The sequence below is a fragment of the Cricetulus griseus genome, chromosome 4 (genome assembly GCF_003668045.3).
Source record: "Cricetulus griseus strain 17A/GY chromosome 4, alternate assembly CriGri-PICRH-1.0, whole genome shotgun sequence".
Classification (NCBI taxonomy): domain Eukaryota; kingdom Metazoa; phylum Chordata; class Mammalia; order Rodentia; family Cricetidae; genus Cricetulus; species Cricetulus griseus.
Window position 1 is genome coordinate 5,685,839 of NC_048597.1, and position 72,089 is coordinate 5,757,927.

Below are 72,089 nucleotides of genomic sequence, written 5' to 3' on the forward strand. Positions count from 1 at the left end.
TCTGATCTCAGACTTCACAGAGGCACTGAACTGCTCACCTTAAAGCTGAAGGCTGTCTACAGACTAATCCCATTTCCTTTTCTATCTGTTGGGTTTTGGGTGTTTTAAAAACCAGTAATTCTACAGATCTTGGGGAAATGCCACTTAAAAGAAACCTTCAAGGACATAGCATTCCCGCCCCCACACAAGCTGCAGGGTTCCTACACACAAAAACGGGTCCAGGACACTGGCCTGACCTGAGGCTGGCAGGAACACATAAGAACACAGAAATGTTAACTAATAGGAAAAGTACAGAGGAGAATCGCCCTCCTCTAGAGAGGGCGCCAGCGTTCTCAGAGTGAGCAAGCTGCAGGCACATTTGGGGAGCAAGCCAGTAAAATTCCACGATCGTTGTGCTCAGCTGTAAGAGCAGAGTATCCCGCATGTCAGCCACAGAGCTTTGCCATAAACACTTCCCAAACTTAAGTCCAGAACTCCTTCCACACCTGAAGATTCTTACGGACATGAGGTCAGCCCAGTCCCCAGCTGTTATGTTATAGGCCTGGTCAACCACAGGTCACCTGAGAGACACAAGCTCAGCACCAGAGACCATCAATTCTACTCCCTCCTGCTCTAGAAACCACTCTCCATCCAGCCCCATCTAGTGGAAAGAGCTTCAAAGGGTGCACAGCCCTGGAGGGAGATGGGCTGCTTGCTGTGTGTGCAGCAGGGCCTCACTAGGTCTCAGGAAGATGCTAGCCCTCTTAGCAAAGGCTGCTGCTCCCTCTGCAATGTAAGGCAGCCAGGGGTACCGACAAAGGCACCTTCTCCACCAAACAGACAGGCCTCAGGGTGAGCACGTGAAGGCACAAGGCCCACAGGGAACCAGAGCAAACCCTCAGCCAAGGATGACTCCCTGCTTGTCCACAACCAGCAGCCACAGGTTGTGTCCTCTAGGCTTTCAGGCACTGCCCAGGGACAACAGGTGGGGGCTGAGCTGGACCTCCCATCAGGAAAGCTGACCCAGGAGCCCCAAAGTCCCCAACCTCTCCCTCTGGGCCCAAGCAGCACAGGGACCTTTTCAACTCTGCTCTGTTCCCAAGATCATGACCTGGCAGCCAACTGACTTAGGACATGGCTGTCCTCGGGAATATGGAAAATCGTATACACATAAGTTACAGGTGTCTGAGGACTTCTCTCCATCTCTGTCTGATAAGGGTGAGAAGACCAGGAGCCTGCACCAGGTAGAACACGCAAGAACATTTTTTTAAAAAAGTTTAAAATGGTCTTCAGCTCAGCATAAACAACCCACCCAATTCCACAGCCCCTGGAGACAGTGAATAAGCAACTGTCTGTAGACAGGTCATGGAATTTAACCATCAAGTTGTTCCAGGGAGTAAACAAGGTCCCAGTAACAGGGACTTACAAACCAGTCTCTGGAATATAACCTGCTTTTCATGTAGGGTCTGACCAAATTAGTATTTAGAATGATGACATTTTTATTTTGGGGCATAATCCAGGGCCAATTTAGGGAAGTCCATGAGAAAACGGCAGTGGCACTGATCTGCCATGACACTCTGCATGTCAGCCCCGTGCCCTCTGCTCATATCCCCATTGCAGCTACCTAGGTTAGCATACACACCGAGACTTCCAATAGACTTGAAACCCTATGACAGCAGCCACCATGACAACCTGAGACTGTGGATGCCACTGAAACATACCGTTATCTCCTAGAACACATGGTCATAGCACCACATGAAACGTGGGTTCCTAAAGGACATGCAGGCCCGTTTACTTAGCCAGCTAAACACACACTGACTCATGCACACAGCATGAAAGCCTGAATCAGTGCCTTGTCCAAACGGCAACTACATGTCACAGCCTCCAGGTTGCTGAAATAAACCAAAGTGCTAACTGCTAAGTGTGTGACCAACAAGCCTGTCCTATGTCTTAACCATGTGTAAGCAGTGCACTTTCTGTGACATGCCATGCGTGCAATGTCTTCTTGTTTATGCACGATGCACATAAGCAACCTGCCAAATGAAGAAAATACCTACAACAAGGAGGGCTAGGCTTACTGACTAGGACAGCTGGATGAGGGAGCCAACTAACTTTAGCTTCCTAAGACAGGCATCTAAAAACCTTTACTCGGGCAATTCTAAATGTACACCACCATGGAAAATATTCCCGGGTACATAAAAATAAAGTGTTGTGCTTGGGCCAGCAAGACGGCTCAGGAGGAGGACGAGCTTGTACGTAACCCTGACCATCCGAGTTCAATTCCTAAGTCCCATAAGGCAGCAAGAGAGAACCAACTTTCAAGAGCTGCCCTTTGCCTTCCACTCATGCACTGCAGCACGCACAGGCCTGCACTAAGACACACACGCACACCCCATGCTCACACGACACAGATAAACACCACTTCTCACTGACGGAGTCCTCACCATTTATATTCCAACGTGTCTCTAGAAAGACAGGTCATGTGAGGCTTCCCACATTGCACTGATGTCACACACCCAGTTTTTGTTCAGCATCTCTGTAAACTAGTATTCAGATATAGCACTGTGAAAATAGGACCTTAAATAGACGAATGTAGACAATGACTTTTCTCAGCAACACAAGTCTAAAACCTGAAGCACTCCTCCTGGTAATAAGAGACACTCTACTCTGTGCTTTCGCATAGTAGGGACACACATGCAGTGTACTGCAAAAAATGGTGCCCCTCTGTTCCTAGGAGCTTTCCAATACCAATGGGTAAAGTGACGTAAAAACACGGTCCTTGGTGAGGACCCGGCACTCGACCAGGGCCTGAAAGCAAGGCAGGTGCTGCCAGGTGGGCTCCTCCCATGAGGAGAAGCAGCACCGCCGCCAGGCGTGCTCAGCACCACACCTGGAGGCCTGCAGCTAGGAGAGTCAGCACAGCAGCTCTCAAGGTGTGCTCAGGCGAGTGGCAACAGCGGCACCCGGGCAGCTGGCTGGAGTACACACTCCCGCTAAAGAAATGCCAGGGGGAGACAGAACTCACGGTGACAGAAAAGGGACACTCAGCTGGATTGCCCCAAAGCACCACACAGGTAAGGACATGGACTTCTCACTTTCTACATAGGAACAGCTAATCCTTCCTGCACAGGCCACATGCGTTCCTTCTAAACAGAAAGGCAAAGACATCCAGGCCTGTGGTAAAGCCATCCCAATCTGTGGCTAAGTTAAAAAAGACGGAAGTGAGGAAAGGATGCCCACCCTGCCGTGCACGCGCACACATGCTCCATCCCTCGTTGCTGTTATGACTGTAGAAGAAGCCCAGCCACTGAACCCTGCCTGTTTCCTAGCAACACTCAGGCACTCTGGTGAGGCACTCTCAAGAAGCTAAACACAAAACAAGGTGAGGCGATGAAGATGCCTGCAGTGTGCCCCGAATCCCAGCAGTGGTTTAGACGCAGTGCCATCCAAGGCTACGGCCACACCATGAAACCCACAAGAATAAAGCCCCCCCCCCAACACACGGTTACACATTCTCTTTCCATTCCCAAGACAACGAGGACGTGAGACGTGGAGTCAATGCCCATGGATGTTCAGAGGTGCTTGCCCAAGGCAAAAGTTCTGAGTGCCAGAGAGGACACACACAGATAGAAAACTGCGCGCTGTCTGGAGTGGGTCAGATCATTTCTCTCTGGTACAGCTGGCTCTGGTTCCAGTCCAAAGAAGCCTATTTTGCATCTATGCAACCGGAGGCACTCTGAAGGCAGAAGTTCCATATCAAGAAAAAGAAGTGTGAGTCTGGAAACAGCTTCCCTCAGTGGCGGCCTACAAGCTGGTTGCTCTACTCACAGCTTCTGTTCTGACCTGACTACTACAAACAGTTTAACATCTGCATCTGGGGTGGCTCCAGTGAAAACGGCCCCCATACATCCATACGGAGTGGCACTATCAGGAGGTGTGGCCTTGTTGGAGGTGGGCCCAGTGGCTCACACACTCTGCTGATCCAGATGCAGAACCCTCAACTCCTTCTCCAGTACCACGATCCTGCCATGATGATAATGGACTAAACCTCTGAACCCAAAGCCAGCCCCAGTTAAATGTTTTTCTTTATAAAAGTTGCGGTGGTCATGGTGTCTCTTCACAGCAATAAAACCCTAACTAAGACAGCATCTGCAATACAACATTGCTTTGTAAGTGACACCTGAACAACAACTGTTCAATAGGGACCTGATGGTGGCCCTGTCGCAGTGTCCAAGACCCATCGTATTCTTTCCTAAGCCCACAAAGCCACTCACAGAGGAACTTACCCGCCTCTGTGGTGCTGCTGGCCGTGGCTGGACATCCTGTAAGGCAGTGCGCGCTCGCCAAGGCTTTCCAGGTTCCTCACTATGGCTCCTCGGTCCATCAAGGATTCTAGGGTACGTTTCAAAGCAGCAGCAGTCTCTGGCTAAGTTTGTTTTGTTTTTGTTTTTTTAAAGAGAAGAAAGAAAAAAATCACAATCAATATGAAAGTTGGAATGATTAAGGTCATACTGCTAGAGATCTCTGAGTAAAAGCAACTGAAACTGGTTTTCACTAACTTAAATAAATAAAATGAAGCAAAAGGCTTTTAAGACATACGATAGGTCACAGATACAAAGGAAAGAAAGCACTCAGGACCAGCACAGCTCCACGGATCTGGGAGATGGGAACAAACGGCTTCTCTCAAGAACTTCAGGCAGGATCCATCAGTGCCAATCACTGTCCATTCTTCTACATTCTTCGACTCAAAACAGAAACTCCAGGAGATCAGCCTGTTGTGTGGCCATCAGCCACACTAGCCACAGCCAAGCGGGAAAATTGGGGGACCATAACCAATGCAGCAAAGGGTAAGATTCAACCTGCAGCCTCATGGAGAACGGTCTAATGAAGACCTAACATAGACACATGGAAGGGGGCCAGACAGCAGAAAAGGACAGTGCCATAGGGACAGATGTGTGCACATGTGTGGGTGGGCGCAGATCCCAGGGCTCACTGCCAACCAGTCAAGTCCAACTGTGAGCACAGGTCTGGTGAGAGACCATATCTCAAAAATAAATGTGGTAGATAAAACAAAGAAGACACCTGCGGTTAACTTCTGGTCTCACACCCATACACACACACACACACACACACACACACACACACCCCAAGTGCATATCCCCACATACATAGGGGGGTGTATCCTCACACATACACACAAGTGTATACACATGCACACACCATACAAACACAAAGAAATGTTCTTTTTAAAAGGGGATTTTATCTTATCTGTCAAAGAATGGCTACCTATCATGATGCCAAAACAAAACACATTCTTTCACTTTGTGTCAAAGTCAAGGCATGAACTGTGTGAATGGACACACTCATTTCACTCTAATTTCAACCTCGGCAGTATTTTAAACAAAGAGAGGAATGGAGAGACAACTCAGTGGCTAAAGGCACTCACTACCCAGTCTGAGGGCAATCTCCGGGACAGCCGCGCCCCCCCCCCCCATCCCGTGGTGGATGGAAAGAACTGACCCACACAAGTTATCCTCTGACCTCTAAGTGTGGAAAGTGAGTCCCCTCCCACACACATGCAAAATAGATGTAATTTCTTTAAAAGAGAGACTGACAGAGGAATAAAGGGTTTTTGGTTATTAAGGTTGCTCAATAGTTTTCATATACCTTACCTCAAAATAAAGCAAACTCCCAAAGACAGGGCTCTCAAAGCTTGCTTTTGAAATTAAGTTTTATGGGAACACAGCTGACTTGTGTGAAGTGTTTATGGCTGTTTTTCCTTAAAGCAGATTTGGAGTTACGACAGAGACCAGATGGCCCCCAATCCTGACAATTACCATGTAGCCAACTCTGTTCCGCACTGTGAATGGTTGAGGGCCAGCAGGGCCTCTGGCCACTCCCCCTCAAATGCACCACACTTCACAGGCTGTGACTGTAGCTGTGACGACCCAGAAAGTGAACTCCCCCTGGACAGGCCAGCAGGCTGAAGAACACCACCACCCGATACCAATGCCATGAGCTCACTGTGCCACTGACCTACTCCTAACTTCACCCATACCTTGCAGTGCATATGTGGTGCTGAAGATCCATGATGGGTGAAAGTGTGTGCCTAGCTGCATCTATGTTACTGAAACATTATACCCTATAGCAGGACCCCCAACAGCAGCAGGGTTTGCCTGTGCCAACCCCCTATACCTGAACTGCCCACATGGTGATCAGCGTATTCTGGGCATGGAGACTCCTGGCAACACCTGAGCTCACTGTCTGAGCAACAAGATGTGGCCAGGAACGAGCACGGCAGTGCTGTTGTTACAGTGCTCACTCACTCATACAGAATTTAATATTTTGCCTTTGTTTATAATTCTCTCAACTGGAAAGTGCTGTGTATGATCTTGAGCTTCTTTTTGTTTTGTAAGCATGAAAGTTTGATAAATTAATATTTTATAGTTGATTTGTATACACTTTAACAAACTATTATTTATTTTATGTATTAATGACATTTTTTTCTCGTGTCTTTCTCACAGTACTAAGCTTTTCCTAGGACTATGACTTGGAACTGCATGTCATAGCAACAGCAACTAAACTCGAGTAAACTCCCTAAGCAGCCAGCCTCAGAAGGTAGAGAGGATGGAAAGCACCAAATGTGTAATGCAAAAGCCTTTCCCATTCTTTGCTGGTTCTGAACTTGAAGACTCCATATCCTTTAAAATAACACTGTTTCAAAATGTCAGAACATTAGGTTCCTTGAATCTTTGCATTCAGAAAAATTCTTACAGAACTGTGAAAAAGAAAAGTTTAGTCAACACAAACTTCCAAGAGATTAGTCTGTATTAGAAGACCTTGGGAAAGAAATGTGTGACAAACCATCCTGCCTACACACACAAGGCTGGCTCAACAGTGAGCTGGATCTAGCGTGGCTGTGTGACTTCACAGAACCTTGTCTGTCCTACAATTTGGTGAATCAGGAGCCGTAGTCCTTGGGGCAGCAGCAAAGGTGAGTGCTGCCAAGCCTGGGCGTCTAAATCTCCGAGACTCAACTGGTGAAGTAGAGAACTCGTTCTTCAAGTTGTCCTCTGATTTCCAGTGTATATGCCCCCTCCCCCCCCCACACACACACATAACTAGTTAATTAAGAACTGGCCAGACATGATGGTGTGTGCCTTTAATCACAGCACTTGGTGAGCAGACTCAGCCTGGTCTACATAGTGAGTTCTAGGACAGTCAGGACTATGTAGAGACCTTGTTTCAAGCAAAACAAAAATTAAGGAGTTACAACCTTCTAGGTAATTAAGGTTCAAAAACTTATCAGCCCAGAGCTATTTTAAGATCCAAGTAAAATGCAGGAAGAGCAAGGCTGGGTTACTAAGAAACAAAGTCACCTATATAACCTCGGTGGGTCTCTGCAGACAACACTTTGAACAGACAAGGGAAGTAACTGGAAAAGCTTCTAATGGTCAGAGAGAAAAACACTTCTGAAAACTCTGCCCAAATGAGGCCAAGAGACATCTGTGACAAACAGGAACAGCTATGGGACAAAGCTCATTGGGTTCTAAGGACCGGGAAGTGAACAGCCAGTAGGCAGCACACAGACAACCATACTAGATAGGAAAACAACACGTTTCAGCAGACTCCGAAAACCCACCTCCTTTTATAAGCCACTGTTGTGTGAAAACAAAACATAGGCAAGTTTCTAGCTTGAAGAACGAATGTCTGTATGCTAGGCTTTTTAATGAGCTTTCAGGGGCCGGGTGCAGACTCCACTGTGTGGCCGTCTTGGTCGCATCTCTCCTCGTGCCCCTCTGCCTCCTTCCTGTCCTCCGGCTCTTCCTGCCTGCAGCCCATCTGCATTTGTGTTTACACTCTTCCCTCTCTCCACCCCCTCATGGTTCCCATTCTAGTTTCAAAATCTTATGTATCCATATACAAAATCTAGGTTCTGTATGCAACAGAAGCATGGAACATTGCGCTCAGAGTCTGGGATACTTGGCATAATTTTCAGCTCCTTAATTTTCCTGAAAACCCCATGATCTCACTTTTTCTTTGCAGCTGAGTAAAATTCTGTATGCCACATTTTCCTTATCCACTAATCTGTCCGTGGGCACTTCCAGCCCTGCTCAATAGTGTGGCCAGCAGGCATGGAGCTACAAGCGCCCCTGTGGTGCACACTGAGCGCCTCTGGCTGTCTGCCTGGCCATGGTATCACTGGGTCGTGTAGGAGCTATACTTTTAGTTTTCTGAGATGCTTCTAGACTGGTTTTCATAGTGGGCACACCACTTTCCATTCCTGAGAGCAGTGGACATGGGCTCCTCTCCTTCCATGTCATCATCCCCAGAGTTCACTGTCGCTTTCTTAATGAGAGCGGCTCTGACTGAGGTAAGGAATCTCAGAGGGTTTGTTGTTGTTGTTTTGTTTGTTTGTTTTCATTTACCTGAGGTTACAGATGCTGAACACTTTTTAAAAGTTTACTGGCCATTTCTGTTTGTACCTTTGAAAACTGTTCAGTTTTATTGGCCCAGTTACAGATTACAAAATTTAGGGTTTTCTGATGTTTACTTTCTGTAGTTCTTTATACATTCGAGACATTAGGCCATGTGAAGCATAGCTGTTAGAGATCTCCCATTCTGCAGCCTGTCTTTGGACTACACTGAGAGTTTCCATCCCTTTTAAATTCATGTGATCCCATTTGTCAATCCTTGGGATTACTCCCTGTGCTGTTAAGGAGTCTTTTTTCCAGAAAGTTCTTGCCTGTGCCTGTATTCTGAAGTGTTTCTTTCCCCTTAATGTTCTCCTAAGCATTTCATGGTTTATAGTAAGGTCTTTTAACCATTTTGAAGTGATTTTTGTGCAAGATTAACGACAGGCATCTGATTTCATTCTTCCGTGTGTTAGACAATCAGTTTTCCCAAGTAAAATCTTTTGAAGACGCTGTCATCTTTCCAGTGCATGTTTTTTGACCCTGTGTAAAAGTTAGGTTACTGAAGCTGCTGTGTAGGTTTATTTCTAGTTCTATTCAATTCTGTTGGGTCTCCAAGTCTGTTTCTGTTCCTGTAACATGCTGTCTTTGTTACTACAGCTCTACAGTGTAATTTCAGCTCGGATATCGTACTTCCAGACACGAGCTTTCTTTCTGCTTAGGACTGATCTGGCTGCATAGGGTCTTTTACTTTCCACATGGATTTTAGGATTCTTTTCCTCCTAGTTGTAAGAATTTGAATTCTGGTAGGGACTACACTGAACCTATAGGCTGCTTTCGGTACATACCCGTTTTTAAGCTTATTAATCTTGTTGATCCGTGGGCAAAGAAAAGTCTCCCATCTTCTACTGTTGCTTTCAATATCTTAAAAGTTTCAACTACATGGTTAGGCTTATTCCTAGAGTTTTTATTGTACTTTCCTAATTCCCTAGCAAGTTCATTATTGACACAAAGAAAAGAACAGGTTCTGTGTTGACTCTGTATCCGGATCCTTTCCTAAGGTACTTCTCAGCCCTCAAAACCTTCTGGCGGTGTGCGTGCACAGAGCGCCTGCAGATAGGACCATGTCATGTGACTTCTTAGCCTCTGCATCCTTTTCATTTTCCATCACTGAGGGGAGAGTTCAAGCACTACGTCAGAGAAAACCTGTCTCATGTCTGTTTATAGGAACGGCCCTGACTTTTCTCATCTTGGTGACTAGACAGCCATTGCAGTCTTTACTGTGTTGAGAATGTGTTCCCCTCGCGCAGAACCTCTGTCAACACTTTGGTTAAAGGGCCTTTTCTGCATCGTCAAGACAGTCATGCGACACCTGTTGTTTACTTGTGTGGTGAATTCAGGCCACAGACTCACATATGCTGCACAACTTTGGTACGTACCGTGCAACCTTGGTACGAAACCAACTAGGTAGTGATGTGTGTTCTTCTTTAAGTGTTCTTGGGATCCAGTTTGCAAATGTTTTGTTGTGAGTTTTTGCATTTTACATTTATCAGAGAAAGTGGTCGGGAAGGTCGTTCCCCTCGCTCTGTCTTTGGGTAGCATTGGTATCAGGGTAACACTTGCTTCACAGAGTGAGTTCCTTCCCATTCTAGTAGAACAAGAAGGATTTCTGCAGGTCTTCCTTAAAAATTTGATAGACAGTACCATGGGGACTGAGAAGAACATGTTTCCTACCTGCTGGACAGACTGTTCTGTCAACATCTGTTAAATCCAATTAGCCTATGGTACAACTGAATTCTGACGTTTGTTGATTGAGTTTGGAAGACCCATATGAAGGTAAGAGTGGGGTATTAAAGTCTCCTGTCATTAGTGTAACAGAACCTTTGGGAGCCCAAGAGTAAGCACATAGGGGCCTCCAACTGTTCTGACTAGTTTGCTCTGAGATGAGCTATGCCTGCTTCTTTCCAACCTCTATTTTATCCTATGACTCGGTTTTCCAGTGTCTTTGCCAGTGATTTGTGTCTCTTGAAGGCTACAAATAGTTGGGTCTTGTTTTCTAATCCAGTGAATCTGCATCGTTTAACTGGCAAGTTGAGGCTCTTTCTACTTAAAGTTGTTTTTGAGGGAGCTGGTGTTTTCTATGGTTCTGTGGGCTGTTGTTCTGGCTGAATTGTCCATGGTTGTTTTCTTCCTCCCTTCAGTATTAAGAGTTTGCTGGGTTACTGCACTGGGCGTGGTGCATTCCTTACATCATCTTCATGTACTGTGTTATCTACTGCTATTTAGCAGGAATCTGACTGCAGTAACAAATACAATGCATTGACAGTACACCCAGTAAACGCAGCAGACCGCAAAGGTAATGTTTACTAAGTTCTACAGTATACACAGTTCAGGCCTAACAAGTGCTCACCCTGCAAAACTTATTTACAGTGTGTATTAACAGTTATGGGGTAAAACACCTACCAAGCCTCACTGCACCACTTTCAGGCAATTCATAAGGAGTGAGTGCACGTTAGAAGAGATGCGTGCACACACCCCGACCACCAGCAACGGAGGCAGCACAAACTGAATTTCTCAGGGGCGTGCCAGATCCCTTGGTACCAGACATCAAAGCCAAGCCTTTTGAAACTCATTTTGAAGGAATTGGGAACAATCAAATACTATTTATTATGGCTCAAAATATTTACCTGCAAACATTCTTTTTAAAGTGTCTTTCCCCAGACAAGTGTGTCCAAGTTGCTCACTGTGAAATCCAACCCCAAAGGAGAGACAGGTGTGCAGCACAGAGCCCCACTCTTGAAGTGGCTACAGGCAGAACGCAAGTGGAAAGAACTCAGGAGAACAGTCACTTTTAAGTTGTAGTTAGAGTCAGCAAACTTCAGCCAGACCCTAAAAACAGCATGTCAATCAAAGTGTCAGAGGAGGTCCTGATGGACAGTGGAGCAGGAGAGCAGGGAGACTGACAGAACTGGAATGTGGGGTGTATCAATGTACAGATGAGTTTCCAACAAGTACAAGTCACTGAGTGGATTTCTACTCAGGGCAGTGCACTGTCTATGGATTCAGTTTCTTCAAAACTTACCTACTACACTGGTAAAAATATAAGCTTTCTGGAAAGCAATCCAGCAATGGTTATTAGGCTAAAATGTATATGCTTAAAATTCTATAATCACTTAAATAACTTACTCTAAACAGTCTATCATGGCCACATACAAGGATATAACTATAAAGCCAATTATGACAAAGTTTACAACATAGTTCATTAAGTGAAAAATGGCTGCTCAATAGATGGGCTCAATCAATTATTTTCACTGAATCTGAGCAAGTAAGACGTTTTTACATAAGCATGAAAAACATGCTACTGATGTGTACTTGCTGACATGTTTCATTCACTCGTTACTGTGTGCACACCATGGGCATGTCACAGTACCCATCCGGAAGCCCAAAGTGCAACTTTTGGGAGCTGGTTCTTTCTTTCCACTGGACCTCTTTACCCACCATGCCACATCACTAGCCAATAAAATGTTCTTAATAATAAGAACATGTGTATTTTCTATGTGCACACACAGGTAAAGTATGAAAAAATCAGCTGTATAGCTAATAAATGAGAGGATCTACACTTGCTTACGTGAACATTATGCTTTATTAACTGATCTATTTTATAATAACCAATGAGTTGTCACAGAAACAATTCAAAGCCAATGGACACGTAACAGTACACACGTACAGACCAGTGGACTTCAATGCATAGATACAATGTGTGGCTCTCAGATCAGAGGACTATCTCATCCGACGCCTAGACACGTGCCATTCTCCGAGCTATTCTGAAACGTAGCTTAAGTTCTTCTTTGCCCTCTTTGCTGCAAAACAACAGTGCTTTCTGTTGTTCCCCTGCTGTCTGTACCTATTACTAACTTCTCTTTACCCACAGTGTCTGGAAGTGAATCTGCTCTTTACCTCTGTGGCTTCTTCAAAAGCAAGCACCTTCAGTGTTGTGTCCTGATCTGCTCTTTACCTCTGTGGCTTCTTCAAAAGCAAGCACCTTCAGTGTTGTGTCCTGTGCCTGCTTAAGTACTATGCACCCTTCAGACACAACTTTCTGATGCAACTGACACGAGCTCATCTTTCTATGGCTGAGTATTTCACTGTGTGCGTGTGTGTGCGCGTGCGTGCGTGTGTGTGTGTGTGTATGTGTGTGTGTGTGTGTGTGTGCACACGTGTGTGTGCATGCATGAGTGCATGTGTGTGTGTGTGTGTGTGTGCACGCGCCTGTGTGCTGTATTTTCTCTCTGGCTGAGTATTCACTGTGTGCTGTATTTTCTCTCTAGTAATAATACTACAGTCCTCCCTGAAAACAAAATGGAGAACAGCAGTCTCAGCTGGTGGCTACTTGGGGCTCCTATGTAGGGGAAGCTGTAGCCACGCCTTCTTAGGGGCTGGCTACAAGAGTACCTGAAGGCTTGTGAGGGCGTGGTCAGAGTGAGTAGGGGGACTGCGTTTTCGGTTTCTCTTTGCTTCTTGCTGTACAGACTACCACCGGCTGGCTGGTTCGCTCTGTAAGTAAGGCTTTTCCCTATTAAATACCCTTATATTTCTACCTGACTCCGTATTGGTAATTTCTTACTATACTCCTACCTCATCATCAGGCAACAAAACCAAACTCGGATGCCCATGTTTACAACTATTGTGATGACATTCCCAAACCCAGGGTCCTCTTCTGGGTCCATTTCTATCTTCCCCACACCTTCCAGATGAGTAAAGGGTGGGAGACAGAAAGACAGGCAGGAGGCCTGGTTACTATGGCAGCAAGTAAATGAAATGGACGGTGAGGGCAGGGGTCAGGTACAGACTACTGAGGAGCTAGCTGTCTTGCTGACTGACTGCTGCCTCTGTGTACCATCTGGTCCCTGTGTTTAGCCCTACTTCAGCCTCTTCACACACAGAAGATGGCACTGAGTGCCAGGGATGCTATGGAAGGCTTGAATCAACAAAGGATTTTGACAGCAAAGACAAAAGGATTCATAAGGAATTAGGTTCTGTGAATCTTCTAAAGGCCAGGGCACTGTTGAGAAAACTACCAATGAGATGACTGTATTGAGAAGTGTTCTTTACCCTTTTAAGAAATGCTTTATTAGAATCAAAAAGAGGCCCTGCTAAAGGACACAGATCTGCACATCTGGCCGTGCAGCAGAACACAGCACCATCAGGGAGGCCCCAGCAGACGTGTGGAAATCAGGTACCTAATGTCATCTTCTGCACGAAACACAGGGCGGACAGACACAAGCACCACAGAAGTACACGATAAAGGTGGTCAATGAGATCCAGCGACTGCAGAAGCTAGAAGCATGCTTCTCCTTCGGTGACCCTGCGAGCATTCGACTAGGGTAGCCATGCAGGAGTCCTGCTCCTGAGCTAAAGCCTTTAGTTCGCATCTCACCCTGTCTTCCCTGGAGAGGACAGAAGCTGGCACACTGTGTGCAGCACACATCTGAAGAATACGTAAGTCAGAGAGTCGAGACATGAGAGCTCTTACTATCTGACCCAGCTAGAAAAGAGGAAGGGATTAAACAGAGAGAAAACTGAAGAAAGAGGATCTTCAATGCAAAGAAGAAACAAATCCACTTTTTGAAAGACAGAAATATATAATAAGGCAAATACACATTCCATAATAAGGCAAATGTGTATTTCCTACTCAAAACCAGAAATAACCAGGAGGCACTAGGAAGACAAAGAAATTCAGTTAGTTACAGTGTCTTCAGATTCCTAGGAATAAAACAAACAAACAAACCTCATTATCACTCATTATCAGTAGATGCTCAAATTCTAAAGCATGCGGGGATTTAGAGCTATAAAAACTGAAAGACTCGCCGGGCGGTGGTGCGCACGCCTTTAATCCCAGCACTCGGGAGGCAGAGGCAGGAGGATCTCTTTGAGTTCAAGACCAGCCTGGTCTCCAGAGCGAGTGCCAGGATAGGCTCCAAGGCTACACAGAGGAACCCTGTCTCGAAAAAAAACAAAAAAACAAAAACAAGTGAAGGACTCTGAAAAGCTATGAAAGCAGAACTTAGCATACCCTAACAAGGCTACAGGGGCCCACCTCAGGACGCAACACTGCAACTGGAAGGGAGCAAGTCCCAGAACAGCAGTCCTCACTTGCTGCACCTGCTTTTCTTGCTGTTGCGTGCTGTGCTGTGCTGTGCTGTGGCGTGGTGTGTGTCTGTCTGTCTGTCTGGGATGTGTGCATGTCCATGTGTGCAGGTACATGCATTATGCCTTTCTCATCACTGCCCCTAAACACGAGCAGTATCTATCTGGAGTACAAAACCCAAGTCAGAGATTTTTGAAAAACGAGTCTCATCCACCTCGACGTCTAGATGATACAAAAATGAAGGTGGTAAAGGACGTTCACAGGGTACCTGGCCCGTGTCTGCATGTCTCAAACAGAAAGATCCTGAGTTCATAGCCAGTCTGCACTACTCACTCCACAGTCCCTGTCTACAAAACAAGACAAAGATGGCAATGGATCTGGAATCCATGTCCTGAGATGCACACCTGGCTAAGGACAGATGTGTCCCCAGGTTGCATATATGAGAACCATTGTCCCAATATTCACACTGAAGATATCTGGAGTAGGAGCACTGGGAGATGACTGATACACTCATGGTTAGAGGGTTGCCGTAAGAGTGGCTTTGTCACACTCTTGCTCCTTTACCGCTGATGTCCTATTATAACTCAACAAGGTTCTCCACATGTTAGAACAAGACGTGGCTAGCACGTGATCTTGGGCTTCCCAGCTACTTCTTCCACCATGCTTTTGTTACAGTGACAGAGACAAATGAAGACAATGGCCCAGAGAATGAAGCACATTACACCAAATTTTAAAACTTATGAGTACATTTATTTCAATGGAGGATTAAAAAACACTTCAGAGACAGAATTTAAAAAAAAAAAAAAAACTTCATTAAATGAACTCCCTAAAAAAGGACTTTCTGAGAGTGAATGAGCATTAGTTCTAGGATGGAGAGATGGATGGATGGATGGATGGATGGATGGATGGATGGATGGATGGAGAGATGAAAAGATGAGTGTGTGTATCGTGTGTGTGTGGATGTGTCTGCTTCTCAATGCAAGTCAATTACTTTAAAAGTGTGTTTATAATCCCCACATCCTTATTTGTAGACACGCACGTAGGCAAGGTGGTGAAAATCAAGGGTCACTCGACTGTTGCACACGTCCCCAGCTGAAGCAGAGTGAGGTGACACTACACCTTGTCTTGGCTCTCCTACATAAACAAGTGGCCTTTTTGCAGTCTATTTAGTGTCATGTCCATGTGGGAGCTTTTGTTGTTTACTTTTTTAATTTGTATGGTTTGATACTGCTGTTTAAAAAACAAAACAAACAACAATAAAAAACAAAGTGTGATTAATAACGAGGTACTGCCTAATGTGCAGCCAGCAATGGGCCTGTAGGGAATATCAGATGCACATCACCGCCACACGGTGTGAGTTGTTGAGCTGTTGGCCTCCAGATGAGTGCTAACAAACACACCCACCATTTATTAAATGTGGTGCCTTAAGCAAACACAGGTAAAATAAAGATTAGCAATTGACAAAAGTGGGTTCACAGGAACTTGACCAAGGGGAATTTGTATTTGTCAAGTCAATGTTCAAAAGAAATGTGTAGAATCTAGTGAAAAAATGATGATCACCACACTACATCTGTGTTGTTCTGTGTACTACCCATGTCAAGTGTCACAGTAAGATGCTTTGACAGGTAAGAGGTACTATCAAGTCTTCCCAGTTCTGTACTTTAAAGAATAAACAGAACTGGACCCCCCAGCTTTGCATTCTTTCAGGGAGAAGTAATAGGCAAAAGCTCTGAAATTTCAACCTTCAAAGACTAAACTCAAGGGCAGACACCAAGACACCCTGGCAAACTGGAGGATTCAACGATCGTACCTCCAGAAAACCCACCAAGATGTGGGTTTTTGCAGCATGCATGAACGAACACACACACACACACACACACACACACACACACACACACACACACACCGAGGAACACACACACACACACCGAGGAACACAGTCAATGTCAACACCAGCCTTCCACAGGCATGTACACACACACACACCAACTGAGGAGCACAGCCAATGTCAACGCCAGGCTTCCACAGGCATGTACACACACACACACACACACACACACACACACACACCACACACGAGGAACACAGCCAATGTCACCTCCAGGCTTCCACAGGCATGTGCACACACACACACACACACACACACACACACACGAGGAACACAGCCAATGTCACCTCCAGGCTTCCACAGGCATGTGCACACACACACACACACACACACACACACACCACACACACACACCAACTGAGGAACACAGCCAATGTCACCTCCAGGCTTCACACAGGCATGTGCACACACACACACACACACACACACACACACACACACACACACACACAGCCACACCTCCAGGCTTCCACAGGCATGTGCACACACACACACACACACACACACACACACACACACACACCAACTGAGGAACACAGTCAATGTCAACATCAGGCTTCCACAGGCATGCACACATAATTATCAGCTAGCTAAATTGAAAAGAACTGGAAGCAGCAGATGATGGCCAGCACACCCCAGGGTGAAATGGTGCAATTCTCTACAGCAATGAGCACACTTAGACCATTTCCTACCAGATGCTTGGCCCAACTGAGCTGGAAAAAGAACAAGATGAGCCTAGAACATTCTGGTGTACTAGAAACAGGTACTTCAAACACTGATGGAACCATGTCAAAAAGAACACAGAAACGTCTATGAAGGTCTCACTAGGTAAATCTGGAAACATAAACAAAACACAACAGTAGTGGCCTATGACTTACTGGATAGTTAACTCATAGTCCACAATGACAAGCCATTTTGTGCTGTCAGTTACAATGTAAGCAAATATTCTTAAGTGGATGCTCACACTAGGGGTCCAGTGCGATGGACACTGCTAAGTGCTTTCACAGCCTCGAATCACCTCTCAAAAACTACTGATTATCAAAAGAAAGAATAGCTTAACAGTGGAGCTATAAAGATAGCACCTTGACCAAGTGTCAATTAATCCCAGCCACAATGGGACAACAACAGTCCACTAATGCAAGTTCTGAGAACATACCACCATAAGGTGTATTCCTGCCCCAAATGCACAGTCCAGATATAATCATAAGGAAACAAGATGATCCTAAATTGTGGAGCACTCACGGCATCACTGACTGACTCAAACATGGGGCTGGGGACCAGGAATTTGTCTCAGATTACGGGAAATGGGGCACAAAGCTAAATGCAACCCCAGCATCCACAAGCCTTCTCTTTGATGCCGCTAACCAGCAACAGCTCAAGTCTTTGGACTAAAAAACACTCAATGTCACTTTTTATATTTTTATAGTAATTATGATTGGCTAGCTGTCTTTGCCTTAAGAATGCACCTAAGAAGCTGGGCGTTGGTGGCACACGCCTTTAATCCCAGCACTCGGGAGGCAGAGGCAGGAGGATCTCTGTGAGTTCAAGGCCAGTCTGATCTCCAGAGCGAGTTCCAGGATAGGCTCCAAAGCTACACAGAGGAACCCTGTCTCCAAAAACCAAAAAGAATGCACCTAAGAACTTTAAAGGGAGCAATGTGAGCAAACGGTAGAGATGTCTGCAAAGCAAACATGGCAGTGCTTTATTCCCTCGATTTACGGTAACTTCCCTGTAACTTGAAGTGATTTTTGAAACCATAAGAAAAAAAAAAAAAAAAAAAACAAGAATATTCTTATTTTTCCATGTTTTACATGTAAGTATCCTTAGCCATTATCTGGGGTCAGTGTTAACACACAATGGTTAAAGTGAGAATGCCAGTATGTGGGGACTCGGGAAGCACTCAAGAGCCCAGTCGGCAGGAGTGCCACCGGTGCACGACTTGTTCAACTGAGACAACACTGAATCTGGGGACAGGCATTCATACTGAAAGAGCCACAGAAGAGTAAACTTTTCATTTTATTCAAAGTTGGTACAGAAGTGCTAACATCTTCATAAAATAATTTCTACATTTCAGTTACAGGACAAAATACCACAGAAAGAAACGGACTTTGCAAGGAATGTGTTCATCTTAAGTTTTCAAATACTTCTGACGGCTAATGCAGCAGCTGGCAAAATAACACGAGTACACAGACAACCGTGTTTTGCGGTCAGCAATGGAAACTGACAGCTCTTTAGCAGATTTGCTTTTTTTTTTTTTTTGCCATTTTTAAACAACAGTAACACAACACAGTAAACCAAGATCATACAATTCTACAATTTTAAAAATCAGTTGTATACAGTATAGGCAAGTTAGAATTGTCACAAATAGTTAACAATTTTAAATCTACAATTTTAACTGTTTTCAAGATGGAAGTAAATTCTAATTTCTTTGAAACTAAAACCTTACACAATGAAATGGGCCTTATTAGTCAAACTTGAACACGAAAGAGGCTGAAGACAACAGATAGTAAAGTGGAAATAATTAAAAACTAACCAATAGCAAATTAATGTTCATCAACTCCATCATAACCATATTTGGTCTACAATACCAGGCTAAAATGATACAAGTACATAACACACAGCCCACTGTACTGACTGCTCTCCTAGCCAGACTTTCACAGGCAGTACGCTGGGAAAACATTTCTCAATGCAGACATCTTCTAAAATGCATTAATACTTACATATCAAAATTATTTAGATAAAAGCAGCAGTATTTTGCTGACATTTGGCTTAAAAATAAAGGGATGAATGAAGCAATTTCACAGGGTATTATTAGAAAAGGAATTGTTCTCTTCTTGAAGAAGACTACTAACTTTTGCACAGCAACTATTTTTGATATCCATTTTGTCAAAAAAGAAAAATAAAAGCAGAAAAGCCTAACAGTTCATATGGCGATTACCAACAGTTCTAGACAAAGAAAGGCGTCGGAGTAAGGGACAGGCAAGCTCCTGCTGGGTCTGAACTTTGCAGGGGCTCACAGACCGAAGCAAAAATGTCAAGGGCAGCAGAGGGCTGGTTCCATACTATCATCAGACACTAATGTAGTATGTCCCTATCTAAAAATAATAATAATAAAGCTTTTACATCTTATTAACCCCACAGAGAAGTCCATGAGCAAAAGACTTGGTGATCTGTTTGCCACTCAAAAGTCTGAGATCTCACAGTGAAATTAGGAAATTATACATATTTACACTATGACTACTTGTCACTTAGTCTAATTAAAGCAGTTTTCCATGAGATTATAAATGAAAATCATTTCTGCCAAAGAAAATTTAAAAAGCATTTCAAAAAGTTGTAATAAACTCTCCTAAAGGTACAGAATACACAGGTCAAAGGTTAACCGCTCTACACTGTCACATATTGCTAAGCCACAGCTATTCCTCACACACCTCTCCCTCAGCTCCCCCACTGGACCCTGCAACCTCTAGGCCGCCTGTTATAAATGCTGTTGTAGGTGCACACACCTCGCTTCTTGCTAGAGGGAAAAATCTCACCATCAGGGCTCATGTGAACTATTCTGAGATGTATTACTTACCAAGACCTTGCTATCTTTTTTTTAAGGTCACATTAGTCTACACCATCTACAATCTTTGTTAAGAGGTTTCCCAGCCTATCCCTAAGAAGAAAAACACCCAAACAGAGTAGGCACTTTCTTTTCTGAGAGCTGTATCTTAAGATGTATCCATAACTCAAGAACGGGTCATTTTCATTCTTGGTAAACATGGGACTATTTGGAGGTAAAGCAAACCAGGGGAAGGGGGATCTGGATGGGAGGAAGGGCCATTTTCATCTCTGCATGCACACCCACAGGTCTCTATCCATCTAGTCTTGAGGAGCTAGCTAACAGAACACATTCAAAAATTCTCAGTGCCATTATGAAAAGCAATGTCATGCCGAATCTGTCCAGAAAAAGTTTGATGTTTGGAACACACAGATCCAACTCACTACTAAAGAGGCCAGTTAAGTACATAAACAGAACAGGGGTAATGCCACCTCCTGCAAACCTACACAAGAAATCAATATAGTATTTCAACTATTTAATGTGAGTTTTTTCATGTTTTTTAGAGCACTTGAAAACAAGTAACATTTCTTCTAGACAAGATTTTGTTTTCTAAGCATTCAAATAACTGTCATTTACAAAGCTGTCACCTGTTCTGCCCACCAGAAACCCGACTGTCCTGGTCTCAGCTTCAGATTGAGGGCCTGTGTCCCAGACCTCATCTCCCTGACTACCCCAAAGGAAACAGTTACTCTCCATCAGAGCCACACAAACAGAGGAAGGACCCAGCTGTGACAGGGGCTCAAGGCCTTGCTTTCAGTACTGAGGTCTTCCCGAGGACAACCCTGGGACAAAGACTTGCTACTCTATGACTTGCACTTGCGGGTTAGTGAGAATACTATTAGGATTTGTGCTTTTTACAAGTGGAGACAAACACACGTGAACACAGTTCTGTGCTTTCTACGGACCTTTAGTCTCTCCTCAAACATGGAAATATGAACTACTGTTATATGAGTTCTTACCAAACCTATACTGGAACATCCTAAAAATATACTCAGATAATGTAACTAGAAATTTTTAATTATAGATATAAACACAAACAAGATGAATAAATGACATTAAGCTACAATACATATACTCAACTGCCTTATTTCCATGAACCAAAGACTACATACATATAAAGGTGTGTAAATGTGTTCTTTCTTATTAGCTTTCTTCACTAGATACAATAAAAGCTAAAGACAGCATAGGAAGCTTACTGCTAAGGAAGGGACAGGTGCAAACTAGCTTATCAACACTGGCAAGCGGAAAGCTACCTATAACCTAAACACAAACCTCAAAATTAGATTATACTGTGGAAAATCTTGTATACTAGCAACTGTCATTTGAAGATTTCAATAAGTCCAATCTGTTTCCAATCTACACACACACACACACACACACACACACACAAACAACATTCTGCTTTCAGAAGCCTAGGCTACACTGATAAATTGAATAATAAATTAGTGTGTGTTATTTACATATAAATTTATATATCCAGCAGCACTTAGGAAAACAGGGCAAATTCATCTAATTTTGCTGTGGGTTACACTGTCAACTTGTGCTGTTCAGAAAATCCCTCACAGAGTCACTAGACATCCACTGCCTGGGGGGGGGGGGGGAGACAGGAGGGCCCCAGGGCCAGCACAGAGGCACAGCACTCCTTGGCCTTCGCAGGCACAGCAAAACCACTGCCCCACACTTAGAGGACTTGGGCCACCCACAGGGCATGCAGGAGGCACACACCTCTCAAGAGTAAAGTGCACGGATGAGTCACTACACACACACACACTATACATCTTTTCCTTTGTTTCCCAGCAAAAGGCTACAGGGCAACAGCTATTGGTTGCTAGAAAAATGGTGGCTTACACTCCAGTTAAACCTCGCCTTTTATAAAGGAGTGGGGACAGAAACATAAATGGCATCAATTTCACAACGTTGTTAAAAGATCCGTCAGTAGTGAGAACTTTAAATGAAAACAAATGACTAAGTGTGGGACTTGGCACTAACAATACTCTCACACAGAACCTCAGCTCACTTCACTCCTAGGAGTCAAAGTAGCTGAACGGCCACAGTATTCGGGACAGTGTGACAGGATTAACATTTTTAGTTACTATAAGTTTGGTATGTTTAAGCCTAACTGAAATTTAATGAACTGTTATTTGGTTGTAAGTCCTCAATACTGGGGCAAAGCAAGACATCTGCACATCAAGAGAGTATGCGAAAAACAAAAACAAGTGCTAAACAGGAAGTCAGGAAGTTCTGAAATAAGAGCAGGTGATAACTAAGAGGCAATGGAGACAAGATAACCAGACACACTTGTACTCTGCGTAGGCAATACGGAATCCCAGAGATAAGCACGCCTACAAGCATGACTTTCACTAAAATACCACTATTAGATATCAGCCACTTTGGCCTCTATCATTTTAACATTAAACTAGGGGTTAGCAAGCGAGGCCTCGGGCCCTGGGGTGGGGCTTATATTAGCTGGCAGCCCAGATGCCTCAAGCTCTAGAACTCAGTCAATGTGACCTTTGCCTCTGCAGACTTTAGAGTAGTGTTTGTTCACATCTGTCATACATACACCCTTGTCAACATCTCAAGCTTATTATTACTATTTCTTAGAAAAACTGTGCACCAACAAGGCTCTGCAGTCACATGATTTAACAGGAATGGTGAGCTGCACTACTAGATACCTATGTGGTCCCTCTGCAATCACACCTCCAGTGAAGACGTGAGGGACATACGGTTGAGGGAATGACGCAATCTTAGGTCTACAGTACCAGTCAACCGAGAGGCTGCAAGACCTAATCTCTTAGTGGGTAATGACAAAGCTTATTTATTTGGTGGAGAGGAAGACTCATCCCTAGATTATACTAAATGGCGATCAAAGAGGTGAGAAGAACATGCACTTGGAATTTAAAGATTCATAACCACCTCAGACAAGGCTTTTAACCCCATGTTCTGAAAACCAATAACTCCACTGATCCACTCTTAACTGGCAAGTTTCACAAAGTAAAGGGCCTCTGCTAGTTTCTATGGTGACATCTCTAAGAGACAAGGACACAACAAGCCTGCTCAGCCTCTCTGTGCAAGGTAATGGTGGCTCTCTGAGCCAGTGAGAAGGAAGCCCTGGGAATGAGAGCCACTGGATCTGAGCCAAGGACAGGTGTTACTACCTGATGCTTTTCTAAAGACAGAGACAACCACTGCCAAGAGAGAATGGCTGGAGGAGAGATGGGCCCAGCTGTGTATTCTCGGGATGGCAGGACACAATCTTCTGAAATGAGAGACCTCAAGTCCCACAGAAGAGGCAACAGCCATTCTCCAGGTCACCGTCAAACGCCCTTCACTCTAGACCCAGACTCGAAATGCCTGGGAAGACAAAACATCTAGAAGCTTGGGCTACCAGCTACAGAGGATAACTGTTTCTCACCTACCTTTGTAAACCAAACTGTTTTAGTCAGTGTCAGTCTTGGTCAATTCAGAACCTTAGCTTACACAAGCACAAAAATGCATGTGCAAACATCCATACAGATCCACGCCATCTTTCAGGACTCATATATGCAGATGAGGGATGAAATTATCATGCATCACTCCAAGATCATCCAACAACCTACAGACTAAAGACTGGTTTCCTGAAATGAAGCTGCCATCACCGACTCACACACTTATTCAGTCACAGTGTCTGTTAGAGGGAAGCAGGAAGGAAGACAAGCATTAGGGACTTGGGAGTCAATAAAGAATAAACACCTAATGGATGTGATAAGTCACTCCTTATTAATACACACTGGCACTCCAAGTCTGACCTACTATTTACATGATACATGATTATGAATTTTATGTAGCTCACTGTAAGACAACAACGAGAGGCTAAGAAGACTCCAAATTATTAGGACTCAACATCAGATAAAGGGGAAATTCACACAAATACCTATTCACCTATGCTCTAAATATGAGGGTCAGGAAAGTGCTTGCTAAGTGCATAGGGGTGTGTCCAAAGGAAATACTAACTCCTCCAACTTAACACAAATTTCAACAACTCAAGATCCTATTAATGTTTTCAAAACCCGAAAGGTTATCTCAAGTGGAGAATTCTTTAAGAGAAGACTGTCAGAAACCACAAACCATTCATTCCAACCCATGTGGGCAGACTCTGAATCCAGATTTGGAGAACTGATCTCTCATCTTTCTAAATGTTCTGTAACCTTAGACACATCACAGCCTCAATCTCCATTCAAGAAAAGGGTGGTCCCTACCTACTTGGCCCCTAGGTTATAAACCTCAAAATAGAAATTGAGACAAAAATTGTACAAGGCACTCTAACTTCTTCAGAAATACATGCTATCTGCACACAGAACTTTTTCCATCTACAGACTCAGTCTATCAGAGAAAACCTCCTGAAGACAGGAAGACGGCATGTGCCCAATGATCCCGAAGTCAGTGTTAGACTCAAGTCCATCATCTGCAAACAAGTGGATGCATTACAAAAAAAAAAAAAAAAAAAGTTATCAGGACTGAATTGATTCAAAATCTACAAAATGATCTATAAAAGTAATAATTCTCCGTGAGTACAAGGCTTAATAAATTTCTTATGTAATTTTAAAAATTTTTATTAGCTTAAAGAAAGTAGGTGCATAAGTAGCTTTCCTCATCTCTTATGGAGAACAGGCAGTGTTGAAGACAAAGGACTATACATACACATCATCCATAAGAGTTTTTCTCTAATGCCTTCTGCACCAAACTTCACGAAGGAGAAACAGCCCATAAAAAAGATCCACTGCCCAGAGATGTTACAACTGGATACCAAGCCAGGATAAAGGTCTGTATCGAGAGTCATGTCATGTGCTATCCTCCTCAAGCTCACTGCTAAACACAGAAGTCTCTGTTCATGCAACTCATGAAGACGCGGGCCATCCTACAGAAACCCTACACTGATCAACAGCAAGGGTGAAGAGTGTTCTGTGACTGGCGGCCACTTTGGAAGGAAGCACTCTCGTGCTGACTGTAACAACACAGATGTATACCTGCAGCAAGTCTTCAAGAAAGACAGAAACCAGGAGAAGGACTCACAGAAAATGCAGCATGGAGTCAGCATTTGATGTTTCCTCTAAACACAACACCAGTGTATCACAAGCTAACCAAGTGCCACAACCCAGCACACAAAAGCAGTGCCAGCTCTCTGTCATGATACTCAACATTTCTTACATCTGGACCCATTTGGGAAGGCATGTGGCTAATTAACAAGGAATGTTACAAAATGACAAGGAAGCAGCTAGAAAACAGGCAAAAACTGATTCATTATCCTCTTAGCATTACATTTATCAAGCATTGCATGGTAGCTGTTAATTCTCAAACTATATTTTAAAACAACCTTATTTGATCAATAAATGTGGGGATCAATAGCAACATTTACTCCCCCCCATTAAAAAAAATTATAAGCAGACTTGGTAGTCATTTCAGCATGGTTCAGTTTAAGTAAGAAAAAACATAGGGAGGGGATTGAAACAAAGTCTGCCCCAAACCACTAACATTCCACATACAAGTAATACAAAAATACCTACAGGAAAACATTCTTCCTTTCTTTTGGCAAGCAGAATCCAAAGACTCATGCTAACATAACAAAACCAACCACACAGACAAAGTTGTCCTGAAGTAATTACTATACAGCACATTAGACTTTCAGGACAGAGCTAATCCACAGTCTCTACAAATTCAGTTTTGTAATCATAGCAGGGATTAGAGACAAAAACCTTACAAATGAGCACATCTACTTCAGCATAAGGTCTACTAGACTTGGCAATGCAGACAAGACACTTTACATGATACCGTAACACGTTCTGCTCTAAGTGATCTATGAGAATTATTGGTCTTTCCTCACTTTGGTATGGAAAACTCTAAAACCACATTTTTTTTTTTTTTTTGCACAATTCAGTCTGTTTTGTTTCATTTAAGTTGAAGATTTATTTTCATCCATCTCCGGGAAAATAGTCTTGCAAATAGATGAATTTCTGCTAAGTAAAATTTGGCTAAAACCTTCAGCGTAAACAATGCCTGAGAGACGCGACAGTTACATTTTGTTTCCAAAGACCAGTATTTTCTTAAGTGTCTCACCATAAGTTCATAAGGAGAAATAAACAAACATGAAAATTCCAAGTGAACACACAGCAAAAAGTCCAATGTTTAACACCACTTTTACTTGTGGAGACTCTTCTAACATCTGTGAACAAACGGCCTCCTCGTCCATCAAGTCTCTGAGACTCCTCTTGCTAAGGCTTTTACTTTTAAAGCCACAGAACCAGTCCACGAACTCCCAATACCTGCTCCTGTTTTCTGTTTCCTTCTCTCTCTCTTTCTCACCCATGAGAGCTGCCTGCCCATTGGAATAGGCGTCTACTGGTGTTTCTGCCTCTGAGTGGCCCAGGGAAGCGACCGGGTTGCCCTCTTCTCTGCATGCCACCAACAGATTGACGTCTTCAGGCTGCAGTCCCTTAATGCTGTCTTCCGATTTCCCGTTGGGAATGACATGGTTGACAACCTCACTATTGTCACTGCACCTCAGAATGCTCTTCTCTTGCATTCTGTATGGCTCGTCTTTCTGAGAGCAGCTCTCCTTTGTTACCAGAGTCTTCTTCGACCAAAATGTGGTGGTGCGAATCTGGTCCTTTGTGGGAGGCGGTGTGAGAAGACTAACGATCACAGTGATGAGTCCTGTGATCCAGAACAGTGCTGTGGCCACGTACATATAATGGATGTCTTTGATGAAGCCTGGCCTGTTATCAGGTTGGTCACACTCAGGAGCACGGTAGGTAAAAGCCAGTATCAAACGGACGGCTCCAAGAACAAAGCCTGCCATTCCACCATAGAAAGCTCCTTGCTCATTGCAGCGTTTCCAGAAAATTGCCAGCAGGAAGAGGGCTGCCACGGGAGGGGTCAGATAGTCTGCCACCTCCTGGATATACAGGTACATCTGGCCTCCTTGCATCTCTACAATAATCGGCACCCAGGCTATGCTGACGACAACCATGAAAGCCACAAATATCCTGCCCACTATCATTAGTTCCCGGGAGCTTGCACTCTTGCGGATAAGTTTGTACACATCAAGGGTGAATATGGTACTGGCACTGTTAAAGATGGAGTCCAGGTCACTCATCAGAGCTGCAATCATCACGGCCATCATCAAGCCCCGGAGGCCCACAGGGACCAACTTCATCACCAGGCGTGGATAGGCGATATTGGAGCACCCAGCTCTGCTCCCACACACTTGCATGCAGTGCTCTGGGTTGATACAAGCTATGTCATCAACAAACAGTATCCTGGAAATCATCCCTGGTACAACTATGATAAACATCGGTAGCAGCTTCAAGAAGCCAGCCATTAGAGTAGAGCCTTTGGCATGAGCAATGTTTTTGGCTGCTAGAACCCTCTGCACGATGACTTGGTCAGCACACCAGTACCATACAGAGGCTGGGGTCTGCCCAAGAATGAATCCAGGCCATGGAACATCTTCATCTGTTGGATCTCGCAACATTTTTAGGGCATCATCCTTAGGGTGGACGTTACATGAATTTGTGTTGGAAAGGTTGTGTGTCAACAAAATGGAAGCAACATTGGGTGAGGCCAACATGTACCTCTTCTTTACTTCCTCAAACCCTCCAACCTCCATCATGCTAATGACCATAAGTGTGAGTGCCCCGATAATCATGAGCAGAGCCTGTAGCGTGTCTGTGTAGATCACTGCAACAAGGCCTCCGGTGACAGTCAGCAGGGCGGTCATGCCAATGAGCAGGATGACAGACACATAGAGGTTCCAACCCAAGGACTCCTGGATAAAGAGGGCACCTGAATACAGATCCACTGAGAGCTTGGTGAAGATATAGAGGAGCAGAGACAAGGCCGCAAAATAGACCTGAATCCTATGGCCACCGAATCTCTTGGACAAGTATTCAGGCATAGTGTATACCCCTGACCGGATGTAAATAGGGATGAAAACCCATCCCAAAAGTTGCAAGAGCAGTAAGGCATTGAATTCCCATGCGCCCACTGCAAATCCACTTGCTGCTCCAGATCCTGCCAGCCCAATGAAGTGTTCACTCCCAATATTGCTCACAAACAGAGAGGCACCAATTGCCACCCAGGTCATAGAGCGCCCAGCCAGGAAGTATCCACTCACTGTGCTTCTATTAGATTTCCACATGGCAAAAAAACCAATGCACATGACCAGGATAAAATACAGGGCCACTATGGCAATGTCTGCTGTCTCCAGTACAGCCCTCATTCTGGTAACTTGTGAATCAAATGTCCGAATGACAGAAGCGTCCAACTTTTTATTTACTTATTAGTAACCCAGCCAAGTCTGTAAAGCACACGTGAACAGGACTACACAGAGCAACACAGCGGTTCAAAGTCTTTGTCCTTTGTTTGCTGTCTTGATGGTGGTGGCTGTGGTAAGCTTGGAAGGAGACAGTTTTAAATTTCCTCCGCTTCTCAATTGGGATTGAGAATTTAGCTCGTACTCTTAATCCACAAGACCATCAGCATTTACTCAGGTGCTGGAGGAGAAATTCTGAGTTGCAGCTAAGTCTAGTGAAGCCTACTGTACCAACCCTGCAAGGCAGCAAAGACAAAAGACAAAGATTGAATTAGAGGAGTGTCTCATCAAGCGATGAGGAAACTTTTAATCGAGCAAACATGGCGCAACATTTGTTATAAAAAGAAAAACACTTTTATAATACACTTTAATAACTACAGCAAAGCGCAAGCTATACTGTCACAGAGGATAGTGATAGCAGCCATTGTTCTGAGCTAAAAACAAAAGAATCATCAATCACCTCACTTCTCAAGCAGCAACTGGCCACCATGTAGCATAATCGTTCCTTGTCTGGCTATAGCCATCTCTACTCGGAACAGGAATCAAGATGTTAGAGCACCCTAGGGGGAAAGGGAACACTAAATTTTCCTAACAAAGCAAAACAGATCTTCAAACCATTGCAGTGATGGGGGAGGGGCTGACATCATGGCTAGCTAGGTCCTAGATGCAATAGCAGGTACATTTACAAGGTGTTACCATCTACCTGAGAGGTTAAACGTTCCTACTGTAAATGTATAGCCGCAGGGAACCTAGACTTATCAACAGCTGGTGAGAAACGAGACACCCTACACAAAAATGCTACCACACACAACTTTCCAAACTTCCAGCTGCCCTCACAAGCTCTCTGACAAGCAGGTGTTGAGAGGGATAAAAAGAAAACTTTAGAATAACAACTTCTTTCCCTTCTTTCTTCCTTTCTTCAGGCAGTAACCGCCCTGCCCCCCAAAAATCTTAGAAGACAAAAGTATTGCACTCAAGGTTTGATTTTATAGGACACTTTTCAGTACTGTAATATGCCTAATTCTTGATGAAACGCAAAGGGAGACTTTCTGGAAGAATGAATAATTTGATTATTCTGTCTTCCAAGCCCAAACAAAATAGTTGTTAACTGTTAAATCATCTTCAATAAATCCATCTGACATTTTTCAGTTCTGAATTAAGATCACTCTGTAAAACACACATTTAAACATGAATAAAATCAAATACATAAGCCTAATGGCTCTCCTCTTAGTCAAGAAACAAATCCTCAAACTTCAGTTAATTATAAAAGTAGCTGACAGATCAATAAGAATACTGGTATTATTCAAAATAATATGGTCACATGTTAACATCCAAGTGCTTCTGTTTATCACTGAGGAAACTTCAAAATAAATGGTGTTCCATGCTGAAAAAAAAAAAAACTGTTGTTTCTGATAAACTAGGCATTTTCTTTAAAAACAAAACAAAAACTGTAAACTTAGGAGTCATGAAGCCACAAATAAAAATAAGACCACTTTTCTCAAAACTTCTTGAAACAAAACTGTACATTTAGGGCTGGAGAGATGGCTCAGAGGTTAAGAGCACTGACTGCTCTTCCAGAGGTCCTGAGTTCAATTCCCAGCAACCACATGGTGGCTCACAACCACCTTGAATGAGATCTGGTGCCATTTTCTGGAGTGCAGATATACGTGGAAGCAGAATGTTGTATATATAATAAATAAATAAAAATCTTTAAAAAAAAAAAACTGTACATTTAAAAACTTGATCACTCTCTCACCAGAAAGAAAGGCAGTAAGAGTTGTTTGCTAAAGGCCAGAGCCCTACTACACTCAAGCAGGTCAGATCCATACTGTTCCCTAAGGAATGCCAGTTCTGTCACTTCCAGCTCTCTTTTGGTAAAAGCACACAATAATTACACTTACATTAAAAATACAAATGAAACCGCATTAAAATCCCACCTCCTGAAAACCATGTCAGTAACAAGATTTTGCCGAAAGCAAATCAAAACAACCTCAGGTACATATTTATGTCATTACTTCATACCTGCCAAATCCTGAAGCTGATCCTATTTTATGACTGCTTTCCCAATCCTCCAAATCTTTCGAGTTTAACTGCCCCCCCAAAAAACAACCTCCAAAATGTGAGTAAGCTCTACAAATGCTTCAATACACAGTGGGAAGAGGCCAGTCACAAGGTACTGACTTCAGTGGAGACCAGGTGTGCCCTTGTCACTTGTTCACCTACAAAGGAAAAGCCCTGCTGGCTCCAAGGATCTTCACACACAGCTCTTCTTGGTAGAAGCTTACTGTATTTTCCAAGGTCTGAGCATTTGTCTAGAGGGCAGAGGAGGAGGGGTTGGTTTCTAACCCTGTTGATATAGCAGCTTATGTGCTGACAAAGTAGACACGTCCTGTTTCTGTCACTAGAAATCAGTTCTAGCATCAGTGTTTCTCTGTCAGGTGTGACTACAGCGTCAGCTCAGCTACACTCTGCTTCCCAAGTAATGCTCACCTGGCTCAAATTCCCACACAAGGCCCCAGTCCTCACTTCCTCACATAGGCCTTCACAGTGAATAGCAGATTGGCCAAATTGGAGCTCAGAGCTGTCAAGTGCGGGGATTTCAAGGCTTGCCACGGTGTAACCCCAGCACTATGGACACTGAGGCAAAGGACTGTTCCAGTCCCTGGCTAGCCTCGGCTACTGTGAGACTATATCAAAAAAAACAGAAAGTGTGTTCCTTCCTTCTTTAGGTCCTTCCAAAGCCACAGCTCAGGGCCTCCCATGAGGCCCTGGCCTGGCCTGCAAGTATGTTTTTTAGAGTTTTCCAACTTAAAATACAAAATACAGCTGGGCAGTGGCAGTGCACACCTTTAATCCCAGCACTCAGGAGGCAGAGGCAGGAGGATCTTTGTGAGTTCGAGACCAGCTGGTCTACAAGAGTGAGTTCCAGGACAGCCTCCAAAACCACAGAGAAACCCTGTCTCGAAAAACCAAAAAAAGAAAAAGAAAAAAAAAAAAAAATACAGACCTCAGAAAGGAAAGTAATGAAAACAGGCCCATTCAGCTTGTAGAACAAGAAGAACATTACAGAGCAATGACCACACACTTCAAATGTCAGACATGATCATCACAGCCTGGGGTCTCAGCCTTTCAGGAAGAGACCTATTTCACATTTCTTTAAGGAGGAGGGAACCTAAATAGATTACACCTGAGTTTTGTATATTTTTATATTTAAAGAGAGATCAGCAGTAGCACCATGAGTAACAACAGGCCCAGAGTTCCTTTATTTTAGAAAGAATACACATGGAAATGCCTCCAGCTAACATGCAACTTCTTAGACGGTGTTCTGTGTTCATAAGCCTTCTTTCACAATTAACAATTCAGGTGTTTCCTTGATACAACATTTTTTAAAAAAGAAAAACAACAAGAATATTTGGAGCTAGAAGAAACCATCCTGAGTGATGTAACCCAGACACAGAAAGACAAACTCGATTAAGGACTCACTCATAAGTGAATATTAGATAAAGCAAAGGATAACCAGACCACAATCCACAGCTCCAGAGAAGCCAGGTAACAAGGAGGACCTAAGAGAGATATACGTGGACCCCCTAGAAGGGGAAAGAGACAACATCTCCTGAGTATACTGGGAGCACAGCGGGGTGGGGAAGAGTAGCGAGGGGAGAGGAGAACATGGATCAGGAAGGTCGAGTCAGGGGAGGGATAGAGAGGGAGAGCAGGGAAAGAGATACCTTGATAGAGGAAGCCATTATGGGGTTAACGAGAAACTTAGCACTAGGGAAATTCCCAGAAATCCACAAGGATGAACCCAGCTAAGATGCTAAGCAATAGTGTAGAGGGTACTTTAACTGCCCTTCCCCTATAATCAGATTGATGACTACCTTAAAAGCCATCCTAGAACCTTCATCTAGTAACTGCTGCAGGCAGAAGCAGAGATCCACAGCCAAGCACTGGGCCAAACTTCTGGAGTCCAGTTGTAGAGAGGGAGGATCGATAATATGAGCAAAGGGGTCAAGACCATGCTGGGGAATCCCACAGAAACAGCTGACCCAAGCAACTGGGAGCTCACTGACTCTGGACTGACAGCTGGGGAACCTGCAGAAAACTGAACTGGGCCCCCTGAATGTGGGTGACAGTTGTGGGCTTGGGCAGTTGATGGGGCTGCTGGCAGTGGAAGCAGTATTGATCCTTAGTGCATGAGCCGGCTTTTTGGAGCCCATTCCCCATGGAGGGATAGCTTGCTCAACCTAGATACAGGGCCCAAATGAAATGACAGACTGATGATTCTCCATGGGAGGCCTCACCCTCTCTGAGGAGTGGATGGGGGTGGAAGAATAGTAGGGAGAGTAGGAAGACAGGAGGGAGAGAGAACTGGGATTGGTATATAAGATTGTTTTAAAAATAAAAGAACATTTGGGATGTACAGAAATGGTCCCCCAGTAGTGATGAACTGATCAGGCTAATTTCAAATAGAAAGGTATTCTGAAATAGTAGGATTTACCCCACTCAAATCACAGGAAATGTGCCACTTTTTGTTTCACACTGAATCAGAATGCAGACCTGATGGTCATGTATTTAGAGGACTTAAACCAAAGAGAGAAGAGAAATGCACAGGGTGCTACTCTGATCAACTAGAAAGAGAATCAGGTGAGACCCAACTCTTAACTCTTCCAGGAGTTACAAAACACAAAAACAGAACTAGTTCAGCAACCAAATCTCAGTTCTACTGTCAACCAGGAAATGATTCTGTACCAATCTATAAAAACCAGGATGTACTTATCTAAAAGGAAAAGCCACAGTCATAAAAACCAAACAGGGAACAAGGAAAACTATCATCAAGCTCAGAGGGGGCTCCTGTCACAACTTCAAGACAAAGGTGAGCTAACGAAGCATGGATCAGCAATTCTCAAACTGTGAGTCATGATCTTTGGGGGCCATGTGTCAGAGATCCTGCATACCAGGAGTTTACATTACGATTCGTAACAGTAGCAAAATTACAGCTATGAAGTAGCAACAAAATCATTTTACGGTTGGGGGGGTCACAACAACCTGAGGAACTGTGTTAAAGGGTCGCATCGTTAGGCAGATTGAGAGCCACTGGCATAGAAGTGACCAACTGCACCATCCTTAGCTTTGCGCTAAGGAATAACCTGCAGGGGTCCCCAGCACCATCAGTGACACAAGTGAAAGATACTCAGTTACCACCTCGTAATTTAAGGGTCTTGTAACCACATCACTGTCACGTGAGCACACTCAAAGCAACAGATGGCATGAATCAGTAAAGGGGTAAGTGGGTTTAGGGGACCAGGACAGAGATGACAGTACTACACAGAGGACAGCAAGAAACAGAGACTCTGTCACCTCCTAACTGCAGCAGTGTGTCTCTGTGAACTTCAACTGTGGTGCCAGCTCCTCAGGGCATAACAAACATGGACAAAGTTCCTCACTCTGCCCACTACAACAGGCTGGTGGCTCGGCTCAATCTTGTCTCTCCAACCTCAATGGACTTGGAATGTGACGTGGTCTTTAAAAATGTAACTGTCATCTGTGCTCGAGGGAGTTCAGATCTTCACAAATGTTATTCACATATAAAATAAATGGACAAAGTCAAACAATGTATTCAACATGCAAAATTCACTTACAAATGCCTTAAAGAGGGTCCTTCCCAGCCACTTCATAGTATCAGCTCCAACTTAGATCACTCGTTCAAGGAAAACACCAAACCTTACACAGTCTTAGGGTTTTTATACACATTTCACTTTCTGTCATCTGGAGTCAAAGTCTAGTAGAGAAAATTCTGTGAGTGAAATAATTATGTTGCTTAATGCAAATCATGAAGCCCTCACGTGGCTGTGAGAACAATAACCTGTGTGGTCTCGGGCTCAAGACTTGCCTTTCTCTCCCCTTTAGGTCTCTGTCCCCTGACCACCTCAATCCCTCCTACCCTAATTTCCTCTATAGCATCCTCTAATGCACTGCACAGCTGTGTGAGCACCCGGGCACCCCTGAGCAGGCGACTCCTTCACAAGTAGGACTCTGAGACAGCCAGACTCCCAACCTCCTGCACAGCCCCCAAAGCGCCAAGACGGGCTTTGTAAGCAGTATGAGGGCAGACTTCAAAGGTCAAAAGAATACATTACCTCCTGCCCTCAATTTCCAGGAGCTACAAGTAAGTGTATGCAGAATGTCAGGCCAGTCAGTCAAAGCAAGAAAGCCCTTTGTTGAGATAAAAATGTTGGCAGGTCCACAGCAGTGTACCCTGTGTCTGGAGGAGCCACCAGCTCCCACCACCACTCCTTCACTGTACTAACTCCATTTCGGAACAGTTACACATGTCAGTGCTGCTGTGTGGCTTCCTTGTGTTTGTTCTTTTCTGATGATTGCTCCCACACACTCTCAAGGCAGGCAGCAGGTCCCTAAGCTCAAGCTATACAAATGCAAGCTCAAGTTTCCTGGGGACGGCAATGTAAGAAGAACTTTTACCTTCTCATTCCCCTCTCCAACACAACTGAGTAACAACCACTAGTGCCGGGTACTTATCCCTGAGCCTCCCACACGCTAGGCAAACAATCACCCAATTACAGCCCAGATGAAGATGGTTCCTGCATCAGCACCGAACACCAGCACGCAGTACCATTACTTACAGTGCATGGAGACGCTCTCCCAATACTCACAAAGACTCAAGTAGCAGGTGCAATTATGCCCAGCTTACAGGTAAGAAGACTGAGGAGCTGTGCATGCAGCCCAGTGGTGCAGCGCTTGCCTGGCATGTGCAGGGCCCTGCGTTTGAATCCCAGTAATACTAAAACAAACTGAGGAGCAGTCTCAAGGTTCACTGGAGTACAAGAACACCTTCTCTGAAGCAGATGCAAAAGTACATCCTTCTGCAGCACTCTTCAGGAAGATACACACAGAGACGGCAGACACAAACACACATCAGGAAAAATCCAAGCAACTGATGCAAGAGAGAAGGAAAACATGAGAAAAACCAACATTTACAGGCCACACCCGCCCCGGACAATAATGTCTCTGTAGTGATGGCAACCCATGCTAGCACTCTTGGGAAAAAAGCTGATGTGAACTTTCAAATGGATGGGTGTCTGTATTCACTGGTAATCAGTCTGGTCTCTACAAGACAGTCAGTCACATGACCTCTTCCTGGAATGCTATCACCAAAACCATGTAAATACTCCACAAAATGCAAACTCAACTACTCTGTTTGTTTTTTCAAGCCAGGGTTTCTCTGTGTAACTTTGGTTTTCCTTGAACTTGCTCTGCAAACCAGGCTGGCCTCGAACTCAGAGATCTGCCTACCTCTGCTGGGATTAAAGGCCTGTGCCACAACCACCCAGTTAGGCACTGAAATCACTGCCACCAGCTTCCAGAAAATATTCACGAAAACTCACAAAACACTGGACAGAGTGGATGGATGCACTATTATTAGCAGCATCGTGAGACCAACACAAAGTGTAACACATTGAACTTGGCTTGAATTCAGTTTGGAATAAACAATTGTAAACAGACAATACCAAACGTTAAGGTAGCATGAAGTTGCAGTGGCTGTTTTTAAAGATACATAATAGTAAATGTTCACAGGAGAAGCGGTATATTCATCTCTGCCTAAAGTCCTCCATCAGTAACGGATTAGAATACTAAACTCAGCAGGTAACTGCCGAAGAGCAAAATGTCCAGTTTCAAGTCTGTTACTCCATGCATCACGTATTTAAAAAGAAAAAGACGTACCATTCACCATCAAGTAATTTAATGTGTGTCACCCTAACCAGGTAACCGCTCACTATCCTCCATATCGCATCTACCTCTAATCACAAGAAAGAATTACAGAAAACCCCTAAATAATGGGTTCTGCACAACACCACTTGGAAAGGGCTGTAGACTGCCCAAGGAAAGCAAACAATAAAATACAGTCCTTGACTTAATACATTTTAGCATAAACTGAATGCTGTACCAATTTTAAATGCAATGCTTGCACTGCACTAAGACTCCTGACAGGTAGCATCAAAATATGAATCACTCAGGTGCTGAATTAAAAACAGAGACATATGATTTCTAACAATAAGTGACCTAAATGAAAACTATGAAACGGACTATCAAATGAGCTGTTCCTCTAACAGTTTGAAACTGTAAGGATTAAAGAAAACATAAAACACACTTCCAAAAAAGCTAACAGTAGTAGAGCTGCTGGGGGTCGATGGACCTGTCAGAGCTGGGTGATGGTGCTAACTATACCTGAACCGTCTCACACCTACAGCCAGTTCGAATGCACACCTCAAGGCACTGTTGGAAAGATTACCAATTAGAGACCTGTGGAGATGAGGAGGATATCGCTCAGCAGGAAGCCTGTGGGAAGCCCTGGGCCAATCCCAAACACCCCAACACTTGAGATGCGAACCCAGGAGAGTAAGACAGTCAAGGCCATCCTTGGCCACAAGTGTGAGAATAGCCTGAAATACACAAGACCCTATCAGAAGGTGGGCCAAGTTGAATGGGGAAAAAGCACTAAACAATTCTATGCCCGTCAACTCTGTCAAGGAAGGCTTTTCTAAGTTAGACTTAGCAGCAGAAGCAGCCGTCCCCGTTTAGCGAATACGTATTTATGCAATTGCATCAAGACCTCAGCCCGTCTCACCAAGTTCCCATCTTGCCTGAACATCCTAACTGTAATGGAACTCAGGCCATTCTGTTCCTTTTCCTGACTCCTATTTCTTTATGGCATTTGCTAGTGTGTCTCCTGCTAGAAAACTATCAACACTGAAACTTCATTTTATTGGCCTCACATTGTAGTACTGGCACCTAGTAGTGACCCGAAATAGATGCAAACTGCCTTCCTCAACATAAAAGGACTTTGACTACAGTATAGCTGTAAGGCCCACCATTAGATGCAGTCACCAAAGGAAGGCATGACTCCCCACTTAAGACTGCCAGAATCCCAGCCTGGCTAAGCTGTGTGGTGCTGGACATCCCTTTCTTCTGCCTGTGCAGTGTAAACCACACTCATCTTCAAGATGTTAATGAACCCAGAGTGACGGAAAAGTGCACAAATGCATGTTCACACAACTGCATCTGCTTCAGTCATCACGAAGATTAGGCTGTACTAGGGCTAATACCCATATGGCCTAACGCAGTGAAACTCAAACAGGTCAACACCATAGCTCACCTTCATGGGTGTGTGTGTGTAGCTCACCTTCATGGGTGTGTGTGTGTGTGTGTGTGTGTGTGTGTAAAAGTTAATCAGGTCAATGTCATAATTCATTTCACCTTCATGATGTGGGAAGGAGGGAAGGAGGGAGGGAGGGAGTTCAACCTACTTGGTTCCTGTTTTACGTTCCTAGAAACCTGCTCCTAGAACACATGCTACATGGCTTTTCTACGCCCACATGACAACACAGATGCTTTTACAATCTTCCTAGCAGACCAGTCTAACTCTATGAAGCCAATGCCTCCTCTGAAAGTGTCCTAACTTCCCCTAAGATACAGAGCTTTTTCTCGAGAAACAAAACTAAGCGGAAACAGGGTAACTGGGCAGTATCTGGAAGGACCCTGAGTCAGCAAAAGGCAAGCACGGTGATGCCGATGGTGAGCGCAGCTGGGCTTTCCTCCTCTGTCAGCTAAGACAACAGAAAGGTCTCAAAGTCCAGGGACCATTTCAGAGGTGCTTTCCTGTGGATATCAGAAGAATGAGACCTTTAAAACTCTAGAAGTAACCTCCAATGATTTCACCCTAGTCAAACAAAATACTTAACAAAAAGGGCATCAGGAGAAGTTCCAAGTTTTCTTCACTATTCTTCTCTCACAGATTGAATTTGAAAGAAAAAAAACAGAACTTACTTGGTCCACACACAGAGTGGACTTCTTGTGAGACCAGAAGTGCTCCAAGTCCTTACGCTTGGCTGCCCCTGTCAGAACCTCGCTGACTTACCATTCTGAGCTCACAAACTCCATACAGGTCCTTCCTCGAGACAGCTAACAAAACAAGGGCAAGCAGTACATCAACAAGAGAAACACAGGCAACCTACACAGGACCATTGACTTAACAAGAGCAAGCAATTGAAAAGGCAAACAGGAGCAGAATTTGTCTATGCCAGGCAAATAGCCTACACTCAAATTTAGCTTTTCACTTGCCAACTGAAACTCACCTTAAAACGGAATCAAAACCAGCACCCAATGGATGTTTTATATCTGTAATGTGTGTCTCAGAGCCATCACCCACTTCTGTGCTTTTCTAGCAGAAACAACAACTGCACACTACTGATGAGAGCCTGTTCCCAGCCACCGTTGAACATGCCTGGCTCCACACTCCTCCTCACAAGGACAATGTTCTCACACTGGGCTACATACACAGCAATCTGGCTCCTACAGTTGCAGCTGACATATCAAAGAATTTGATGGCCAGAACTGGTGTCAAGAAGAACATTTTTTACAAGTGAAATCTAAACAAAGCCAAATACAGGAGCTGTTGGTTGGGGGCGGGGGAGCTGTCAGTCAAGTGCCAGTTTGTGAAGACTGAGGGCGCCAGATACTTCAGTAAGTCTGTGCTTTCTATTTGCAATACCCTTTTTAAGTTCTTACCTAGGCACCAATTTCTTGGGTATTCACAGAGTTGGTAAAGATAACTTTAACAGAGACACTATAATCACAGAAGAAATCATTAGGGCAAAGGAGTCAAACAGGTCAACTGAACCATAGGCCAAAAGATACACTCACAAAACCTGGATCTCAGGTTTCAAATTTGCAATTTGATGTTGGGTATCTGGAATAGGGGTAAAGAAGGGAGAAAGACAAAAAGAAAAAATTAGTTGAGGTACTAACTTAGTTTCCACTCTACAGAAATACGAAGCCTAGTCACAAATGAAAACTCAGAAGCAGCTCACGGTTTCCTAATGCTATACTCTAAGGGTCACAGTTCAGCTATTGTCATCTTCCACACAAAGCATCACCATAGAAGTACTGTTTCAGATCCCTAGGAAATTAATAACATGGTACAAATCAAATAGATCTGATTAACAACAGGGTATGGTAGCTTACCCATGTAACACCAGAACTTGGGAGGCTGAGGCAGAAGGAATGCCATGAATCACAGGCCAGCCTGAGTTATGTAATGAGTTACAAGCCAGTTTGGCTAACATAGTTGAAATTCTACCTGTTGAGAAGGGTAAAAAAGACAAAGGAAAAACAAAAAGTAGAGCTAAATATGTTTGAAATAATCCAACAATCAAGAAAGTGTAGGTTGTAGAAAATTCCATTTCTCACACTGTCAGACTATACTTAAGTTATACGGAACTCTGAAGCCCCTACATGTATACTTTAGCCTAAATGGCCTCACATAACCCAGCAATCTGAAACAGGACTGCAGTATTTTAAGAACTGAACATGCTTGGCGTTTACTGAGTAGCTATTAGTTCTATTATAAATCAATGACACACAAACAAGGTGGGCTTGGTCTACATAAATGCTCAAAGAGGTTTAAACCAGCCACTGAAACCCAAGTATCTAAGTCAGAAATTACAAAATGAGAGCTCTAGCTGATCCAGACACATTTCATTTGGCCCATGGAGCCAACACTTTGAAAATCTGATTTCCTATAAAACCTGGATTTCCCCAAAGCAATACAGAGAAACCCTGTCTCGAAAAACCGAAAGAAAGAAAGAAAGAAAGAAAGAAAGAAAGAAAGAAAGAAAGAAGGAAGGAAGGAAGGAAGGAAGGAAGGAAGGAAGGAAGGAAGGAAGGAAAGAAGGAAAACTAAACAAAACAAAACCTGGATTTCTATAAGGAAGCAAGAGAAAACAGATGATGAGCCCCAGCTCATATGTGCGGTGACAGACTGGAGCAACCAGACAGACTGGACCAACCAGACAGACTGGAGCAACCAGACAGACTGGAGCAACCAGACAGACTGGAGCAACCAGCACCAGCACCACTAATCAGACACTGACTGAGCAAGGGTTGCATTTCAGTCTTGGATGTTGATACAATAAACAAAGTAAGTTTATTTTATGTGTTGAGAAAGCTACTCTGAGGCACACTGGTCACCCACTTTCTACTTGACCTTCAAAGGCCTTCCAATAAGGATCACTCTTGTTGAGAAGAGAAACTGGGGTCTGAAATAGTTGAAAACCCTACAAGTTCTGTCTACCTCCGAAGAGCCTAACAGGTCTCCCCACTGCCAGGTCTTATGGACTCTACCATAGTGACCAGTATCTTTATTTAGGCTCCATGCTCATCTGTTCATTAGAAAACAAAAGCAGAGTACGCACTGAAGCAGAGGTCTTTTCATACCCGGTCACCCATCTCATCACCAACCACCGGCACAGCCCCCCTTCAATGTCTTAGTACATAAACTATATCCACTCGTCAGCCTTAACACGGGGACCAGAGCCCTTGCAGAACGGTGCCGATGACTCAGGTACAAATGCAGCATCTACAAGTCGCAGCCAGTTTCACTGCAGGAGAAAGCTCTATAAAGCAATCTACACACACAATCTGAGGCCACTGTCACTTGAGCCAGTATTTTAACCACTCACCTTGTATCAAGTCATTCTAAAGATCCCGACTTGGTTTTCAAAGTTTACCTTCATTTAGTCGGTTTATATGATATGCAAATTACTATAAAAACAAGATTTTCTGCCATAAGATCGTCTTGGAGGTCAGTGGAACTTTTGGGCAGAATACAACTCGTACAGTCCCAGGAAAGCTCCACTGACTTGACAGCAAACCTCTTGGCACAGAAGGTCCCCATGCTCTAACCTCTCAGAACTACAGACAGCAGTGACCTGCAAAGGCAGCTGGAGAACCTATGTGCACTCAGCACAGGAGAACGGGAACACACCTGACCCTAACGGCTGGACTCGAGCACAGGCGATAAGGTGCATTCGCCAATGGCTGTTAGTACACGTATAGAGTAAACCATGTGGAAAAAGAGTGCTCACAATGGGAACACTACTGTCTACATTATTGACAGTGTAATGCCTTGATGCCTGTTTAAGGCAGCAAGTGAGTTTCCATGGAAGTGGTGTAGTAACATGGAAAGGGAAGACATTCCAAACCGAGAAGGCAACGTGACCCTTGCACAAAGAAAACAAAAGGGAACTGTAGATACAGGGATCCACAATTTTGTTACACAGCAGTGATGATGTTAGAAAAAAACAGGTTGGAATTATACCAGAGACCACTGTGATGTCACACTTCACTCTGTCTTCTCAGAAAAGAGTGGGCCATGTGCCCCAATTCAGTGTGTTCACACCATCAACTAGTGTGAAAACCAGATACCCAATGCCACACATGCTATTTCCTTATTAAAATTCATCTGAGGTTTGTTAGAGCATTTCAAGAACAAACCTTTGCACTCTAATAGTGTATTTATGAGTACTAACCGTTCTCAGTGACACACAAGAAGAAACCACTAAGAAACTGCAAGAATCCAAGAATGCTCATCTAACCCTGAAAACACAAGGGACTGAGACTACAGGAAGAGAAAGTTCCCAGCCTGGACAACAGAAACAGGTAAAGCAACTAACAGGTGATTCTGGAAACCACAGTCCATTAAGTTTTGAACCACACTGAGTTTGAAATGTCAGCTTGGGGCTTCATTCGAAAAGCACACATCACCTAAATGGTCAAAGGTGTAATTATGGGACAAGAAGAAGCATCAAAGAAGGACAGTAAGAAAATGGCACCATGAAAAAAAATCAAAAAAAAAAAAAAATGGCACCATGGAAAGCCAAGATAAACACTGAGCCTAGAAAACTGTACACTTCAAAGCAAAGCCAGCAAGGTGTACCTATAAAGACCTGGAAGACAAACTGAACAGGGCCACACTTCAATGCTACCTCACTGAGAGACGGTGCCATCGGGACTTTTCTCAGTTCCACACAGCCATAAACTACAGCTCAGTTTTCAACTATTGCATGTAAAACCCTTTCCGAGAATACTCACCAGAGAAAGGAGAGTGGGTGGGCCAATCTGCTGGCCTCTCCTTTAGAGTGGCGTAAGCACAGAGGGGGTGGGCTGACTGTCCAGCAGTTTTTCCTCTATGCAAATTTACAACTAATCAAGCATGTACTTAATTCCTTGAATTTGATTTCCCTATACAAAAATAATTACACAAGTTGACAACAAATCTGATGGTTTAACAATATAACCTTCTTAAATGAAATATTAAAAGGAGGAACCCTTTTCTCTTGAATATATAAACATACTATAAACAAATTCTACTACAAAGCCAGTTACTAAGTCAACTAGGAAGAATCTGACCATTAAACCAACTGCCAAAGATTTTTACATATATGAATAACCACAACGGCAGGCATTCTCCCCTCTCTACTCTTCCACTTTCACGTTCAGTGATTTAGTAGAAAAGCTACATATAAATACAACCTAGACTTTCAAACTCTACAGTGAGCATTAAGCATGAGTGTAAGAGTCCAATCAGGGTAGAAGGTGAACTTCTGACCTGAGTGTCAACTATACACACCATGTCTGATAGGGAGGGCTCCTTAATCCAAGCCATTCCTTGTTCCTTAGTTGCAGCTCATGGGCAGGAAGAGGACGCCTTCCTCTAGCACCTGCTGCTGCAGAGAGCTGGAACCCAAGAACTTAAATGCCAAACCAATGTACAGCTCTGTTCACAGAGCTGTTTTAAAATATGTAGCTTCAAGCACAGCATGAAGAGAGAGAATTAAAGATCCAAACTAAGCTGCTACAGTTGGGCCCAAAAGACAGAGAATGACTGACAGGATCACCTGACAGCTGGACTCTTCCACTCAAGCTTCTGTATGACTAATGACAGAAATCCCACCATGTCCTACTTATCTGTGAGTTCTGAAAGGCACCTACAAGGCAACCTATTCTAGCATCACTTCCCAAATATTCTAACTTAGTCACAACTCTAGAACAGCACAAAACTTTGGCCAAGCTGTCTTATCAAAAGGGCCCAGGTGAAAGAAACTTACAGAAACTCTTAGCCTCATTAGTGCCTTCTGCATCTTATAAAGTTCATTATCAGCACAGTCTTCTGTGCCTAACTCCACAGGGCACCAACACACTTTAGTGAGTTACTGTAATACAGAACTTGCTTTTCAGTGAAATTAAAAAGGAAGAGTATGAATATAACTTAATGTTTCAATGAGATAACTACCTATTTACCCCCACTGCTGCTCTTCTGAAACAGTTTCTTGTGCATTCCAGGAAGGCCTCACACTCACCATGCAGGCAAGGGTGACACTGTACTCCTAACCCTCCTATCTCCACTACCCAAGGCCACACCACTCAATCCCGATTTTTAAAAACCCCTATATATAAAAGAGCATATAAATGCTATCTTATTGTACATCTACTCATTTACTAATTAAACTAGTTATTACTTAAATCATTCATATGGTTCAAATCATTAAGTATGGTTTAAACTCACATAACAACTCTCCAGTGATGACGACATGATTACAAGAAAAGTATTTCCCCAGGGCTGTCACAAATCTATCCCAACTGTGGCAATCTTCTGACCCAACGTGTCTCTCAACTATGTGGCCAAAGAACATTTACACACTGCACAGATTTTTCTTCTTCTAAGAATTTCCTCTTCTACATCCACTTCGGGTATTAAAAACAAAAAAACCCTACAAAGTCCTTTAGGGCTGGGGTGTGGCTTCATCAACTTGTATCCACAACTATCTTTCCCCTACCTGAAATTAAGTAACTACAAAGTGAAGATAAACAGCTCTCTTCCCACTCAGGAGAAGCAACCAAGTAAGCAGTCTCTGCGCTCACTCACCAAAGCGCTCGGCCCCACCCCTGTCCTCCACAGATGGAAAAGGATGGATAGCAGACCACTCACCACCCCACAGGCCATGCATGTGAAAAAGAGATGCTGGGCCCTGAAGCTTGGTGGTCCCACTGCTGCTGTGTCCTTCCAGAAGCTAAGGAAGCCTGGGGTAGGAGGGCTTCCCAAGTCTGTGTCAGGTCTCTTCTATGAAGACCATCCCCGGCTGTTCTAAGCAACTACTTTTCAGATGGCCTGTCAGCTCCTTCAAAGCCCATTTTCACAATCACTTGTCACCGGGCCATATTCAGAAGTGAGTCACATTCTTACCTTACTTTTTATGCTAGAGAATACAGAAATTACAACTTTTTAATACATGAAAATCCAAGCCCAACGATCTCGAGAGAACTGTGGTCTGCACATATAAACACACAAACCTGGAAACGCAACAAAAACAAGGGGTCACAATAATCAACCCCCACTACGAAGTGAGGAGATGGCCCTAGAACTTCTACCCTGAGGTCTCACTCAGCCTGACAACTCTCACAGGCAACCCACTGAAAAGGCACTATGGGGGTGTCAACATGTATCTTTAAATTTAAACTCTGAAAGAGCAGCTGCAGTAAGTCAAGCTTGAGGTCAAACACAATAAAATAAGTCACAAAAGGGAAGACAAATTAGGACTGTTTGTAGGCAAAGAAGAAACAAAAGTATAACTCTGGGAGACAAAGGCTGGGAAACTAGTCTCTCAATTCCCTTTTCTGCTACCATGCTTAACGCACTCTCAGTTCAAAGAACACAAAATGCTTGGAAGGGAAAACACTGTTGTGTTAAAGGGTGCACTACCCAGTATCCAACATGCAGTTCAGAACTGAGGGTTCAGAGCCTGCCTGATATAGAAGGCAATTGCCCAAGGCTGGAATCACGGTTTCCCAGTGCCAACTTTCACTGTGTGAGCCGCCGTGGCATTTCATACTGAAACAAGTGCTTTTCCCTTTATACCCCCAATATCCTGTTAGAATTGAACTTTCTAAAATTGAAAGCAAACAAAATTGTCTAAAATCTGCACATCTTTGCCACTTGTTTATATACTCAGAACAAAAAACTGAGGTTTGTTACCGTTTAATCTTAGTTTATTTGGGTCAGAGGTCTCCTCAACACAACTTCCACACTGCTGGGTTCAAGAACTGTTGCTGCTGCCTTCTCTACCCCAGCATCCCTCTTAACTAGGGAGTGTTTGAACACCTACTTTTTTGTAAGCCAAGATTTCTGAGCAGGTTATTTTAATCAAAGTACACTCGATTTCTGAATTAGAATGATCTAAACACATATCTATACAGTAAAATGCATTTAGCCAATCTACTGGCAACCATGCTAAGCCAGAGTGCACTCTTTCAAAGGAATACAAAATTATGTCCCCACACCTGAGATCACCTGCTGCAACCTTACACCTGCCAAAGACAAGACGAAAAGGGATTTTAGTGGTCACATTTTTCAGTCTCTCACGATCACCGAAGAAGTGTATAGGGAGGCTCCAACTATTTCCACTTAGTCAGAAATGGTCCCTTTTAACATTCTGTACCCAGCCCCATCACGCCCATCCTTTTAGAGCTGTACAATCCAAGGGGGAAGGAGGGTGGAGAAAATATACTACCGAGGGGTGAAACAAGACAAAATTCTCCCGGAGCCGGGGAGCAAGACAGCTTGGGGACACAAGCTGGCATGCTGAGCAGCCCTCTGGGCCATCAGGAGGCTCTGCTGTCCCTCCCCAGATAAGCTGGTGTCAAGGTATACCTAATCTTTGTGCTATGTGTCTACTAAGTTGTCCAGGGCTTAGCCCACAATCCCTGGCTTACGTTTATTCAAACTGAAGTTACTACTTGAAATTGACCCAAAGCCCACATGTCCAGTGCTGAAGAGGGCTGCTTCCGATGTACAGGCAAGGTACAACGATGCTTTTGTTTTGTTTTAAATTATACCTGCTGGGGAAGGAGAGAGCACAAAAGCACACGCTACATTACCGAATTCTCTCAGGAGACTGAGGAGTGCCTGACTCAGAAGAGAGGACCAGAGGACGAAGAAGATAGCTGCCTCTGCCGCCGACCCCAGTCCGTGACCCGGCTGCTCGGTGGCTTATCATCCCTCCAAACCTGAAAGTCCCTACCTCAAGATCAATCAAAAGCTGGGGAAGGGCATGTCTTCGGGAGGCACAAGCAAGGCCACAACTTGGATGAATGAAACTGGGCTAAGGGTACCAGGAGCAGGATTTTCGCTGAAGTCAGAAAAAGAGAGGTCAAAGATTTTTTTTTTTTTTTTTTGCAGTGTGACAGCGGGAGACAAGCGTGTGGGGTACGCAGGCGGCACCGACAGGCTTTGGAGGAAGGTGGCATTGATCACAGACGCTGAGGACAGGCGATCAGGACGAGCGGCTTCTCGACGCGTGCGAGCAGAGCGGAGCGGGGCCGGCCTGGGCTCTCGCGTGTGTCCTCCCGCGGTCCTTGCACCCGACTCCGGAGGGCCGGGGTCCGCCTCGCCCCCTGCGAGCTTGGCACACCCCCTCCCCTCCCGTCCCTCCCCTCCCGCGACCGCGCACACGCGCGGGCACCGCCCCCCCTCCCGCGCGCACGCGGCCGCGCCGAGCGCCCGACCCATGCGCGCCCCTCCGCGCACCCGGCCTCCGTGGACCGCGCGAGGGGGGCCCGCCCGGTGTCCCGCTGGCCGGGACGCGGGGCTGGGGAGGCCCAGAAGCGGCGGCGGCGGGCGAGCGGGCGGGCGGGGCGGGGCGGGCCCGCGCGGGAACACGGTCTGAGGAAGGTCACTTACCCGCCGCATGGCTTTCAGAATCAAAGCCAACTCGTAGCGGGGCATGGCCCGGGACCGCGGTGCCGAGTCAGTCGGGGCGAGCCGGGGTGGCGAGGCGCCGAGGGCGGGGACGCGGGGCGCGGAGGGGGGACGAGAGCGGCAGGACGGTCGGCTCCCGGGCGGCGAAAGCACCGTGCGGCCGCGCGAGCCCGGCTTAAAGGCTCTGGCAGCTGCGCAGACGCCTCGCCCCGCCCACCGCGGCCCCGCCCACCGGGCCAGGCCCCGCCCCGCCCCTCGTCCGGAGGGCGTCCGCGCCTGCGCCTGCGCCTCCGCGGGAGCTCGCTCAACCTCCCGGACCGATCGTCGGTGCCCGAGCTTGCGGATCGCGGACACGGTCCGCAGCAGCCCGTGGGAGGCTGCATCCTCGCTCGACGCGCACCCGGTCGCCACCGCCTCCGCGCCTGCCAGCCTTGGTCTCGGGAACCCAGTGGAACTTTCCAGGCCTTCCTCCGCCGGGCGCTGGGCGAGCGTGTGCGCGTGCGCCGCGGTGCGGTGCTGTGCGGTCTGGCTGGTGTGCGCCCCTCGCCCGCGTCTCCAGGGAGGAAGGCCGGGTGCTAACGAGCCTGGAACCGAAGGGCTAATGTGGGCATTTGCTGTGTGCGCCCGGCCGGACCCAAAAGCAGGCGAATGATTCCACTCTAGGCAAATTTTTTTTTTTAAGGTTATCCCAGCTTTCAGGTAAAGGATCCTGAGATTTTTCGTAAGAGTACAAGAGTGAGGAGGGACATCGTAGAGGGTTCCAGGTCCAGTTCTCCCCAGCACACATAGGGAGAGACGGACACAGAGACAGAGAGAGCTGAGGACGCCCCTCCTTTCGGCCACTAGAGTGAAGTGCTGTTTTCTTAGCGCTGATCGCGCTGCAACTGCTGTCCTCCGCTCCCAGCTTACCCCGCTAAAAGGGTCTCTAACTGAAATGTCCCTTAAAGTGCCCTAATAACTGGTAGTAATTTATTGAGCGCTTACTGTCTGTATCAGACACAACACAAAGGCTGCTGCAAGTGTCATCCTCACTCTAGCTCTGTGAAGCAAATGGTATTCGCCCTATTTTAGGTATTAGCAAATATAAACACGCAAGGATAATTTAATTAGTCCAAGGTCAAATGCGTGTAGAAACACGATTTGGGGCCCGATTGTCTGAAGAGTAGGTTCACTGCCTACATTTCTGAACCTAACACCCACCCCCACCCACCCCAATCTCAGAGGCCAAGATGTTGGTCTTACTCGGTGGCATCTTGGTAAGCACAGATGGGGAGACTATCTTTGTCACCTCCTCCACAGACCATTAGGGTTTCCTGCCACCAGTCTCCACAAGAGATGAAGGTTTTGAATACAACCTGTGTTGCCTGGGTTTTCAACACTTTCCTGTCTCAGGTTTGACCATCAGCTGCATCCTTATAAACAGAAACTCTGCAATCCAAATCACCTACTCAGCATCTACCACACTCGTTTGTGTGAAGACCGCATACTACAAACAAAGAGCAGAAGGAAGGAAGAACGTCTGCACCTTTCACAAGTGAATTCCAGATCTGTCTAGCATCCCACTTCCTGTTACCAATTCCATGGTCCAGTTTAGGAGCCCCACATCCCCAAACCAAGCAAAGCGCTGAACGTCACTCTTGAGCTGACCGGCCTGGAGCTTCTCCTGCTGCCTAGGGAGGAGCGAAGTCCTGGTTCTGACTTGACAAGTGGAGGGAGGAAACCAGCTTGAGGACCCAATGCCTCAGGGGAGACAGCGCCCCCTAGCCCTCCCAAGTGGTTAGCCACCCACAAGCTACTCTTCCCATTTCTTAAATGGAAGAAGAAGTTATCCTAATTCCCCCCTCCTGCTTAAACTTTTTTTAAAATAAGTGGTTGTGGCTTCATTAATTTTTTTCTTAAAATTATGAGATGCTGATGCAAAGTTAGCACCTTCCAACTAAAACTGCTAACTGGAATTCATCAAAATAATTTTAAATTGTATATATACTATAATGTAGCAAACACATAGAATCATAAGCTTTTTCTACAGTATTTGGTGTATTGATCTAGAAAATAGCTTTTAGGATCTTCAAAAATAATCTGATACGGTAGATATGCCATATTTTTTTAACCAAAGGTTTTGGCTAATTTTCAAGTGAATTCTTTGGAAGAGTAATAGGAAGAGAGAACAAAAGCAGGAGTTAGAATCAAATGTGCCCGGGTCAGTTTAACTACCTCTGCCCTCTGTTTTCTGTTGCCGTAGGAGAGGTTCGACCTTCAGCTTTCCATCTCAACACTCAAAGACAGCTGAGGGTTTTTATTATTACCACCAGACCTAAGATCTGAGCATTTGCTGTGAGCCAGGAAGCACTGTAAGTACTTTGCATGTATTAATATTCATTTCTGACCATAAAGATAGGTGTTATCACTCCTGTCATTTATACAGAAAGAAAATGGAGCTTAACAGATCTTCCGTCACTTGCCCCAAATCAGAAAAAATTCTGAATTTGTGCACTTAACCCCAATACCACACAGCCAATTTAGCAGTTATTGGTGGACCAACAGTCCTGTGTCACCCCCTCCACACACACACTAAACTCTCCCTGAAGGGTTCTTCCTGCTCTCTCAAACCACCATGCTCTGGTCTCGCTTTTCTTAGCCCTGTTGCCCTTTCAACTTGTCTTTCTTTTCAACTGCATTTCTGCAGCAGTATCCAAACCTACTCTTCCCCATGCCAGACTCTGCAGGCCTGTGTCTGCCCTGGCTATCACTGCTGAGTCTCCTAATCTCCTTCCCAGGAGCTGTTCCCCAGGCCCTCTGTCAGGATGCTGGCTGCCATCGGGATAGTCTCCTCCTTTTTCCCTCCCTGTCCCTGAATGTGGCTATTCTCCAACAGAGGCAGCACCCCAGTAGGTAAGATTAAAGGCTTGAGGGGCCATAACCCAGGTTCCCTCAATTCAAATTGGAATTTGCCTGAGAGGAAATTTGAGTTGATCTTGCCTGCCGGAGCCCAGCCTATGGTGCCTGTGCAGGTGGGCAGTAGAGAGCATATAAAAGCAGTGAGTTCCCTGTCTGTGGATGAGGAATCTGATAAGGACCAAAGGTAAATTATTTATCCTAAGTCATACAGCCCTGGGCTGGCACAGCTCAGAGGAAAACAAAAAGACAGCTTTGCTTACCAGCTTGTCCGTGCCATCTGTGGGCTCCAGTCTTTGAGTTTGCTGTTGTCAGTGGATTGATCTAAAGGGTTCAGGGTCCTCCTGTATCTGACTGTTACTGGGCAGAGGTCAGCCATATACAAACCATTCTGCTTGTGCACCCTACTGTGTATCAATAATATACCCTCCAGAAAGTGAAGACATGCAGGTTGGGGAGATGACTGATCAGATAAGAATGATTGCTGCTCTTCATAAGCCCCAACTTTGATTTCCAGCATCTACATGGCAACTACCTGTAACTTCAGTTTCAGGGGAGCGGGCACCCTCTTCTAGACTCTGCGAGTGTGCTCGAGCACACACACACACACACACACAGAGAGAGGGGGGGGTGGATATACATAATCAAAGATAAAAAGAAAGTGGATGAGTATATTAAGTTTTCAGTTAATGGACAAATGATCATGTATAGAATTAAACCATGTTCTAATCTGATAACCATGGCTCTTCACCCACCTGTCACCTCCTCCCTCATGAAAAGGAGCTTCCATTAAAGGCACAGTGTATGTGTTTCTTGAATCTCACCTCAATTGGAACTGGGATTGTTCCACAGTCCTCTAGTCCCACAACGTATACCTGCAAGGCCTGGTGTGCCTGCCTGGTGTGCCTGCCTGGTGTGCCTGCCTGGTGTGCCTGCCTGGTGTGCCTGCCTGGTGTGCCTGCCTGGTGTGGCTCAGAGTGCATTTGTGTTTGTCAGTCAGTGGATGAAATTAGGCCATAACATTTCAAACTTATTTTGCTTTTAACTGGTTTTAACTGTGACCCCAACCCCTCTGGTCTCTCCTAAGCCTAAACCTTCATGGGCCCTTCCCCACCTTTTGGCCATACCCACTTACCTGGGACTCTCTTTGCTCTTGGCAAATGTGGACTGAGTGTTGCCTGTCTAGATCAACTTGCATGTTCTATCAGTGACCCTAACAGCAGAATGGAATGCTGTGTGGAGCGTATGTTTTTAGGGCAGGAATTTGAACAGCTCTTTAAACATGCCCTCACTTTGCATCTGCCAATTTCCAAATTATTTTAAATTATTTGATCAAATAAATTTTGAGGGAGAGGGGCCCGATTAGGACTCTGCTGCAACAACAGCTAAATGTCTTCATGATGTCATTTCCCTTACCTCAGCCTCCTCTGTTAAAAAGAGAAAAGGCTCACCCCAGGGGAATCCAGCCCCTCTAGCCTGTGTGAGTGTGTGTGTGCAAAACACCATTAAAAGTGACAAAGGATAAATACTTCCCTTAGAAAAAAGAATATGGGATGTTCTTTGAGAGATATTCTTACCACATTTTCTAGTAAAGAGGTAATACATTTTTAAAGCTATGACTTTAAAAGGCAAAACACTTCCGCTGTCTCCATTTGCTAAGTTAGCTTTTCATTTCCAACAGTTCTGTAAGTCATAGGCCCACAAGGGTCCTTCATGTCCAGTGTCAATGATGTTGGAGGGACAGAGCAGCTCTCTCTCCACCAGAGCACACCCACAAGGATGCTCTGGAAGCATTTCTCAGGTTTAGCAAAAGGAAGAAAGGCCAGCAGCTGGGAGAAGGCTTCCAGGAGACAAACACCATCTGCCCAGGGGTCCCAGCAGACAGGGCTTCCTGCATCAGGCACTAAACAGGAGGAGGATTCCTCCAAGGGAGGATGGGCGTGCAAGGGTGCATTGCATACAGGTGGGCAGCTCTGCCCAAGGAGCTCTAGGATACAGCAGGAAAGGACTGAGTGCTTGAGAATGTGGCCAGCAGTGCTAAGGCTACTGCGGCAGGCAGAGGGGCCGCTCCTCCACTAGGACACCCATCTGTAGCGCTCTGCCCAGCCTGAGCCAGTTTTGTTTGGCTCAGGCCACACCTGTCTTGGGGATGTCCTCGGGTCTTAATTCGTAAGTTTTATTTCACAATCCAATGCATTTATCCCCCCTCATGAAATAAGACTTTCCGATGTGCTGCAGTGCCATCTTTTATCATCCTGGTCTCAACAGTCAAGGAGGACAGTCACACAGCAGGCCACCCTGAGTCTGCCTTTTAAATGATCCTGCTGCTTTTAGAATATTGATGGATGGTGTCATGATCCCCAGCCAACACTTCCTGGTAAGGTCAATGTACAAGAGTCACCTGTCTCTGGAGAGCAGTCCACCCTCCACTGGCAGGCGCGGTCTGGAAGTAGCTCGAGTGTGAACAGGGGGCATTGTGTTCAGATTGGACTCAATAGAGGGTTAGTCACAGGAATCAATCTCACAGGCACCGAGTTAAGCTCAGTAGTTATTCAGCACACGTTGGTTCAGGGTGAAGATTGTCTGAATAAATAGTTCTGGCCTGTATCCAAACTGTTTTGGGCTTCCTTTTTATTATGGGACAAGACAACAGATTCATTGAAAAGAAAAAGAAATAAATGGAGATTGGAAAGATGGCTCAGAGGTTGATAACACTTCTGAGTTCACTTCCCAGCATTCCTATAGGACAGCTCCCACCCCTTGTAACTCCAGCTCCAGGGGATCCGATGCCCTCTTCTGGCCTCTACAGGGACATGCACTCATATGCATGAACACACACACACACACACACACACACTTCAAAATAATAAAAATAAATCTTGTTTTTAATGTGTATGGGAGACAAAGAGAATTCCATCAGAGAACACGAGAGGTAAATAAATAATCTTTTGCAGTGAAGAAAGTATCTCATAGCAAGCTAAACTCCCCAAAAGCAGATATGAGGGAGATTTTCTTGGTTTTGAGTTTAGAAAGTATTAAGGTGATCTATACTATTTCAATATATAATACATGTGTGTATTTTCAGGTTGTTTTTATTTTTAAAAAATGAATCCAAAGGCAGCAATAACAGTGGCCATCTATACTACCGGGGTGGGGGTCTCCTCGGGTACAATTAAAATTACAAGGTATCAGGAGCTTTCGGATGGGAGCTTTCAGTATAACTCATCTTGAACTAAGAGAGTATGTAGGATCTCTCCAGAGAATTTAGTTCCCAACTTGAACAAATAAGCCCCGGGTGCCGAAAAACTTTGCGCTGACCAGATGCTCTGTTATTAATGCAGAGGGAAGAAGTTGTTTTAGCGTTAAACTAACCATCACATGGTATTATTAGATTATTAGGTTACCTAACATGAGGTTAACTTTCAGCAGTCATCAGCTGTTTTCAGGCCCTCAAATCCTTTATTGTTTTTTCTTTTCTCCTTTGCACCAACATATCCAAAATCTAAGTCAGATGGTGGCGTCTAGGATCAGGGATGACATTCCCTCTTCATTCAAATATTAGCCTGGCTGATGTGAAGGACAGGAGCGTCTGCCTCTGGCCTTAGTGGTCCTGTGATTGAGAAGTGACAAGTCCCCAGAAAGAACCACTGCATCATCTAAGGTGTGAGCAGGGCCATTGGTCCAGGGCCTCTGAGAGCAGTGCTACTGAACTGGTCTCAAGTGTGGGCACACAGCCTCTTGGGTGCAGGCCAAGCTCTGTGTAATGCCACCTGCAGCAGCAACACCCTTAAGACTCAAACCCTCTACTTCCCACTGCACTACCACTCACCGGGGTGCCAGTAGGTACATCCTCCAAGACATGGTCAAGGCTTCTTGGAAAGGCGCAGGTCTGATGCCTGTATATGGCAGCGGCTCCCTGGATGAAGTCCAGATTCCTCCGAGAGACTTACAGAGCCCTTCCTTCTGGAGGGCCCCTGCCTGCTTCCATTCCTTCTGCCACGCCTCGCCACGCCATTTCACCATCCCATCATTCCAGTCTCTTAGCATGCCTGTAGCCCTGCATGCCTGTTCCCTGCTGACTTTTGCCCTCTGACTGGAGCTCACGCCTTTCCCTTCATCTGGCCTATTCCTAGTTTCCCCCCTTTTCGTTATGAACTATTGCTTATAAGCAGAAATTGCACAAAGCACATGTACTCCAAAGGAGCGTCCACTAACAGCGCTTTCCACACATCTGTAGAAATGCCACCGCTCCCCTGACCCTTTCCTTGCTTTTCTTTATAGTCTTATCTTTTGTATACACGTTGCTAAGCAACAGCGTGTTTCTACTTGTTTTGAATGTTGTGTGTCTTGCTCCCCCCCCCAACATTAGATTGATGTGATTCATCCACTTACTGAACACAGCTCATTCTCTCTGCTCATACAGCATTGTACTACCAAACCACCGTGCCTGTATTTTTCCATCGATGAGGATGGGCTGGTTATCTGGTGGGCAGTTATTACCAACAGTCCTGGTGGGGACATTCTTGGACTTGTAGACTCATACCTAGATGTGCGTGTGTGAGTATTTGCTAAGACTGGGACCTAGGAATGGAATGTACCTTCATGGTATGCAAAACTTCATCTTTTCCAGCTAATTGCAAAAGGTTTTTCAAAGGAGCAGGTACTACTCAGCAGTTTCCTCTGCAGTGTGTATGATTTTGCTAATTCCCATTCTGTATTTTGACCCTTGCCCCTTAAGAAAGCACACTCAAATTCTCAGAGACTGGGTCGCTGTGCTAGCTGGTTTTATGCCAACTTGACACAAGCTAAAGCCAAAGGAGAGAACTTTAACTAAGAAAATACCTCCATAGGATTGGGCTGTAGGCAAGCCTGTAGAGCATTTTCTTAGTGATTGATAGGGGAGGGCCCAGCCCATTATGGGTGGTGCCATCCCTGGGCTGGTGGTCCTGGGTTCTATAAGAGAGAAGGCTGAGCAAGCCGTAGGGAGCAAGCCAGTAAGCAGCACCCTCCCATGGCCTCTGCATCAGCTCCTGCCTCCAGGGTCCTGCCCTGTGGGAGTTCCTGTCCTCACTGCTTTTGATGATAAACAGTTATATGGAACTGTGAATGAAATAAACTCTTTCCTCTCTGACTTGCTTTGGCCATGTGACTTCATCCATCAATAGTAACCCTCACTAGGACATTGAGGTCCTCCTGAGGGCAGAGTGCTGTGTGTCCCTGACTCTAAGACATAACCTGCAACATTATTTTAATATATCTAGGGCAGAGGAAACCCTGCCATTGTCATTGTCGATGCCATTGATGGAAAATGCAGAGGACCAGTCCTTGGGATGTAAACTATAGACAGGCTCAGGTTCAGATTATCACATCATTAATCCTACTTGACCTCAGCATTTCCCCGTGGTATCAGCCATTTTAGACATTGATGCCGTAATAGACTCAAGTTCCTGGAAGAGTAGTGAAGTCTAGACCAGGATGTGGGTATTGGATGCTTCCAGAATGAGTTTCCTTGACACTGTGCATTGGAAAAGTTGACTTTGCAGGTGTCTACTGTGTTAAGACAAGATTCGAATTTCATAATGTGCTAGAGTTTAAGTTTCACCTTTTGCCGGTTTAAAGTGAAGCCTGTTAACTTTTTTAATCCACAGGCTTGAGCCTGAAGACACTACACATATATGCATGCTCTAACCCACATGTACACACACCAGACCATGGCTGATCTCTTTATTGTAAGATTAGGGTTAGCTGAATGCTGCTGTCTGCAACACTATTTGTGTCTCATATTTTTGCTTGTTTTTTTTTTTTTCTGGTTTTGTTTTGGGTTTTTTTGGTACTGGGAATTGAATCAGATCAGGTGAATTCCCTACCACTGAGCTACGTCCTCAGCCCTTTTTGGTGTTTTGTTTTTGTTTTTGAGACATGGTCTAAATATGTTGCCTCAAGCTGGCTTCGAACTCACTATAGCTCAGGCAGGCCATGAACATATGATCTTGTTACCTCAGCCTCCAGATCAAATTTGCCTATCTTATTGACCATCGTCTTCAGGGACCCCTGAAGAACAAGATGTGACATTCTTAGTTTCCACCATGTATCCTCTCTGTAAACTGCACCTGAAGTGTCTGTCTTTACCCCACTCTCCTACTCCATCTCATCTCTCTGGAGACTCATTCTCCACATCCTAAAATATGGCTAGCCAGTAGCCCGAGTGTAGGGAGCCGTCCCTGCATTCTCCATTACAATGATGGCGCCTGCAGGCACTGAATGTAAATTATTGCGCAGGCGCTGGGTAATTTTCCATTTCCTTGATCTCTGCCTATTCCGTGGCTCATATGGCCTGAGGAGCTGAAGCCAATCATAGGGTGACACGTCCCAGGCAGCGGCTGCCAGCCTTTATTAGGGGACGGGATTCTTGGCTCAGGGTCTCCGCTCTGGTAAGCTTATGCTCTCCTCTCAAGACGCATTAAAGCTTTCCTGCAGAAGGATCCGAATGTCCTGTGTGGTTCTTGCTGGCGAGGCTATTGCGCGGGACACCCGAGGGTCTTTAAGATGAGCATGCTGGGTCACAGGCACCAACATCTCACAGGCACCAACATCTCTGAGCAGGTGGATGAATTTCGTTAGCCATCCCTTTGGGTTCATCTGGACACATAAGAGGAAGGCTATGGTGGTGACGTGTAAGCATTTGGTTCCTAGGAAAGACCTTCCCTGAGGAGCGTGGGGCCTGTCTCGCCAACGGCAGTTGAGTTTGGAGATTAAAAGCAATGCAGGCTGGATCCAGCGATTTCTGTGATCTTGACCAAGTTGTTGAACTTCTTGTCCTTCTGTGTTTCTTCACATGTAACACACTCAGGGCACAGGCTTGAAACAAGTCACATGCCATGTGTAAGGAAAACATAAGGGAACGTGCCTGTTGCATGCATGCATTTAGCAATGCTCGGCATTAGTGTTGCACAAGGAGCCTGTGAAGGTTAGGGTTTAAAAAGAATTAGTTCAGAGCATCACTCCCCACTTGACGCACGTGTGTGGAGGGAGGGGACGAGCCTGGGTATACGTGTGTGCTGACACACCTGTACATGTGGAGGTCAGAGGACAACTTTGGGTGTCATCCCTCAGGCTCAGATCACTCGTTTTTGACAGTCTCTCGCTGGCCTGTGGTTGGTGAAGAGGCAGGGTATCCTAGAGATCTATCTACCTGTCTCCACTTCCCCCCAGTGCTAGCATTACAAGTGTGTGCCACCACGCCCAGCAGTTTTCATACAGGTGCTGGGGACTCTGGTCCTCGTGCTCGAAAGGCAAGTCCCTTACTGCCTGAGATCTCTCCAGCCCCACCTGCCTTAGTCTTGTTCTCCCAAATGGGGTCTCTTTCCACAGCTAGAGAAAACAGGCTCTTCTCGAAGACTCAGTGGCACTCCAGGGATCCGAGCACAAATGAAACAAGTGGCTGAGATTTAAGGGCTCTGTTTTGGCAGCTCTGACCGAGCATCCAGTTTTCCTTCTGCTGCCCAGGGCTTGCCCTCAAGAGTCCCCCCTGATAAACCACTTCTGATCCTTCCCTAAGAGCAAGAGTAGACAGGATCACCAAGAACCAGTGCCTGGGTATAGTCAGGCACTTTCATTACTGTCTTCTCTCATCCTCTGTGAAGGGCTAGGTGAGAGTCCTTATTTTTCTAATGAAAAAAACAAAAAAGAAAAAGACAAGATCTGGGGTTTGGAAATATTTCAGTGTTTTGTTCTCAAACCACCCAGCTGGCCAGAAATGGAGGAAACCTCACACCCACGTGTCTGACTCCAAGGTTCCAAGTCCCTGAAGATTGCTCCTACATTATTCCTGAGGCAAAGGTATTTCTTCACCCATGCATGCAAAGGAGCATTCCAGAGACAGTAGACTGTGCGCCTGCCTTTGTACATGGTGGGGCTGGGGTCCCTTCCTGTGAGAGGCCCCATATTCTAACCGTGCAAACAAGGAAATAGACCAAGTTGTAGGAACCTGTTTCTACCTCAAGAACCAGAACTACCTATTTTATTTAGTTTCCTAATTGAATCGCCTGGCATATCCAAGTCTAACTTAACCTCCATGGCATTGCATCCTTGTGGCCTGAAGGTCCCAGAATGACAGCCACACCCTCAAATGCCCTATGCTGGAGCTTTCTGATCTGACTCAGGAGCACATTTCGAGAAACAGGGCTCCAGCACTTCCTGGGAGCTTCTCATTCTCTCATGGAGTAAAGAGCCATAAAGTCTTGATTTAATTGTTTCCTTAGATTTTAAGAGCCAACATCCCAAGCTGGGACCTGCCTGCCCCACCCCAGGGAGGGGGCCCTGGTTTCCTGAGTGGCCCTGCCCTAACCTCCCCAGATAGACTGACAGGCCCCAAGAGTGAAAGGGAATAGCAGATAGGATAAGGGCAAGTCAGCGCCAGCCTTGAACTTAGAAATCCCAGAAAAGACCCAGCCAGTTGAACTAGGCTTTGACATTCTAAAGTACTATTATTTTATTATATACATTCTTCTATTACAAAACACATAGCCACATTATAGAGAGTTAACAAAATGAAAAAAATAAAATAAAATAAAATAAAATATGCCGCAATCTGAGTATAACCATTATTGGCATTCTAGACCTTTCTTTAAAACTTAACTATGGGTACGTTTATTTATATCATTGGAATCACACTCATGTATGTTTTTCTAATTCCATGTTTTCCTTTGTTATCTAACCATAATAAAGTCCATGTTCTTTTCTGTTTAAGGAGTTTTATTTTGTGCATGCATACATTCATGTGTGTGTGCTTGTGTGTGTGTGTGTGTGTGTGTGTGTGTGTGTGTGTGTGTGTATCTGTGTGTCTGTGTATCTGTGTATCTGTGTGTCTGTGTCTGTGTGGTGTGTGTGTGGTATGTGGTGTGTGTGTGTGTTGTGTGTGCGTGTGTGCATGTGTGTGTCTGTGTTGTGTGTGTGTGTGTGTGTGCATGTGTGTGTGTGTATGTCTGTGTGGTGTGTGTGGTATGTGGTGTGCGTGTGTGTATATGTGTGTGTGTGTGTGCGTGTGTGTATGTGTTGTGCGTGCGTGCATGTGTGTGTGTGTATGTGTGTGTGTGTGTGTGTGTGTGTGTTGTGTGTGTGTGTGTGGTTGTGAGCTGCCCTACATGGGTCCTGGGAACTAATCATCTGAGAGTGACCAGCTGTCTCTCACTCCTGAACATTCTCTCCAGCCCCAATGCTTATGTCCTTAATTAACCTCCGTAGCTATTGTTTTTTAACCACTATGGAAAAAATACTACTTAATTTTTCCCTTAATCTTGGATATTTAAGGTCACACCTTTTCCCTCTTCCCTTTTACAACTAATGAATATCTTCCAACCTGTGGTGACACCCCTGTCCCTCGGAAAAGGGTATACCATGCTTGCAGAGTAGGCCTAAGAAGTAGGCGAAGCTGAGGCCTGAACAGCAAGGATCCTAACTTTCTCAGAATCTAGAACACAGCAGTGAAGTTTCTCTAGGGCTGGGTGAAAGGTCAGAAGACACAGGAAGAGGAAAAGCGATGACTGGAAGTGCCCTGTATGGTGTGCTGCCCTGGTGTGCTGCCCTGGTGTGCTGCCCCGAGCCAAAGGAGTGAGGCTTGAGTCTACACGTGGACTTGCGCTTGTGCAGAGAGGGGCTGCTGAGTGACACCACACACACAGCCGGCTGCCCGTGCCTTGCAGAAGGTTCCAGTACGGGAGGGGTGGGATGGGAGCTACAGTCAAGGGCAGGTGAAGGCCAGGTCTCCAGAGGTGTAATATGCAAAGAAGCTGGGAGGTGGCATGGAAAGTTACTCAAAGGTACGAGTGCCCATCCCGGACCTCGAGGCACCTCACTCTGCCCTACACTGGACCTAATGTGCCTGTGGTCCTCCTGCTTATTCTGCTCTGAGTTTCGCCTTTCCAACTGTCTACCTCATCTGTCACTCTCTCCCCACACAAGGTGAAATAAAGGCCCTATTACGTCTGAAAGCAGCTCCCTCAAACCATAATTGTGGTTCCATGATCACAGACTACTAGCCAGGAAGCATAGGCCACCACTGCTGATCACTTCCACTTGTCCCCAGGGTCACCTCAGCACCTGTGTTGGAGCCTCCTTCCCTGAGCTCTTGTTCTGTCTGGTTTTCATCACTACCCAGACCCAGAGCCATTCCTCTCCCAAGCCCCCCCTCCTGGTCCCTGCACGCTGTGCCTGACCATTAGACATTCTTACCAAGAGTTCCTAATACGTCACAGACTGAGAAGTCCCAGGAGCCCAGTGTCTCCCTCTATACCAGTCACACTTCTTCCAGCCCGTGAGTGACACCGCCAAGCACCGGTCCTCACACTACGTGTGTGTAAAACCACTAGACTCGAGCACCCTCCAACCAGACACCAAATAGTGTTCTTGTTCCACGCCCTCCTCCCAGCCACCTCGTTGCAGAGGCCACGCAGGTCCTCCTCCTACAGTCTCCACTCCACTGCTGACCTGGGGCTCCCCTCTCCTGCTCTGGGGCTCCATCAGCACTGCAGCATGATCAAATTCTTCTTGGTTAAAACCCTGGAACAAGGGGTGCTGGAGGGTCACGTTCCCAGTCCACGCAGGCATTCACTCATGCAGCAAACGCATGAGTGGGGATGGAGCAGATGAGGGGGACTACCCTGATACTTGAGGTCACTCAGGAACACTCTTCCATGGCTAAGCACTCAGCCCCTCCTTGTAGCCCCTTTGCTGCCTTTGGCCAGCTGCTTCCTCCACCTTGTGTGTACTTGTGTGTGCTTTCTGGGGTTTGTGTGTGCTTTCTGGGGTTTGTGTGTGCTTTCTGGGGTGCTGTTTGTTCTTCCCAGCCACACTGCATTGTCACCAACTCCTAACGCCCTCCCTCAGGCCCTCTGAGTCCCCCTCCTTCCTCTGCAGCACCTGGGCTTGCTTCTGGGATTGTGTTTACCACACAGTGTGGTGACATTCTTTGCACATGTGTGCTCCCTTGCAGACCCCTACCTCCCGTGCTTTATGTGGGAGGCCTTGGGAGAGCCTTCTTTGTCTGATTGTATTAGATTAATGCCGTGTCTTCCATCAGTCTGCCTACAAATGCTCCCAAAAAGTGCTCTGCTGAAACTTTTGGGGTACAGTTTTCTTAAAGAGAAAGTTTTAAATAATATATCTGAGTTCTCTACCTGTCTCCGGGCAATCTATTTCCCTCAAGTCCACTTTTCCTTGTTGTTTTGTTGCTCCCTCCCCAAACTACGTGTCCTCTAGGACTAAAGACAAAATAGACTCTTCTAAATCTGCCATATATATAAATACTCAAGTAAAAAAAGTCAACACTCAAGTATTAATGCTATAGTAGGCATAAACTCGATGTTATTGAAATGTCATAAATAAGAATGTAAGAAAAGGCTTTCTTATTAATTTATTTCAAGTTAAATATAATTACATTTCCCCATTGCTCCATCCAGTCCATCCTATGCCCCTTCCTTTCAAGTTCATGGCCTCTTTTTCATATATATATATGAAATAAATACATACATGCGTAAATGCAGCCCGTCACATCCTTTTGTGTTGTTTGTATGTGTATGTTTTAGTGCCGACCACTAGTGGATAACCAAGTTAGCTGCCTGTAGCTCGTCAGAAGTGGGGCCCCAAGAGGTTCCCCATACACTTTGCCATGCACTTCTTATCAAAGAAATTTCTTTTAGAACAGAAGGAGAGCATTGTAGAAAGACACAGCAGGTCAAAATGCAGAGAGCAGGCCAGGCGTTGGTGGTGCACGCCTTTAATCCCAGCGCTTGGAAGGCAGAGGCAGGTGGGTCTCTGTGAGTTCAAGGCCAGCCTGGTCTCCAGAGAGAGTTGCAGGACAGCCTCCAAAGCAACACAGAGAAACCCTGTCTCAAAAAACCAAAAAAAAAAAAAAAATTCAGAGAGCAATGGATGATAGACTGCCCAGCCCCCCTGAAGCATCCACAGCGTAGCCCTACACCCCAGGCTCAGGGAGCACCATGAGAAAGGGAGCAGAAAGACTGCAAAAGAAGAGGACCAGGAAGTCTGTGAGTCTGTGTCTTTGAGATGTGACAGGGAAGCCACACCCAGCAAATCTCAACAACATGGCCACCTATGCAAGACCTGAACAATGGCAGCACCAGTTGGCATGAAAAGGGCTTTTTACTAAAATAATGAAAGGGCATGGTGAGCAGCATTGAATGCTTACCTGAAAACACGTGTGAAACCCTGCCTAGGAGAGCACAGCTTTCCCCTCAGCCAGCCCCACTGTGATGGAAAAATGAAGGTGTGCATTTACTATGTTTCCACAGTTAAAGTGAAATTGTGAGGTCATAACCCACTAAAAATAAGCACAATGAAATGAAAGTATGCATAAAGTCCACTTCTCACTGGGACAATGAAGGCTCACAGCATTTTATCACAAATGCTAAATCCCACTCAGACACGACACAGAGGAGAATAAGTGAAAAGACAATCCCACAAGTCCCATCTACTCCACAGTGCACACACTAGTGTGATTGGGCAGGTAAGCTCATGAAGAGACTCGGGGCTGTTAACACATAAAGACTTCAAGAAAACTGCTAAAACCATAAAGGAACTTCAAATATTCTAGTTTTCATCCTCCTCCATCCAGCAGAAGATTTTATACTCAAAAGCAAGCTATGGACATGAAGACAGGATCTTACATTTTTTAAAGTATATCAAACTAACTTCTCAACAGGAGCACCGAAAAACCAAATGAGTAACTTGGAAACTCAGTAGATAAGTAACTAAAACAGCCAAAATCTCTGAAAACCAAAGAATTGGTTGTCTCAAAACTAAAATATAAGACATAAGCAGAGATCCCTGGGTCAGCCAGTTGACTGAGTTACAATAGACCAGCGGTTCTCAATCTTCCTGATGCTGGGACCCTTTAACACAGTTCCTCATGTCGTGGTGACCCCCCAACCACAAAATTATTTTATTGCTACTTCATAACTGTAATTTTGCTACTCTTATGAATCATAACAGAAATATCTGATATGCAGGGTCTCTGACACGTGACCCCTCCCTCCCAAGGGTCATGACCCACTGCAATAGACCATAATCCACTAGAGGAAAAGGCATATTTCAATAAATAAAAATTTCCTGCGCCAAAGAAACACTTGGATATTAGCATCAAAAGACCCACCCAAGAGGAGAAAGCACCAAAGATGATCCCTAGAACATACCAAGCTGCTGAGCCTAAGGAGAACCCTTCCCACCTGCGGACCAGAATAAAGACTGTTGAGTTGAGGACAGATGCAGAAATACTCATCAAACTGGAAACGTGAAACATGGTTCTGAAAACTCCTAGAACTCTGTTGCTATCCAAGCTGTGAGTTGGGTGTGGTCAGAAAAGAGAAACCAGTTAGGTTGGGCAAAGAGTCAGATTACATAGATCCCATGAAAATGAGCTTGAATTAAAATAACAAGAAAAGGAAGTCTTGGCATGAAGTAAATGTAATCACTGACATGTACTGAAAGTTCACTAGGTATCAAGCATGATTATCAAAGGAAAAACTAGGGAGCGCTGGGAAGAAGAATGAGTCATTCGTCGACCCTTTCAGAGAACGTCACTCAAGGATATACTCTAACCAAGTGAAATATAGAATCAAAACAGCCAAAGTCTACACAACAGTAGTAATAATGGCCAACATTTACTGAGGGCTGGCTCTGATAGATGCAATATTTCAAATAGCACAATGTATCTTATTTAAACTTCCTGATAGCACCATGGTTAAATACTGTTAGCTGCACTGTGCAGATAAGGAAGCTGAAAGGGAATGGGGAAGCCAATGGGATAAAGTGGAAGCAGGGGACTCGGGGACCAGTAGAAATGGGGCGGGGAGATTCGGGGAAGCAGGCAGAACCAACCACAATGACCAGTGAACGCGGGGACCAGTAGAAATGGGGCGGGGAGATTGGGGGAAGCAGGCAGAACCAACCACAATGACCTGTGAACGCGGGGACCAGTAGAAATGGGGCGGGGAGATTCGGGGGAAGCAGGCAGAACCAACCACAATGACCATGACTGGTGTGTGCAAAACACAGCCTGTAAGCTAATTTTAAAAATTAAAATTGAGGGGCTGCAGAGATGACTCAGCAGTTGCAGGCAATTGCCACTCTCCCGGTGGACCTGAGTTCAGTTCCCAGCACCCACATCAGGTGGCTCCCAAATGTCTGTAACTCCATGTGACCTCTCTTACTTCTTTCTTCTTTAGTAGGGCTATTTTAGCTCGTGTGGGTCCCTTGTGCTTCTATACAAGCTGTGATATCCATCACCTTGTCAATTTCTGTAAAACCCAAAGTGGCACATGGAGCTTGCTCTGGGATTTTGTCGGACCTGAACATCAGCTTGAGGAGTGCTGTCATCTTCAGGCCATGGACACCACAGTCTCTTTCTTCAGGCCATGGACACCACAGTCTCTCCCACTTTTTGTTTGTTTGTTTTTTGGTCAGACCCCTTTAATCCCATATTGTTCACAGCATGAGAGGCCTTCCTTCTTTTGTTAAATTCATCCCTCAGATGGTCTAGAAAGCCATTGCAAACAGTATTGTTTTTCTTGATCTTGTGTTGGTATGGTTCATCACCAGATTATAGAAAGCAACTGATTTTTGTATATCAATCTTCTCTTTTTTTGTGGATGCCTGAGACTATCCTACATACAAGGTTTCTTTTTCCCCCCTCTATTTTTTTTTTAGCCATGGTTTCCTTCTAAAGTTTCTCTTTAATGCATGTTTATGTGTGTGCATGTGTGTGGTCTGTGCACATATATACCTGTGCCCTAAGAAGCTGAAGTACAGCATCAAGTGTCACCCCCCCCCCAGCAACACCACCCACCTCCTCTGAGACAGGCCTCTCCCTAGTATGAAACACACCAAGCAGGTCAGACTGGCTATCCAGGGTTAGCTCCAGGGATCCCCCTGCCTCTGCTTCCCCAGCCCTGGATTACAAGTGAGCATCACTATGGCTGGCTGCTCATGTGGGTACTGGGAATTGAACTCGGATCCCCATGCATGCAAGACAAGCCCTTTACTGACTGAACCACCCCCACTTTCCCCTTTAGATTCCTTTAAGAAAAGAACATTGAACATAGCTAATTGAAGCCAGTGTGCAGCAAATCTAAGGTCTGTGGTAAATCTCTGTCCACTCTATTTTGCTATGTGATCTCTTCCCATAATGCTGTGGGGGAAGAGGCCCTCACTGAAGGCTGAACACATAGAGACACCCCATTTTGCTGTCAAAGGCTCTCCCACTAAACTATTCCCCCACAGACATCTAGTTTTGGATTTACAGCCTCCAGTAAACCTCTTTTCTTGGTGCATAGCTCAGCCTCAGATGTTTTTGTTATAGCAAAGAAAACAGCAACCTTTCAAAAGTTGTCCTCCACTGTGTCCTTAGACTCTACAAATAGACAACACCCCTAGGCATTTCTAATATCAAAGAGAATGAAGTCACCCTTATTGAAGTACTGCAGGGCCAGATGACCTCTGTCGTCTTATACAGCTTCATCTTTTTTAAAGCCATATATCTGTTGGTTTTGTTGGGTTGTTCTTTGGACTAAGTAAACTGCAGATATTACTCCAATCTTGGAGTCATTCCAATAGATTTCATCTCTAAACCTGCCTTTCATAGTCACTCAAACATAGTAGTTAAGGGTGCCCTCATCCTAAAAGAACCCCAGGGGTATTTCCAGATAGAGGAAGAAGGCACAGCACCCACCACCGCCATGTGTGTGGCAAGGGGGGGCATATTATCCCATAAGCTGAAATCACAACTCTTTAACAGTAAATGTAATAATAGCTACTGACCAATCAGATTATACATAGGCCTCAAGGAGGCTGAGAAGCGTCTGTACAATGGCTGTTTGGCAACCCATATGACAGTAGTATGGTGTTTTCAACAGGTTGAAGTGTACCTTCCAAAGAGTGGCCCAACCACAGACACAATGCAAGCTCATGGCAGGTCAGGGATGGGTCAGTTAAGATCAATGGAAGAATGAGCAGATCAAACTGGCTCACGGGACATCTGTACAAGCCATGGGACATACCATCTGGGGAGGAAAGCACACCACCTCTTATTCTACTGTGACTTGTCCACGACTTTCATGCCTCCAAGTAGCTGGTACCTGTGGTTGATCAGAACTCCTTACTCCAGTACAGACAGAGGTGCAGGAAACAGAGGCAGGGTCTCTTCCTTGATCAAAAATCCATGTGTGTCCTGCAGTCTTCCAAACACTGGGAGTGGGCGGCAGGAAGAGGATGGTAGGGTTTTCATTACTCTCCAGCATGTGTCTGGACATGTGGTAAACTGAAATATTGTCTTAAGGAATTATAGGTATTTCCAACAGAGAAATATGAGAACAGTTTGATCCGGCAATGTTGTCTTGAATTTTAACCAGTGTTCCTTGGCAGAAATCGAAAACCAACGTGGACAAATAGATACTCTAAAAGTCCTAACCGTGGGCAGGGGACTAAAGGCTTGGGGCATCCTGCTGCTTTTTTATTTAAATGTGAACGACTGTGCAATCTGTCTCTTTATTTCCGGTTTGAGTTCTGCTATCAGGCCTTTACAACCAAGTCAGGTGGTGAAGCCTCTCCAAGGCCTGTATGCTTACTGGGTACCACCCTTTCCATGGGTACAAACCTCCCCCTGGGTACGATCTCTTCCCCTGAGTATCAACCTCCCCCAGGGGTTCCTTCTCTTCTCCTATCAACTTCTCCCATGGGTACCATCTCTTTCCTTAGATATCACCCTCACCCATGGGTTCCATCTCTTCCCTTGGGTATTAACCTCCCCCTAATGGGTAACATCTCTTTCCCTAAGTATCAACCTCCCACCATGGGGGGTACCATTCTCTTAAAAGTGTACTAATATTTCCCTGGGCATAACTTTCTGTAAGTACAAGCTTCTGTTGGGTAGTTTCACCACTGGGTATTCCCCATCTGACTATGAGCACATTAGATTTTTGTCAACTAGACACAAGCCAGAATGCCTCCAACGGATTGGCCTATGGGCAAGTCTGTGGGGCATGGTCTTGGTTAATGACTGATAAGGGAAGGCACAGCACACTGTGGGTAGTGCCACCTCTAGGCAGGTGGTCCTGGGGTTGTATAAGAAAACAAGCTATTCTGACGAGATGGCTCGGTGGTTAAGAGCACTGGCTGTTCTTCCAGAGGACCTGGGTTCAATTCCCAGCACCCACCTGGCACCTCACAACTGTCTGTAACTCCTGTTCCAAGGGATCCAATGTTCTCACACAGACATACACCAATGCACATTTTTTAAAAAGGAAGGAAAGAAGGAAGGAAGGAAGGAAGAAAAAGAAAGAAGAAAGAGAAAAACAGTTGCATAAAAATAATAAAAGTTCTCAAAAATTAAAAAATAAAAAAGAATTTAGAGCAATTAAATAGAACAGAGGATCTAGAAATAAACCCACACAGCTACACCTGTATAATTTCTGGTAATGACATTTTGATTTACACTGGGGTGTGGGGAGCCAATTACAATAAATGGTGTTGGGAAAATTGGATATGCACATATAAGGAAGAAAGCTAGATCCATATACTTTCCTGTACAAAATAATCAATTCAAAATGGAGTAAGAACCTTATTGCAAGACCTAAAATTCTGAACCTGCCAAAGGAAAATAGACAAGACACTTCAAGCTGCAGGCACAGGCAAGAACTTTGTGGACAATGCCCTATGCTAGTGCACAGAATGCTTTCTTGACCACATGGTTAGGTTCTCAACTCTCCTGCAGCAAAGAATTAAGTGAGAACAGGAATCAAAAGGCAGTCGTGAGTAGTTAGTTGTTATAGTTGACTTAAAAACATGTACGCTGAAGTTGATTGTAAAGAGAATAAAGTTCTAATTTTAGAACATACATTGAGATATTTAAAATTGCATTTGACTGTCTTGTGGTAAGTACGGATTTCTTTTGATGTTGTGTCTATAAATAGCAAAAAAAAAGGAAGAAAGAAAGAAAAAGAAAGAAAGAAAGAAAGAAAGAAAGAAAGAAAGAAAGAAAGAAAGAAAACAAGCCATGGAGAGCAAGCCAGTAAGCAGCACACCTCCATGGTACCTTCCTCCTCTTGGCTTGAGTCCCTGCCCTGACTTCCCTCAGTGATAGACTGTGATGAGGCTGTGTAAAGCAAATAAACTCTCTCCTCCCCAAATGGCTTTTGGTTGTGATGTTTATCATAGCAAGAGAAAGCAAACCAGGAGGAAGCATCCCCACTAGGGACAACTTTCTCACCAGGTAGAGTCTTCTGCCTCCTCAGCAAACACATCTCCCCACTATTCACCTCCCCACAAGGGAGTCCCAGCTTGCTAGCTGCTAATATCCCCACTGGATGCCATTTTCTGTCAATCACCTATAATCATAAAGTCCTTGACAGAGAAGAAGATACCTCCTCTACTAGGTCCTCTTGACCTTTATCAGTGCCCTGGAAAGTAGCATCTTCCACCTTCCAGATGATGGAGATGGTTTCTGCAAGGGAAATCTCCATTTTTCCCTTTATCTCCTTTCCAAATCCACTGCCTCCTCCTCTCCTCTCCTCCTCCTCCTCCTCCTCCTCCTCCTCCTCCTCCTCCTCTTCCTCCTCCTCCTCCTCCCTTTTCACAATGCTCTGGCACACTGTGGCTTCCACAGGGCATTTGTTGACTGCTGGCTAACTGACTCGGCCAAGGAGCATGCTCAAAACCCACAATGCACTCACATTCCAATGACCAGCTAGGAAACAGAAGGGCAAACGTGGCCCCTGGAAGAAGCTATCCCACTCTTCCCCTGCCTTCCCTTCCAGGTATCATGAGAAGACATGATGAAGGCAAGCCTGTGTCACCATGCTTGGCACCACAAATTTCAGGTGTTGGTATGAGTCCAACACAGAAGACTATTCAAACAAAAAAAGGTTCATCTGAACCCTGGGGTCCCACTGCTTTCCATTCCTCTCTTGGCACAAACTGGGGGCTTGATCAAGTTATGTCCTTTGCCTGGCGATGCACTGGCCCTCTCAAGAGGACACCACATATTGGAGAACTTGTCCTAAGCATTCAGAGCACCATCCACACGTGAGCTCTCATCCCAGGACAATGAGTACAGGGCAAGCAGAAGGGCACGCAGCATTGCATCAGAGGGCTTTCAAGCCAACATCCATGCAGGCTCACCAGGGGAGCCCGTGTGGTCACTGCCATCAACTGCCCTCACAACAGATGCCAAGCTAGGACTCACCAAAGGGATGGGTCCAGCCCTGCTGGCATGAAGGACAGCTCTTCTTGACTCTAAGGATGTCAAGTGACACCTGGGGTTTTCCCTTCTCAGTGTTCTGAGCATGCCCAAAGGCCACACAAGCATCCCACATGGGATACCAGACTGCAGCAGGCTCCATGCCAGGAGGTACCCTTGGGAGCTTATGTGCTGTGCAAGGTATTACTATACAGGTTCCATGAATTGCAAGAGACTGGAGACATTTTCTTAATTTCATGTGTATGGTGTGTTTCGTCTGCATGTATGTCTATGCAGCACATGCAGGCCTGGTCTCCACAGAAACCAGAAGAGGGTATCCCATTCTGGATTTAGGATCCTTGACCTGAATAAATCTAAGATTTATGGATGAACCACCCGATTCCCAAATCCCAAATCCCTTTTCAGGAGTCATAACTTGTCACTTCGAGATTGGCTTCACCCTGAAATCTCTGGAATTTTAGGATAAGTAGAAGTGCCCAGATCTTCTTTAGTTCCAAAAACAAAAGCCGAAATGGGATGTGGAGACAGCTCAGCTTATAAAGGGTTTGCTGCTCTTGAGAATCTGAGTTTGATCACTAAAATTCATTTTTTAGGAACCAGAGAGATGACTCTGGGGGGAAGAGCACTCGCTGTCTTGAGAGGACCTGGGTTTGGGTCTCAGCACCCACATGACAGCTCACAACTGCCTGTTACTCCAGTTCTAGGGCCTCTGATGTCCTCTTCTGACTTCCGCTGGCTCTGGCACACATATGATGTACATACACACACTCAAGCATACACACAAAATAAATAGAAATATCTAATGCCAAGCTACGTAGTGTCAGTCTTCAGGAGATAAAGACAGTAGGACCCTGGGGGCATTCTGGTCAGCCAGTCTAGACATAAGGTGGAGAACGTTGGAGGAGAGAACCATGGAGGAGGTTCCCAGTGTTGCCCTCTGAATGCATGTGTGCACGCACACAATAGCAAGATTCACAAAATGGCTCCCTGCTCCCCCAAGAAACTGGGACCCTTGGGACTCCCTTCCCTCCCATTTCCTTTCCACTGAGTGTTTTATCAGCTACTGTGGTGGAGGCATCTGAGCTGCAGGTGGTTTTCTACTTAGAGGGACAAGAAAATTCCATTTACTGCACAATAACACGGTTGACTGCCCCCCAGGGAAAGTCACTCAGCATGTGGCGTTCTTGTTCCCCCATGGCCCTGTTAGGACCCTGAGGTCTAGACTCCCTGTCTCCTGATTCCTGGGTTGTCCGGATCACCGAGGCTGGGCACCCACCCACAGAGGACATCGTGTACTGGCAGATAGCACAGGACCACAGAGAAGAGAAAGGATGTGGGGGGGGGGCTTTTTTCGAGAAAAAGAGGAATGCACCCAAGCATGAAAATGTACTGGACTTCATGAGGAGGCTCTGAAAGTTCACTCAGCCTCTGGTAGAAGGGACTAGGAATTGATTCCCACAATCCTTTCTGTGTGAGGTCAATGACCCTAGCCTCCCTCTTACATTTTCTCAAGAGGGTCGGGTCTCAGTCTGGATATGAAATGCAATAACAATTTGGGGAAACTGGATTGGGCTCTGACAGTTCCATCCCCAGGTGCGTTCACCTAAGAGAAATGAAAGCATCTCCACAGAAGGACTTATGCTAAGTCTCCCCAGCTGGGCTGGGGATGTGGCTCAGTTGGTAAAGCGCTTGCCTAGCATACATGAAGCTCTGAGATCCTTTTCCGCATCACATAAACTAGGTGAGATGGTGCACGCCTGTAACTCAAGCATTAAGGTGATAGAGGCAAGAGGATCAGAAGTTCAAGGTCCCCCCCGGCCCCAAGGAGAGTTAAAAGCCAAACAAACAATAAACAAAGAATCCTCCTCTCGGCTTTATCTGCAATAGTTCCAAACTCATCAAGAAGGGACCTCCTCACACTGTCACTGCGGTGCAACGCCACAGGCCTATGGCTTCACAACGGCACACAGGTCTTCTCTTGTGGGTCTAGAGGTCAGAAGTCTGAATCGAATGTCACTGGGCCACAGCCAAGGCATCGGCAAGGCTGAGTCCTCTGGAGAGAGGAAAGGAAGCCTGCCCTTGCCTTTCCAGCCACACAGGGCCCCCTTGGAGCTGGTCTCTTCCCTGCCTCCTGTTCATCCCTAGTCAAGTCTCCTCTGCTCCTCCTACTCAGGATTGTTTTAAAGATCCCTGTGGATCTCAATGTAGCCATACCTGCAAAGCACCTGAGCAAAGCACATTTGCAGGTTCCTGCGGTTAAAACCTGGACATCGTTGCTGTCATCAGCTGACCTCAGGAGTATGCAGCCTAGCAATAAAAAGCATTAGGCTCTGATGCCCTACAACAACACAGGTGACTCCAAAAACATTATGTTGAGCTAAAGAAGCCTACTACTTACTATATCATATCATATAACACACACACACATACACACACACACACACACACACACATATGCACTTACATATATCATTCTGAAGTCAGTTATGATGGCACTTGCCTGTAGTCCCTCCACTCCAGTCAGAGACAAGAGGATCAAAAGTTTGAGACAAACCTGGGTTAAGTTGGTAGATCCTGTTTTAAAAACAAAACAGAGAGAAAAACCCCAGTGCATACCTGTATAGCTCCACTTATATAAAGGTCTGGAATGGGTAAGACTAAGCTATGTTGGTAGAATTCACAGTAGGTATCGTTTAGGACCAGGTGATTGGCCAGAAAGAGACAAGAAGAGTTCTCTAGCGTTATAGAAATATTCTGTCTTGATTGCCTTGGTCAGAGGGCTGGCTACAGTGCTGCACACATTTGTCAAAACTGGGATGTATAGACTGCAGCTGTGCACTCCAGCGCATGTGAACTGAGCCAAATGTAAATGAGAGAGAGAGAGAGAGAGAGAGAGAGAGAGAGAGAGAGAGACAGAAGGGAGGAAGAGGGAGAGAG

The 72,089-nt window shown here is 45.3% G+C and overlaps 1 protein-coding gene across 2 annotated transcripts; it reads right to left on the reverse strand.

The window, feature by feature from the left end:
* Positions 1-18,432: 18,432 nt before the first annotated feature.
* Positions 18,433-47,110, reverse strand: Slc5a3 (solute carrier family 5 member 3). 2 transcript variants are annotated; one of them, XM_027415614.2, is made up of 2 exons: positions 46,973-47,110; positions 18,433-28,616 (listed from the first exon to the last, which is right to left on the reverse strand). In XM_027415614.2, exon 2 carries the CDS (start codon positions 28,285-28,287, stop codon positions 26,131-26,133), a length of 2,157 nt encoding a protein of 718 aa, XP_027271415.1. In that variant the 5' UTR covers positions 28,288-28,616; positions 46,973-47,110; the 3' UTR covers positions 18,433-26,130. The 2 variants fall into 2 exon arrangements, with proteins under 2 accessions (XP_027271415.1, XP_027271416.1); XM_027415615.2 differs by lacking the exon at positions 46,973-47,110 and adding an exon at positions 28,841-29,915.
* Positions 47,111-72,089: the final 24,979 nt, after the last annotated feature.

Coding starts and splice junctions, on each gene's coding strand:
- Slc5a3 (XM_027415614.2), bottom strand. CDS start 28,287: ATGAGGGCTGTACTGGAGACAGCAGACATTGCCATAGTGGCCCTGTAT.